The 71,767-nt window shown below is 46.4% G+C and overlaps 1 protein-coding gene and 1 long non-coding RNA gene across 5 annotated transcripts in view; both read right to left on the reverse strand.

The window, feature by feature from the left end:
• Positions 1-11,194: 11,194 nt before the first annotated feature.
• Positions 11,195-34,402, reverse strand: Insig2 (insulin induced gene 2). 4 transcript variants are annotated; one of them, XM_052200542.1, is made up of 6 exons: positions 34,087-34,402; positions 25,772-26,147; positions 17,859-17,983; positions 13,936-14,102; positions 13,671-13,770; positions 11,195-12,814 (listed from the first exon to the last, which is right to left on the reverse strand). In XM_052200542.1, the coding sequence occupies exons 2-6, from the start codon at positions 26,013-26,015 to the stop codon at positions 12,773-12,775; spliced, it is 678 nt and encodes a 225-aa protein (XP_052056502.1). In that variant the 5' UTR covers positions 26,016-26,147; positions 34,087-34,402; the 3' UTR covers positions 11,195-12,772. The 4 variants fall into 4 exon arrangements, with proteins under 4 accessions (XP_052056502.1, XP_052056505.1, XP_052056504.1 ...); XM_052200545.1 differs by lacking the exon at positions 34,087-34,402 and adding an exon at positions 33,961-34,059; XM_052200544.1 differs by lacking the exon at positions 34,087-34,402 and adding an exon at positions 33,918-33,938.
• Positions 34,403-67,156: 32,754 nt separating this feature from the next.
• The window catches only part of LOC127697795 (uncharacterized), a 30,881-nt gene continuing 26,270 nt past the window's right edge, over positions 67,157-71,767 (reverse strand). Inside the window, exons 2-3 of the long non-coding RNA XR_007980531.1 lie at positions 67,388-67,491; positions 67,157-67,281 (exon numbers count right to left, since the gene is read on the reverse strand). This is a non-coding gene — a long non-coding RNA (uncharacterized LOC127697795). The remainder of the gene's footprint in view (positions 67,282-67,387; positions 67,492-71,767) is intronic.

A 71,767-nucleotide genomic window follows, 5' to 3' on the forward strand; every position in this document is an offset into this window, starting at 1 on the left:
ATTATTTCATGGCAACAGCGAGAGCTGTGTCAAGCTAGTCATTGTCAGCAATGAAATAAGAAACAAGCTCCACAATTCATTACTGGTCGGAGCAGCTGAAGGACTGGCCACACAACACCGTGACAGGAAGATACCCCAGTCCTTGAAATCAGATAAGGGTACGAAATTCAATTCTACTATTAAAAAACATGGACCCAGACAGGAACAAGAGAATCCGTAGGGCGGGAAATGTGGGTCGGCCGGAAAGTGCTTATCCAGCAAGCATGAGAACCTGGGCTCAGATTCCCAGCACTCAGCTAAGAGGCAGGGTATGGTGATGGGTTTGGAATTTGACTGTCGGGGAGGTACAGACCAGTGGATCTATGGAGATCACCGACTCCACAGTCTAACCAAACTGGTGAGCTCCAGCTCAGTAGGAGCCTTGTTTCAAAATGCTAAGGTAGAGGAGTAGGAGAGACAGATTCTTGTCATGGACCTCTGACATCATGTGTGCGTGCCCAGGTAAATACATCTGTGCATACACACATGTACATGTACACACACACACACTCACACACACACACAGTGGAGATTAATCCATACAGGTGTTCTGGTGATGTTTATAGATAAAAAGAAGCTCTTGACATACTCCCCTCCCATGACTTCTGCTTTGAGAGGACAATAAATAAATAAATAAATAAATAAATAAATAACAGAGCAAACCTTAGCTTTCCTTCCCACCATCCTAGGACTGAGGTAGAATTTATTTTATGTGTCTGAAATATTATGCCAGTGTGTCAACTTTTTACCATAAAATATTTCCTTACAGTTGTGCTTAGTTTGTGTCATGAAGAGAGAATATTCTAGTGAAAGCAGAATGCTATGTTTTTGCCCCAGTGGCACAGCTATTCAGTGATCACTCGAGTACGGAGAATGGCTGCCCACTCTCTAAGGGGCAGGCCCCTCACATGCTTGCCGCTGGCCGAGGCGGCAGGATGGGCCAGTGTGCGGAGCAGAGAGACAGCATGTTGCTCCGGGCTCAGCTGAGAATGCGCCTAAGGTTCGCTGGTCTCTACCTTGGCTATGCTCACCACCGGGCAGCCAAATACTGTCAGTCAGAGCTTCTGAGAGAGGGTCTCTCCTCGGCCTGAACTGTCCAATACGCTAGGCTGAAGCGGCAGTGAGCCTGAGGGAGCAGCCAGATTCCACCTCTCCAGCACTGGGATGCCAAACTCACACCACCACATCTAGCTTCTTATGTGGATTCCAGCTCCTCGAGTTTACACGGCAAGTGCTTTACCCACTGAGCCATCTCCACAGCCGCTAAAGCACTGTTTCTTTTCACACCAGACACTATTGGAGCATCACAGTGAGGTTATGTCTTGAATACAACTTGAAAAGTACAATACATTCATCAAACATTTTTCACTATGCTCCTGTCCTCACTCTGCCCCGGGGATGGGGGGGTGGGGGGGGGGGAAAGAACAACTCAACCTGACTTAGCTTTAGGATAGATTTCATATATCTTTGGGAAAGATTTGCTTCAACATATGTGGGGGTGCTCTCTCTTAGACAAGCATGATCTTGACATGCATCAGGTTTAGGAGCACAGGAAAGTCCACTAGTCTCTCTCTCTCTCTCTCTCTCTCTCTCTCTGTCTTGTCTGTCTTTCTCTCTGTGTGTGTGTCTCTGTCTGTCTGTCTCTCTCTCTCTCCCTCTCTCTCTCCCTCTCTCTCTCTCTGTTTTGTCTGTCTCTCTCTGTCTCTGTCTGTCTGTCTTTCTCTCTCTCTCTCTCTCTCTCTCTCTCTCTCTCTCTCTCTCTCTGTATGTGTGTGTGTGTGTGTGTGTGTACAAAGGACAACCTTGGGTGTCCTCTTATCTCTGGTGCTGTCAAACTTGCTTTTAAAGAAAGGGTGTCTCATTTTCCTAGAACACATTGATTTAGGGGTGGAAGAAAGGCTGGGTTAGTCACACCATTGGAAAGACAGAAAAAGAAGATCCCTAGGGCTTGTTGGACAGCTTTTTTAAAAAATGTGTATGCATATGTGTCTGAATGAGCAGGTGGTGTGTGTGTGTGTGTGTGTGTGTGTGTGTGTGTGTGTGTGTGTGTGTGTGTGTGAGAGAAGTACCTACAAAAGGCAGATATCCTGGAGTTAGAATTATAGGCAGTTGTGAGCCACTGGGTGTATGTGCTGGGAACTTCACTCTGGTTCTCCAATAGAGTAGCAAGTATTCCTAATGGCTGAGCCATCTGTCCAGTCCCCCCTGCCCCAACACACCCAGATTTTTGTGCATGGATTCACATGATCAGCTCAGGTTTTTGCCAGGCAAGCACTTTACCAACAACTATTATCAACCCCGATGGTCCTCATTTTAAATGAGCCTGTCTACAGATTCCCAGGCCAGGCAGGTAGACTGTGCACAGCAGGTGTCCCCAGCTGATGTAAGGAGACAGAACACAGGCCTGACTCCATGTTCTACTGCCACATCCCGCTGTAAGGCTGAAAGCTTCTACACAAGCAGAACAAGTCCAAGCAGAGCTACCACTGTCATACTTTGGTTGAGCGGACAGAGGATCCCCAGCAGATCTGTGAGTGGCATGTGGTGACTGGGGGAGGGGTGGACTGGAGGCAGTGGGGGGGTGCGGGGGGCAGGCTGGGCTGTGTTCCCTGGCAGATGCTCCCAGAGAATGCACTGCAGAAACTTCTAAACAGATTCAGTGCTCAGGCTCTTTTTCCTTTGTCTCCCCCGCTGCTCTGCACAAGGAACTGATCAGTGGCCAGTCTGTCCAAGGCTCCTCAAAAGCCCTTTCTACAAGACAGGCGAGCTTGTGAATGAAGCAATCCCACTGAAGCTCAGTAGCACTAAAAATCTGCCTTCACAGAGGTACTCAAAAAGCATTTTTACTACCTGATTTATTGTTTGGCCATGTCATATATGTCTGAAATGTATCTTGATCATATCCACCCCAATTCTATAGTCCCATTACTGCCAGATATACCACCCAACATAACCCCCCTCCTTCTCCAAAAAAAATGGGAGATAGTTCAGTGAGTAAAAGGCTTGATTTCCAGCTGATCCCAGAAACCATATAAAAAGCCAGGCTAGGTGGTGTATTCTTGAAATCTAGCTCCCTGCATCCTGGGACTAGCTGGTCAGCCAGCTGATTCTGCATAGCAAATTCTAGGCGAGACCCTGACTAAAAAAACAAACAAACAAATAAACAAAGCTACCAAAGTGCACAGCACCTGAGCAGCCACGCCCGAGGCCATCCTCTGGCTTCCATGTGCACCTATAATAAGTACTTGTGTGTGTACACACACTAGGTTTCAACAACAGTGTTTCCCAAATGCTGATCATTTTTAAAGTTCCCCCCTCCGGAAGGCCACAGAACAATGGGCAGCTGACTATCTTGCCTTGAGAAAGCAGAACGGGACATAGTTGTTATGGTACAGGTCTGCTCTGGAGCCAGAGCTGCCCTTGTTCATGACAATCCCCACAGAAACAAAAGGAACAGAGAAAGAGTGAAGGGGAGAAAAATCGCCTGCAGGTGGCTATCAGTTTTGACACCAGGCTCATCAATAGCCAGGCCTTTCCAGGGCGCGTCATTATCTATCCTATCTGCCAAAGCTGATACCTAACAACGTTGTCTTCAGGGCCGTTGACGTGCTGGGAGAAAGTCTATCTTGTAAATCATGGGAAGATGACAGGTTTCCCAGATCTCCTCAGTGATAAAAGGAAGCAAGGCACACAGGAGCAGACGCTGGGACACTCGCTGTCAAGGAACTCCAAGTACTACTCAAGTTTTAAATAGGGAATATCTCTATTTCTATTTTCCTCAAATTATCCCCCCCATAAGAAATCAGTGATGTAAACTACATATCTCAGCTTTAACAAAACAAAATGGAGGGCCAGCAAAGTGACTGAGTGGACAGAACACTCACTGCCGTGTTATGTGAATCTGAGCCCCAGAACCCACATACATGTAAAAGGAGAGAAGCAACTCCTCAGGCGCCCTTCGCTACTCACGTGCACACTATGGCCTATATGTCCACACATAACACACAGTGACAATAATAGTTTTAAATGGAGGCTTTGAAATGTAAAGGGAAAGGACAAGAGACAGAAATACTCTATGTAAGAGAAGTGCTGAGAGCAGGCAGGGATGCAGTTTAGTAGTCGAGCACTTGCCTCATATGAAACTAAGTCAAGAGTTCGATTCCTAGTATCATACAACATTGATACACTGACCTGATTCAACCCGTGTGGATGCATATGCGCGCGCGGGCGTGCACACACACACACACACACACACACACACGTTAAATCAGGTCGGCAGAGGCAAGATGCAGCTCTTCCCCTCCTACTGCAAACCCATAGAAACAAGAACAACAACGACGACGACGACAAAGAGCCTTTTAAAGAACTTGCATCCATACTGCAAAGAAGTCTCCTTCCTGGACCAGAACCTATAAGGATTTTTTGAGAGGAAGAAGGCAATCAGGGAAACAGTACCTCAAGATATCTGTGGGGAAACTGGTAAAAGAATCAAGGGCCTTCTAAGTCCAGAGGTAGCTTAGAAAAACGAAGATGGCAGCCAACCTGCTTGGCCGTGAGGAGGAAGCCAGGCTAGCCAACCCTTCCCTAAGTCTCCTCTTTCCTAAGCCCAGGTGGGCAAAAATGAATCAGCATTTGCCCATTTGAAAGGCGGGGCTGGCATCCACCTCTGATGCATGGCAGCTCCCTCTAGGCGTGACAAGGGACTGACTCCACATCTGCGGGTGGCTGGTGGTCATCAGGGCGTGCTCAGCATGCCTCTTTAGAAGCCAGAAACAGTAGCTCAATCCTAATACGTCAGCACTCGAAGGTCTGAGGCAGGAAGCTAGACCTCAGTTCAAAGTCAGCCTGAACTACACAGATTCCAGGCTATCCTGGGCTACAGAGTAAGACTTGTCTCAAAAACAACAAACAACTCCACTTCCTATCTCCTAAAAGACTTTAGGATTTATAGTTTCTGAAGTTAAGGAAAAGTATGCCTCATTTAAAAATCGAGACTCTCTGGGATTGCTGGCCATGACCCTGGCCCTCCCCGGCTACAGTGGCCCTGCACATCCCCTGGGTCGCACAATAGAGCTGATCGTGGTGGCAAGGGCAGGATGGGCTAGCCCCGGGGGCACGAGTAAGGGCGATCTGGCCCCAGGACTTGTTTGCCATTTGGTAGTATGGGCAAGGAAGAAAAGCCCTTCTCCCACTTTGCTCTTTGCCACCTACTGCATGCAGGAGAGCGAGCCCTGTGGTCAGGGGAGCAGGCCCGACCCTTTGCTGTCTGCAGCATTGGGGGAGCTAGCTCTAGCTGGGACAGCTACCATGTAGGGCCAGATGTAGGCTTCCAGTTGGCCCACCCCAACATTTACCCTATCTGAAGGTGCCAGTCCTGCAGAACCAAAGCTGCTGGGTCTCCATGACACGGGGCAACACAGGAAAACCAAGGGGAGTCCTGGTGAGGATCCAGTAACAATCAGGTAGCAGAAGCCAGAGGCCTTGACCCAGACCTATGATTCATTGCACTGAACATTTGCAAGTAAAGAAGTGTGGACAAAGGGGTGTACTGTGGGACACGCTGTGACACACTACAAATTCTATAAGACTAAAAGATTACTCAAGTAGATTTGGGCAGGTGAGGGCAGAGGGTGAATATGAAGGGATGGGGAGATGAGTGGGATTAGGGTACATGATGTAAAATCCAGAAAGGATCAACGAACAGCTAAATAAAATTAAGAAAATAAAAGACTCTTATCGGTCTTGGTGGCTCACCTTTAAACCCAGACTCAGGAGGCAGAGGCAGGCAGACCTCTGCGAGTTTTGATACCAGTCTGTTCTATAGAGTGAGCTGTGGAATATTACATTGCTAGAACCTTTTGAGAGAGAGAGAAAGTGAGTGAGGAGTGAATGAGAAACAGAGACAGACACAGACACAGACAGACACAGACAGAGACAGAGACAGAGACAGAGACAGAGACAGAGACAGAGACACAGACACAGACACAGACACAGACACAGACACAGGCACAGGCACAGGCACAGGCACAGACACAGACACAGACAGACAGCCCCTGGAAATTAAAACTGATCATTGAAATGAAAACACCAAATAGCTCTGGGAACTGGAGGAAGAGCGAACAGACATCCCCAAATCACGAAGGCATTTTTGTTGAATTTTGTTTGAGGCAGAGTCTCACGTAGCCCAGCCTAGCATCAGTGTTGAGACGCAGTTGAAGATGACCATGGGCTTCTGATCCTCCTCCACCTGAGTGCTGGAATCAGAGCCATATGTCACCATGCTTGGCTGCTGTGGTGCTTAGTGCACGGTAGGCAACTGAGCCACAGTCTCAACCCTTCAAAAGCCTTTTTTTTTTTAATAAGGAAAAAAAATGAGATGATAAAAAAATCTCAGGAGCAAAGTTTTCCTGGAATTAAAAAAAAAAGTCTCTCAACAGGACTAAAAGATAATAAGTAGATTTGTTCTTTTCCAGAATACCTGTGTCCTGTGCCCTTATCAACCTGGCACAATCTACAGTCTTTTTGTTTTTAATTTATATTTTTATTGAATATTGCCTTCATTTACATTGCCAATGGTAAAATCTTTCCTGATATCCCCCCTCCACTAAGACCCCCAACCCCTCCACTTCCTCCTTTCCCCTGCCTTCATGTATATGCCTCTCCACCCAACACATTCCCTCCTCCTCCCCCCCCCTCAGTTTCCCTTTGTTTAGGCCTCTGTTGAGCCTTTACCTGACCAAGGACCACTCCTCCCACTGATGCCCAACAAGGCATTCCTCTGCTACATTTTTGGCTGGAACCATGTGTGCCCCTTGGTTGATGGTTCAGTCCCTGGGAGTCTTGGGGCTTCTGGGTGGCCAAAATCATTGTTCTTCCCATGGGGCTGTAAACCCCTTCAGCTCCTCTGGAGTATCCTCCAGCTCCTCCATTGGAGACCTCATGCCTAGTTCAATAGTTGGTTGTTAGCATCTGCCTCTGAATTTGTAAGGCTCTGGCAGGGCCCCTCCGGAGACAACCATGACATGCTCCTTTTGGTATACACTTCTTGTCATCCATAGTAGTGTCAGGGTTTTTTGACTGTTTATAGGATGAATCCCAGGTAGAGCAGTCTCTGGGTGGCCTTTACTTCAGTCTCTGTTCCACACATTGTCTCCCTTATTGCTCCTGTGACTATTTTGTTCCCTTTCTTAGAGGAACCAAAGCACCCTCAGTTAAGTCCTCCTTCTTTTTTTTTTTCATTTCTTTTTTTTTATTCGATATAATTTATTTACATCTCAAATGATTTCCCTTTTCTAGCCCCCCCACTCCCCCAAAGTCCCGTAAGCCCCCTTCTCTTCCCCTGTCCTCCCACCCACCCCTTCCCACTTCCCCGTTCTGGTTTTGCTGAATACTGTTTCACTGAGTCTTTCCAGAACCAGGGGCCACTCCTCCTTTCTTCTTGTACCTCATTTGATGTGTGGATTATGTTTTGGGTATTCCAGTTTTCTAGGTTAATATCCACTTATTAGTGAGTGCATACCATGATTCACCTTTTGAGTCTGGGTTACCTCACTTAGTATGATATTCTCTAGCTCCATCCATTTGCCTAAGAATTTCATGAATTCATTGTTTCTAATGGCTGAATAGTACTCCATTATGTAGATATACCACATTTTTTGCATCCACTCTTCTGTTGAGGGATACCTGGGTTCTTTCCAGCATCTGGCAATTATAAATAGGGCTGCTATGAACATAGTAGAACATGTATCCTTATTACATGGTTGGGAGTCTTCTGGGTATATGCCCAGGAGTGGTATAGCAGGATCTTCTGGAAGTGAGGTGCCCAGTTTTTGGAGGAACCGCCAGACTGCTTTCCAGAGTGGTTGTACCAATTTGCAACCCCACCAGCAGTGGAGGAGTGTTCCTCTTTCTCCACACCCTCTCCAACACCTGCTGTCTCCTGAATTTTTAATCTTAGCCATTCTGACTGGTGTAAGATGAAATCTTAGGGTTGTTTTGATTTGCATTTCCCGGTTGAGGAACTGTGTAGAGCAGACTGACCAGTGGGCATGTCTGAGGGTGTGGTCTTAATGATGTAGGCGGGCCTAAACCACCGTGGGTAGCAGTGCCGCATGCAGGCTGGTGGTCTGGGGTTGTATAAGAATGCTAAGAATGAGCAAGTAGCTTTCACCTCCATGGGTTCTGCTTCTAAGTTCCTGCTTGAGTTCCTGTTGAGTTTGCTCACTGATGCACAATCACCTGGAAGCTTAAGGCAAATGAAGGCTTTCCTCTCTTAAGCTGCAGGTCAGGGTGCATTACAGCAACAGAAAGGGAACCGGGATCATGATAACTACCTTACCAAGTAAATAAGAAAACAGCGATGTAAAGAACGCTGGCTGGAATCCCATGCACACAGGGGTAGCAACTTTGCTCACTGACAAGGACATGGGTCCCTTTCTTTGCATCTGCCTGGAGTCAACATCTTTATCACTATAGACGTCTCCTACCCTTGTGCATACCCACCGATGCTCTCTCCACCTACCCAGTGAACTGGGTAAACAGTTGCTGCAGTCATCACCTGGACCTCACCAACTTCTGGAATTGTCCCATGAGTTCCTGCCTGCCTACAACCCCGCAGGCTGCCTTAGGTGTATTAGTTGTATTTCTCATTGTAACCAAATGTCTGACAAGGAGCAATTCATCCTGGCTTGGCCTCAGAGGGTAGGCCATCATGCCATGATTGGCATGGTGATAGGGTCAACTCTAGCTGTAGTGCGGGAGTGTGGAGAAACCATGGACTTTGCATTCACGTCTGGAAACAGACAGATGAAAACTGATGCTTCGCTTTAGTTCTCTTTCTTTGTATTCAGTCATTGGCCCTCGTCATGGTACAGGGACACACCCATAGTCAAGGTGGGGCTTTTGCTTCTCAGTGAAATATCTCTGGAAACACCCTCACACCTGTGAGGGCGCACCTGTGCCTCCTAGGTGATTGCAGATCAAATCACCTTGACAAAGAAGATGAACTATCACACAGGCTATCAATCGCCTTCTGAACCTCATTCCCTGGTGTGCTCAGACCAGTTTTCTTCCCCAGTGTGTCTGGATTCTATCACAGCTCTCAGTCTGTCCTCCATTTGTCTTTCACATAGGCTGGTGCCCAGCTGACCCATGAATATTAACTTACACTAACCTACTTTCCTGTGGTTGGTTTAAACTCCTCGGCTGTTGAGCTCACACACACACACACACACACACACACACACACACACACACATACACACACAACACGATACAAACCCACTGGCTTTAGTGCCGTGACCTCTCTCCCTTTAGCATGCTCCTTGATGGCCTGAACATCAGCTAACAGCTAGCCCATTCCCATGCCAATTCAAGATGTTGCCTGGAGTAACATCTTTGTTACTCCACCTTTGTATCCAAGTTCTCCTGCCCATAGCTTCGTTCCCAACAGCAGCCCAGACCATGAGGTTGTCGCAAAGGTATTAGTATACGTATATGAGATATTTTCTTTCTTTCTTTTTTTTTTGTGGCTTATTTGCTTATTTATTTAAGGCAGGTTCTTGCTGCATAGCTCAGGCTCACCTCAGACTGGTCATCACCCTGCCTCAGCCTTCTGCAAGCTGACAAGCACTACCAAGGTATCAGGGGAGGTGGTTCAATCAGTAACGTGTTTGCTATAAGCTGGATCCACAGTATCCATCTAACAAATATCTCAGCATGGTAGTGTGTGCCTATAACCTTAGCTCTGGGAAAAGAGATAAACATGTCCTCAAATCCAGAGAAGACTGCAGAGAAGGCAGTCAGGAAATCGCACACTGAATCCCAGATTAGGAGAAAAAAATTTTTTTTTAAAGAATCTAAAACTAAATAAACCAGAGGGTGGGGAAGCCTTGAGGGTAAAATCAAGTTAAAACACCCTGAGTTGACATGCCTACCCACAAACCAAGAGACACTGACAACCTGTTCGTCTTCTGTTGAAGATGTGCTGGTCAGACAGCACATTGAAAATCTCCAGAGAAGGGCCGGTGACATGACTCCGTCGGGTAAATATGCTTGCCAGCAAGGCTGACACCGGAGTCTCACCTCGGGACCCACATGGTGGAAGTAGAGGGCCAATTCCTGTAAGCTGTCCCCTGAACTCATACATGTGCTGCGGCCCACACTGGCACACTCACAAACACACAAGTGCCAAAGCAGAAAGGAGGAAAAGGTGGACCCAGAATTCCAAAACCTGATGAGGGCTTTTCCAGACACCGACTACTCAGCGCATCAGTGCACTGTCCTATGCGAAACATATACTGCAGGGAAGTGAGCCAGGGGAGGGCAGAAATACTGCGTTTGATTGACCACCTCTGACTTGCAGGCTAAAGCAGACAATGAGCAGAGCTGGTGAGATGGCTCACGGCCAGACAACCTGAGCTGGAGCCTCAGAACCCATGAAAAGGTAGGAGAAGATCAACTGTGTGAGGGATCAGCAGGCCTCTAACTAGGGAACCTCTTGTTTTCTCAGAATTCAGTCTCCGTTTCAGAGGTCCAAATTCCTACAAGTTCAAACAGTGAGAACAAGACACATGGTTGACAATGTTCGTCAGTATTGTATTCCTAAGTGCAGAAAGGTTTATGGTTCAAAATATTAAAAACTATTTTTGCCAGAATTATCTTTTCTTGTTTAAAATTATCATTTTTATTTAACAATCATTCTATCCCAATAGATCTGCTGAGGTTTCTTTCATCATTTCTTAGCACATCCAACCACCTGTATTAATTTTATAAGATTAACCTATGCTACTGCGTTGGTTTAAATATGTTTGGTCTACAGAGTGGCACTATTTGGAGGTGTGGCCTTGTTGGAGGAAGTGTCATTGTGGTTGTGAGCTTTAAAACCCTCACCCTAGCTGCCTGGAAGCCAGTTTCTCCTAGCAGCCTTCAGATGAAGATGTAGAACTTTCAGCTCCTCCTGCACCATGCCTGTCTGGACACTCCCATGTTCCCACCTTGATGATAATGGACTGAACCTCTGAACCTGTAAGCCAGTCCCAGGGAAATGCTGTCCTTATAAGAGTCACCTTGGCCATGGTGTGTTCACAGCAGTAAAACACAAACTAAGACAAGTACAATATCCTAATATTTATCATGAATAAAAAGGACTAACACATGGTGATAATTACATATTTAATACATCTTGCTTTCAACAGCAATTTTCAAAGTAAACATATCATAGACCTTATAACTTATTAAAGATTTTATAGTGTTTACAAATTTGATTCTAAAAATATACCTTATTTGTTCTAAATGAATAGCATCTGAAAGACAGAATAATAGATACAGTGTGTGGTCACCACCACTGCCTTGGGCTTGTGCACACACTCCGTATGGAGTGCTCCTGGGATGCTCACACTCCCCGCCTGAGAACACAAAGCACATTGCACTGCAGTGTACGAGGTTTCAGTCTGACAGCACTGCTTTAAAAGAAAGGAAATTAAAATGTCTACTTGCCCCCAGAGGGAAGCATGAGCACATGCACACACAGACACATGTATACATTTTCTCTCACACACTCAAAACAAGCACACACACACCACAGTAGTCAGAAGAATTTACCCTTGTGTGCCAGACAGCTAACAATTTCAGAAATGCAAAGCGAACGGAGAGTCAGCTGACATACTTAACCCGTGAGTCCATGGCAGGAGTCATTAATGTGATGTGCGAAGTGTGCGCTACACACACTCTCCAAGGATGGACCTTGTAATAGACATCAGCACAAGGGCGTCAGGGTCCAGCATCCTCAGACTGCACTGGTGAAGGCCACACACTCAGGCCCGCTATACTGGTCAGTCCCATGTCTGCTGCCTAGAGTCTAACAGGTTATGACCTGTCTATCGCCTTGATCTGCCAGTGTTCCTTTTCATCCGGGACTGAAGCAGTGAGCTTCAGCAGCACATGACAGCTAATATCACTTTGGCTTCTGTGGTAGAGGGAAGGCGACACAGTATTCCTAAGCATATTCATCTAGTCAAATCCCCTAATTTTAGTCATTTATTCTTTTCCAAATGTAGACTCAAAGCAGGGTGATGCTGATAACCCCCTCTGTCCATCACACATCCTTCTGGAGAAATCTGGAAAGTATTCTTTGGGTCCCTACAGTAATACAGGCATAAAAATATTCTATGGAAGTTCACTGGTACCATATAATAAGATTCAAACTCTGAAACGATAGCAACAGAGACAACACACATGTGGGTGCTGTGACCAACACAGCTGATTAGAAACAGGAGAAGGCACACCAGCCGGTGAGAGGGAACGGCCAGCTACACATTGCTTTCTGTTTGCTTTGTTTTTAGCTTTCTTTTTCTCTTTCACTAAATTTCTAAATTGTTCAAAGCATTCTTATTCTCTGTGTCAGTAACGACAAGTTTGGCACATCGACATTGTGATACAATGTATGGTATGTTCAAAAAATTTAGAAATTTCATGTACTCATAAACATATATTTCATGTAGTGCACAGTTATCTTACATTTATTGAAATCAAATACCGAAAGGTTGGTAACTGATTTACAGAAGCAATCACAGACTGCAAAAACATGTGTGTCACACACACACACACACACACACACACCACAATCAAGGGAAAACTGCATCTTCGCAATTTTCCAGTCCAAGGTTCTGCTGGTGAACCTCTCATACCCACGGTGGCCCGGGCTTCCACAGAACAGATAAGACGCCTGCCCTCTTCATTCTTGATGAGATTTTTCAGCAATAACTTTACATTCATACTGCAAAGATTAAAAGGTCAAAAAGTTGACAGATTAATCTCTTGTGAATTACAACTTTCAAAAAAATTAAACAGCTCTAAAAAGGAATGTTTTAGTATGTGTTCCCTTTATTCTGCAAAGAACGAAGAGTGAACGAAGAGTGTCTTCTGAAAGTGAAGACAACGCAGAAGACAGCAAAAAAGAGAACAATTTGTTGTGCAAACCACAACAGCTGCTATAATATGATATGATATGATATGATATGATATAATATAATATAATATAATAATTCCAATCATTATTTCAAATCATTCTATGTATGAATATAAAGGATAACTAAAAAAATATTAAAAAAGAATAGCTACCAAAATATATGATGTATATGATGCCCTTTTTGTTTTTAAAATTGTTCTTTTTCTAGGAGCTGAGGGTGTGAAGAAAACCAGGGTTCAACCCCCCAGTACCACAGAACCCGGGTACAGTGGTGCATGCCTACAATCCCCACACTCAAGAGGAAGAAGCAGGAAGACCAATTGTTCAAGGCATCCTCAGCTACGTAGTGAATTCAAGGGCAGGTGGGCTACTTGAGACCTAGTCTCAAGAAAGAAAAAAACCCTTTGTTTATAGAATGGAAAACTTTAAACTAATAAAAATGAAACAACAAAAGTCAAGTATCAAATACAGTCAACGAATTCTACCACCTACCCATAACCTATTTTTCCTTTTCTCTCCACTTGTCCCTCAAGTAGTAATGTTCCTCAGATTAAAGTCATCCTAATGACTTATTTCAATGAAAGTGCAAAGGACAGTTCAAAGAGCACTATTTCTGCCAGTGCTTTCCCTGGAGTGATGGCCACGCTGCACAGCCTCAGCTTACCATTGCCAGTTGACGACCAATGTTCCCCATCGTTATGCCTCCAGCAAAGAATATACATGGCAGCCAAGAGCGGACATAGAGGAAATCTGGAGATGTGTATCTAGAATAACAGAGATACTTTAATAACCCACAGAGCAGGGAAAGGGCACTCAGACCAGCATAATGAAGGTAAGTGAGTCTGTATATTAAACCCACAGAGACCTTCAGCTCTGAATGCAGTTATTGATGATTTACAGAGCAACCAGGTGACAAGGACAATACTTACTGATAAACACCATTGTAGACTAACAGTTGGGTGACAACAGTTGCTAAGAAAGCAATTCCAACACCAAGGCCAAAACCACTTCTAGATCTGTCAAAAGTCCACCACAGTCCTACTGACAGTGCAGCCAGTGTGAGGGAGAACTGGAAGTTGTTGTCGAAGTCTACTTTCTGAGACCAGTGCTAAGGAGCCATCAGAAACAAGGGAGCCAGTGACACCAACAGTTCACGTCTCTAAACTGAGAGAATCTCTTCCTACTGGACTCAGCATTTTAACACAACACACGATGCTAAGTACAAATAAAACTATATTTAAACACCAAATACAGAAGGCATTAATTAGCAGATCCTACCTTCTTGTAACCAATATGGGAAAAAAATAGGCTATACACATTCCTAATTGTAAACTCTTTAGAATATGCTTTTATAGCTAAACATGTAATTGTGCACTTTAGATTGTATTGCTAAAATAACACACCTTTGGAGGAAAAAGAAAGAGAAAAAGAAAAGAGGAAGGAAGGAAGGAAGGAACAAAGGAAGGAAGGAAGGAAGGAAGGAAGGAAGGAAGGAAGGAAGGAAGGAATTAGAAAATTAAGAAAGGAAGGAAGAAAAAAAAGAAAACCAATAATACTTCTCAAAAAGGTTTAGAATGACTTGAAATGACTTGGAAATGGACGGGCTGACAGCTATTTAACAGGGTACCACACTGGTTGTGTGATTTACTGACAGACACATTTTATAATAATGCAGTTCGGAACAAGAGTACCAAGGACACAGCATCCCTTTCTATTATGTCAACTGCTCTAGTTTTAATTTGTTGAGGATAAAGCCTTGAAGTGAACATTATCTCCCCCCCACTGCCAAGCTATTCTGGTACCTGTGACTTTCTAGCAGGGCACTTTGCTCTGATGATATTTTATTTCTGGCACCCACTTAAGTCTATTCACAAATGTATAGCCCCTTTTACTCAAAAATCTCTGAACAGAATGGAGCCTTACAAATTCTACTTTGTGATTTTTTTTTCTTCTTGCTAGAGGATTACACTAAGAAAATTAATTCTGAGTGCCATTAAAAGGACATTTTCTATAACCCAGAGGCTCCGCCTTGGCTGATCCGACTGAACTGGCCTTGCCAGTCCTACAGCAATCTCTCCTTTCTCTGCCCATAAAGTCAGTTTCTGATTCTGGCGATAGCCCACTTTTCCCCACCATTCCCATGCTCTCACTACAGCATACAAACCCCCTTCTAGCTGAAGCCTTGGCATCTGGGACCATTGCATGCCAGTTTCTTAAGATCAGTTTAAAAGCTAGCCAGTGGTACATGCCTTTGATCCTAGCACTTTGAGGCAGAGGCAAGTGGATCTTTTTGTTTTGTGGCCAGCCTGGTCTACATAGTGAGTTCTAAGAAAGCCAGGGCTAAACAGAGAAAGCCTGCTAAAAAAGCAAGCAAGCAAACAAGCAAGCAAGCAAACAAGGAAAGAGATCAGTTCTTGTGAGTGGCTGATTTAGCAAGAAACTAACAGTTCATCTGAGTTAAGTTTCTCTCTTCTTTTGGCTATCCTTATATATAAACTCCAAACCACAGGGTTCTGACCACTGATTCCTTTGTGCAAGAGGCATTCACATAAATAGATGATGGGATACAATACTAACAGGATCCATCTCTGCTAACTATTTAGCACAGTAAGGAGGCTTCTAGGGTAAATAAGTCAAATGCATCTATTTCAGAGGCTGTATCTTGTGGTTTTCCAAACTCTGTGTAACTTAATATGAAAAATGTTTGCTATAAATTTTGTAAACATTTTAGGTTTTCCTTAAAGGACAGATGTGACAGCTAAGATTAAGTAGTTCTCTTAGAAACAAAGGATAAAATGAACAAAGCCAAAACCGCACTCAAAGTTCTAGAAAGCCCTAAACTCCTCCACCTAAAAGGACAAACAGTAGGACTGTGGAGATGGCCCAGGGCAAATGGGACGGCATGCAAGCAGGAGGACCATTAGGATCCTAGTGCCCACAGAAGAGCTGGGAGGAAGGAAATGGATGGGTCAGTCATACAGAAGCTTAGTAGATTATAAGTCAATTTAAAAAGTAAAGTTAGAGACTGAATTAGAAGGGAGATATCCTGCATTTCTGGATAATGATGGTCCCAAGGCTGCTAATTGAAAACCCCAGTGCCAGGTGTAAGATACTTCCCTCTGAGCTGTAGTCCTCTTGCTATTGCTGTTGCTTGCCCACCAGAACTAGTTAGTAATACAATCTTATTGCTGAAGATAACATACATTTTGCTTGTTTGCAAGGTAAATAAAAATCACACTACAACTCAGTTGCTGGCTAGCTTTCATAACCCTGAAGGTGTTATACCAGTTGCTGGGGGAGAAAAGGCATCCTACCATGCTGTGAGCCCTGCAATTTACAATACCAATGTGCCAGGCAAGATTTGTGCACAGTTGTACAAGTGGTATCAGTGTAATAGGGGTATCAACTACTCTGCTTGAATTCCAAACTCAGTTCAAAAGAGGGAATTCATATCTGGCACTATAAACCCAGCCCAAAGCCCAAGGCTATGCAGGACTTAGGTCCTAGAGCTGACACTAGTTTAGCTAACAGTCATAATGCCAGGCTGTCTTCTAAACAGTTACAGTTATGCCCATATAGAAATACTATTCCGCTGTCCCCATCCTTAATCACAGAAGCCTCTTTTTGTAATGAAATGAAATAGAAGGTAAATACAGAACTCTCAAAGTTATGGATGATTGAATACTCATTCCTACACAGACATCTATACTACTCCCTGTAAAGTTCAAAGGTCATTGAGGAAGAAGCTGTGGAAAGGATGTGAAGAGCCTGGCGATGAGGAGGAGAAGGGCAGTAAATAGTGTCTCCTGGACATGACATGGCCAATGAAGAAAGGGTTTCACAAGTGTGGCTGCCTACAGGGGACCTAGTGATAGTCAATCATGGATGGAGAGAGGCTCATGGAGTCTGGCCTCCACTTCTGGGTCCTGACAGACTCTGAGGAAAAACAATCATCCTTTTCAGACGTGTACCCACTAAGGAGCCCACCAAGCTCCAAAGGCTACTTTCAAGTGTACTACCATACAGGTGATCATGGAACTCAGTGGATCTCCAAACAAACAAACAATTTGAAAAAGTCAAGGCTGTGGAAAAAGGACTTGTAGAGAGAAGAGGTAATAGGAAAGAGAAAAGGGAGCCATAGTGACCAGAGGGCTGTATACAAAGTGTACAAAACTCAATAAAGAACACTCAATATACATTATCAAAAAGAAAGAAAGCTCACAGGTCAGGTGAGAGGCTCAACATGAGTGATAAGAATCCAGATTGCATTGACAAACATTAAGCAAGTTGGTCACATATTTCAAAACGAAAAGTAAAAGAAAGAAGTGTTGAAACAAAACCCCAAAGAAGCAAACAAGCACAAACAAAACACATGACAGTATGCTGAAGCAGAAGGGTCTGAAGTGAAGACCGGTTGGGGTTAGCTAGCACAGTAGGAGCCTATATTATAAAGAAGTGTGTATGTGTGGGGGGGTACTTCTTAGTGTTGACTATAACTAATAAATGACAGTATAACTTCTTTAAAAATAGACTTTTAAAAAGAGTACCTAAAATTACCAGGGTCCTTACTTGCAAACCTAAATGAAGAAAGAAAAGGGGTGAGGGGGTGAAGTTTGAAAACTCAGTTTTTGAATTAATAAAATCCCATGTAAGGGATCTAACAGCCTAAGGAGCAGAGTGTTAACATGGGGCTGAAACCCAGCATATCCACCCTACTCTGAACTCACACTTGCTACTCTGGAATCTCAGCAACTGGGTCAACATTGTGGTGACACTGAGTGAGACCGTAAGAGTTGATGGCGGGGAGGGAAGATGCAGGCTCCCTTGTTACTGCATGTTTCAGAAAGGATACAGCACTGGCATGATTTATTCCCACGAACACCGCCACGCAGCGCATGACACTGGACCACTCTCTCTTAAATTTATGTGGTTCTCCTAGATGCCTGTCAATGCAGGGGTACAATAGCCCAATCACAGCTGTGAAAAGAATAAAAAAAGTAAGTCATCAGCAGTACTGCACTGGCAGCCATTACACTACACAAATCACTACAGCTACTGCTTTCTAGATTCTTGCAAAAGGGAAATTTACCCAAATGACTGGTTACCACTGCATCTTTAAACTTACCTTCCAAGGAACCTGAGAGTGGCAGCACACTGCAGAAAGCTGTGAGGAAGCCGCAACACTCTACAGGCAACACACACTGGGGGGGGGGGGGTGATTCATAAGGAGCCCGAGACACTAACTCATGTAGCTCCTAACAGTACCTTAGAGCCTTGAAAGTGCCAACTCAGTCCCTAGTGTGAGACCGCTGGATAAGAGAGCTGGAGGGTAGGCCTGTGAGCCCACACAGCCCCCTCTCCTGCACTTGGCTCCCAAGGTCCTGGCCCCCGAGTTATGCAGACCAGCCCCGCCCGGCACATCCACATCAGCTTCCTGTCTGCACCCAGCCAGCTCCTGACTCTGCCTTCCACCTCACCCTCTCACAGTTGCTCTCACACAGAGAGAAGGCGGGACGCAGGGGAAGCACACAGTTGCTAGGTATGTATGGCAGTGCACACATTGACTCCTAGCGCTGGAAGGAAAAGCAGGCAGAGCCCTGAGTTCAAGGTCAGCTTGGTCTACTTAACACATAATCAGACCACTGACTTCAAAACAAATGAAAACCCTACAAATTTACAGATAATATGTAAGTCTGCTGTTAAGAGGTAAGATGCCATCTTAGTGACAGCTCTTGATTTGAGAATCAACATTCTTCACTACCAAGGTATCCCTGATGAAGATCTAGACTATTTGCATGTGTCTATTTTGTGCATGTTTCTGAAAGTGTTCACAGAGCCATGCAGAAGCCAGAGAAGAAGCCAGGGCGCCACTGCTCAGCCTCCGCTCACCGTGGTGTCTGGAACAGGATCCTCCCTGGCCTGAACTCACCAAGCAGGCTTGGCCGACAGCCCAGCGAGCCCAGACCCAGCTGCATCCGTCCTTCCGCACTGGATTACAAGCAGGCACACCTTGCTTAGTTTGTTCCTTTCTTCTCTCCCAGCCCTTCCCCCTTTTCCTTCTTTCCTTTGTTCTGAATGTGAGTTCTGAGGGGCCAAACCAATGCTAACAAGACAAGCACTGCACTGACGGACTATCTCCCAAGCCCGCAAGAAAATGTGTTGATTTGCTAAAGCTTATATGTTAAATCTGTGTCTACACATGCATGTGTGCCTCCTAGTATGTGCATGTGCATTCGGGTGCCCACGGAGACTAGAAGACACAGGGTCCCCAGAGTCACAGGAGGTAGTAAGCCACCCAATATGGGTGCAGGGAGACAAACTCAGGTCACGCCCTCTAAAAAAACACTAAACACTCTTAACTGTTGCACCATCTCTCAAAAAAAATTTATATAATTTTAAATATAAAATTAAAAGGGTAAAAAAGAAAAAGAAAATTGGAAAGCAACGAGTATGACAAACCACAGGCACGCAAAGCAGTGGGGGAGGGGAGGAAGAGTAGACCTGGCCACTCCCACCTGGAGATAAGACTGGAGTTCTGCCGCCTTCTCACCTCAGCTTTGGTGAGTATAGATGACTCACAGGCCATCCTGAGACCAGTGACAAATCACAGCAATGCAGATACAATGGCTGCTAAAAATTGCAAGTTTCAGGGTCTGGGTGATGGCTCAGTTTGTGAAATGCTTCTCTTGCAAGCCCAAGTACAAACCGAAACAAGAAAATCTAATGTGGACTGTGTCTAAGGAGGGACAACTGAGGGCATCCTCCGGCCTCTGCATACATACGTGAACAAACACATGCACACACAAAGAAAACCCACATTATGTTCCTGTTTACAACACACTACTGAAAAATCCCATTGGTTTAAATGACAGCATTTCAAAGTTCTACATGATTAAAATGACAAGCATGCCTAATAATTGAAACATGTCTAAATGATATTTTTTCCTCAGGGGCTATCACAAAACAGCTCATTTGTCATTCTCCAATCCTGTTTAATAAATGCATACGCATACATAGATGCATACTGATATTGATGCACCTACTTACCTATCCTATCACCTGTCTGTCATCTGCCATCCACCCATCTACGATCTATTGTCATCTATTATCTACCTATATATCAATTAATTTATCCTCAACCTCCTGCCATCTTTCTCCTGTTTGCCTGTGCCTGAGTAAAAATTCAACCAAAGCAGGTATTCCAAGTCAATTTTCCTCAGCAGCTGATGCCACTGGTAAAGAATTATCACAGAGATGCTGACATGTATGTGCAGACGTGTAAATAAGTAGAACTGACTATGCTTGCATGCAAGTGAGAGACACTGAGAAGGGGAAGTGCAAACACAAAGAAGGAGTCAACATGGCCACGCTGCCAACCTCGGGTTTGCTAATAAAACCCCAAATCCGTTGAGGATGCATGGCGCTCAGCTGCTCACTGAGAGGGAGACTTTGGGGTAGCTTGTCACTTCCCATTAAATGTCTTTCTTTCTTTCCTTTAAATAAAGGCACGGCAGAGTCGGGTAGGAATATACCCAGCGCAGCGAGGCTCCACTGTCTGAGAGCTCAGTGGAGTATGTCTGGGCTGCTTCTTCTCGCTCTGCACCTCTTTTTTAAACAAGAGACTTAAAATCATGCTGTGTAAAATCATATGCAAATGCAATCCTGCTTAATCAGATGGTTCTCTGATGTAAAATCACATGTCTTCTGATGTCTTTAAGTGATTCCCAGTAACAGTCTGCCAAAACCGAAGACAAAAGGAGTTTGTGAAGCACTGGTAGTAAGCCATCACTCTCTCAGGGTGCTGCGCTCAGTGCAGTGAGGCAGGAAAAGGAACACAGTTAAATTAGACATCCAGCAATGAGGGGGGCTGAAGAAAACTACAGTACTCAGCAAGACACACTGCCAAGGGAGACTACAACAGAGGCAGGTCATGATTTCATTCAGCAAATACTTAAGCCCTATAATATATCTGGCTCTTGATTTTTCCTGGGGATTTAAAGAGGGCTGGGGAGATGGCTGAGTTGGTAATGTGCTTGCTGTGTAAGCCCCAGGATCTACTTAATACACACACAGAGGCACACAGACACACACACACACCGAGAGAGAGGGGGGGGCAGGCATGGTGGTATATACTTGTAACCCCCTTGCACTAAGAAGCAAAGACAAGCAGCTTCCTGGAGTTTGCTGGCTAGCTGGTCTATCTTACTTGGTGAGTTCCATGCCAGTGAAAGACTGTCTCAAAGACAAATCACTACGACTACCACTACCACCACCACCAGGTTGTGGCATTAGAGATGTGACAGTTGAGCTTGTCCTTTGGCATGTGTGCATGCAAAAACACACAGACACACATGGGCATAGACATGTACACATTAATAAACAAGAGGATGTGTTTCCATGGCAAAGTGACAGACACTACTGAATGCTGGACTGAGTACCGACAGGATACTGAGGGGTTCTTACTCCGTTCCTGCACATGAGGAGAGGGAGTGGGCTGTCAAGAGTTCCCATACAAATGACCCTGCAGGCAGGAGCATGGAAACAGTTTTCTTACAGAGGAGGCATCTGAAGGGATGAGGCACAGCCAGAAACAAGTAGCACTACCAGGAAAATGTAAGGTTTGAGCACGAAGGGAGGCTTGGGGTCCAGAAAAAGTCAGAGTATTACAAAATGTCACAAGAAGGCTTTAACCCTGTGTATGGTAACGAATCAGGAAAACTATGTCACCATATTCTGTGTCAAAGACAATCATTCTCAAGAGTCCCACAGAACCCAGGGAAGTGGTGTCAGTCAAAATCAAAGTAGAAAAAAAATCTCCAAGCCCCGGGGATTGGGGCCAAGATACCAACAGAACCGTGTAAGCTCACTGTGGACCGTGGAAACTGGGGAGGACAAAAACCTCCCCAAGACAGAGGTGACAACTGTCTGAGTAGCAGGATCCTTTAACTGGCCTTCTCAGGCTTACCTACCTGTGATTTTGAGGCAACTTCTCTACTTCTTTTACCCACAATACAGAAATTGTCTTTTGAAGTATTTATTCTTCAGAGCTAGTAATGTTAACCCTCCAGTCCCAGTACCCAGGAAATGAAAAGCAGGACAATCAGAAGTTCAGGGCCAGTCTGACCTACAGAGTGAGTTGGAGGCCATCGTGGGATGCATTATTTTATTTCTCAACTGTAATGAGACAATAGGAAGATACCCTTGGTAAAGGCTCCTTGCTGACTCTCCAGCTCTAATTCATCTCATATATGAAGAAGGGAGCTCAGGGCAATGCCAGCTTAGGTAAGCTGGTTTAGACCCTCCTGATGATGACGTCATACTCTTTGGTTACAAGGCATGGAGAAGCCAAGCTGGTGCTGACAGGAAAGGTTCCTCCATGCTGGCTAGCTGGCTGTAAGTCCTGCCCTGCAATGACTGGCAAGATAAGATATACCCATGCGTGCAATAGTGTTCTGGATGTTACAGTGATCCCCTGCCTGGAATGTCAGTGGGACCAAGAGCGCAGAGCTGGTGAGCTCACAGGCCCCGGGGCTGAACCTACTACTATTATTTTGCTAAGTGGACATCCACTCAAGCTGCCCTGTATACCTGCATCACTATGGCCATAGAGCACAGCTGTCACTTCTCACTGGAGAGGTTTCCTTGTGCAGTGGATGGCAGTTAACACAAAACAGAGAGATGTCTGTGGGATGTTCAGCCACAAACGGGGCATCTATGTCACAGCCCTCACTCCAAGGCTTGGGAACTATCACAGAAATCAGGGTGGAAAGAGGATGAGCACCCTGGCCGAGGAGGACCCTGGAGAGACAGACTATCTCTTGGGCATTACAGGCCTGTTGCACTGATGAACCCATAGCAGCTGTGGCGGCAGCACATGAGGAAACCTGTCGACGGTCTAGCACGGAGCAGGAAATGGTTTCCCTAGCTAAGAGCTACCAACAGTTGAGAGAGAGGATCAGTTTTCTTTAAGCATGTGGCCCCAAGCCGGTCAGCCACTATCCAATGGACTGGTATATAGGAAGCACAAACTGTACTTGTGCTTCTGAGATTAAAAAAGAGAGATCAAGAGAGAAGATGTGAAACTGGGATGAAGATAATCAAAATATTAGATGTGATGGCTACGGGAGCATAGGTCTTTAATCTCGGCACTCAGGAGGTAAAGGAAGGTGGGTCTCTGAAGAGTTTGGGCCAGCCTGATGTGCATTATGTGTTCCAGGCCACAGTTACACAGTGGGACCCTATCTCAAAACAAACAAACAAAATAAAAATGCCATATGTATGAAATTCTCAAACAGTTAATACAAATCTTATTTGAAATATATATATACATATATATACATACATACAAATAACATGTGGACAAAACAGGTTGTGTTAATATATATATACTATATATATATATAGTATATGTGTGTGTGTGTGTGTGTGTAATAAACTAATAAAAACTAGGGGCCACAAAACTGACAAAACTGAAAGAGTAAGGCAGGGCCAGAGGAAGGAAAGAGAAGAGGGATAACAATCATATTTTAATTTTAAAAAAAATTATAGAAATCCCTCAAAACATTCTCTTAGAAAAAGAAAAAAGAACAAGGAGGAGGAAGAAAAGAAAAGAAGGAAAGAGAAGGGAGGGGAGGGGAAGGAAGAGGAGGGGAGGGGAGGGGAGGGGAGGGGAAGGGAGGAGGAGGGGAGGAGAGGGAAAAGGAGGGGAGGGGAGGGGAGAAGAACAATCCACAGCAACCTGTGAGACTTCCCCAGTAATGCTTCAAGAAGCTACAGCTTCCTAGGAGCACCATCTAAGGGCAGGAGGTGCTCCTGTCCTTACAGTAAAGTGATGATCTGGAGACCCTGGTGTGGATAGCTACTCGGTCTAAGAACCTAAGTCAGGAGGGTGCAGACTAAGTAAAGTGATGATCTGGAGACCCTGGTGTGGATAGCTACTCGGTCTAAGAACCTAAGTCAGGAGGGTGCAGACTAAGTAAAGTGATGATCTGGAGACCCTGGTGTGGATAGCTACTCGGTCTAAGAACCTAAGTCAGGAGGGTGCAGACTAAGTAAAGTGATGATCTGGAGACCCTGGTGTGGATAGCTACTCGGTCTAAGAACCTAAGTCAGGAGGGTGCAGACTAAGTAAAGTGATGATCTGGAGACCCTGGTGTGGATAGCTACTTGGTCTAAGAACCTAAGTCAGGAGGGTGCAGACTAAGCTGCATCTTGAAAGGAAAAAGAACTAGCAGCTACTAGGGAATGTTTTGTCTTCTGAATTTAAGTAAAGGAAATACAGGTAGATTTGCAGACATAGCAAAGAATAAGCTACAAGTTCTCTTACTATCTGGACCACTTCTTAGAGAATGTCAACCCTGGGGAAACCAGGCGGTGATGGCTTCTCTTAATTTAAGGGCTCCACTAGCTTGACAGGGCTATCTAAGCCACATGGAATCTGACTGCAACAGTATCTGTCCATGTACCAGGGTTACATCATTGTTCAGCAGGTTTCACAAAATTACTTGAAGATATCCCAATTACTTGAAGTCAGCCTCAGCTTTGGACAGACACACCTGCAACCTCTAGCTCTAGGATGTAGGACAAAAGTACCATGTTGTGTCGTAAGGTATTCATGTCCACTAAGCACACACAGCCAGAATTACAATCATCTTCTCCCACACAGCCATGACTACCTTCTATTACTTGTTATATAAAGCACAGCTGACCCACTGACCTTGGCATTAGACAAAACTAAAGAACTGTCCATTACGGACAGACGCTCAGCATCATTTGAACATCAGGACGTGTTTCACTTAACCATCAACTGTCCATTACTGAGAATGGTCACTAAGAGGACTACCAGGATTTTAAGCAAAGATAGGTTACCTCACTGTTGTCTTCCAGTATTTACCATTCTTCTGCTACATTTAAAAACCAGGTAGCAAGGATAAAAGTATGCACAAAAATCTAAAAATACAACATCAAGTTTTCAACTTGAATAAAATTATTCTACTTGGGTCTGCTTCAAACACAAAATTATAGCCTTTACATAAAAATTTTAAACAGCAGTGAATATTATCAAAATAACTTAGCGATGTTAAATGCTTCACACCTAAGAGAACTGGTTTTACGGCTAACTTGTGAAGGTGCAGAAATGAGGTTCTGAGAGTAACTCCTGGCTGACTCCACGGGCAGCAGAGCAGGCAGAGATGTGCCTGGAGGACGGAAAGCAGAGCCACTGCGGCCTGAAGCTGGGACACAAAGGAATGAGGGCATAAAGGAGCCTGGGAATGACAGAACTGCCACCTCTGAGGGAGAGGGGACATCCACCACGTGACTGCACGCACATGCCAAGCACATCCAACTTCGCTCAGAGGGCCACTGCACTCTACTGAATTATATCCTCGATGAGAGGGTCAGGTGCTTCCCACAAAAGCAGGAAGGCCTCAGTTCAGATCTCAGCATCTCATAAAGTCACTGTGCTGACACATGCCTGTAATCCCAGGGCTGGAAAGGTGAAGACACAGGTGTAATCCAGGGCAGTCTGGGGCTCAGTGCCCAGCTAGTCTACCCAGCTAGTCTACCCAGGTTTAGTGAGAGGCGGCTCAAAAAACAATTTAGAAAATAACTGAGGAAGACGCCCAACCTCTGGCCTCAATGTGCAGGCACACATATGTTCATGGACACCCACCCACATGTGCCACCACACACACACACACACACACACACACACACACGCTCGCTCACTCACGTGTGAGCAGAACAGAAATGCGTTACACATACCTGAGGCTGTGCCACAGCATGGCGGCACCCACCAGGCAGATGAAAAGATGCTCGTGATGACATCTGGTGGAAAAAGTGTCACATTTCTCTGAATCTGAAGCAAGTTCAACACTAATGCAAGGAACACGCCAATGAAGAAGAGTACCACCCCGCGGATCACCACGTTCACGCTCTGGCTGGTGACAGAGGAGATGTATGGGCCACACTTTTTAGGCCGAGGTGACTCCGTCTCTCCTTCCGCCATGGTTTCATAAGTTCAGTAGGCCTAAAGCCGTAAAACAAATGTGGCTTCGCAGTGGCAAAGGTGAGCTGTGACTGAAGCAGACCACTGTCTAATGGCACGGCATCGCGTCTGAACACGAGCCTACCAGAAATCCTACAAGAGATAGAAGTAGAGATCAGCATGGGTCTGACACCCGACCGCACAAGTTTTCATACTTCAGTACTAGTGAAGCAGGAACAGAATCAAACAACAAATTTTTATACTAATTTATTTTAAATTTACTCAATTAAGAAAATCCTTTAAAGGAGCCTTTATATGCATGTTGTAAAAAAACAAATGTTACACGTGTATTTACTAGGACACAACAAGTGACTTAAGAGGCCTCATCTAGAGCCAGAGAGGTGCTCGGCAGTAAGAGGTCAGGAGAGGACCTAGATACCCACCCCACATGGCAGCTCACACGTGCCTGGAGCTCCAGATCCAGGGGAGTGATGCCATCTTCTGGGCTCTGTGGACACCAGGCATGCATGTGATACACATACATACATGGAGGCAAATAATCATAAATATAACACACACACAAATAAATCTTTAAAAAGAGAGTCTTCAACACCAGGGTTTGATATAAAAGCTCTGTGAGTAAAGTCTTCACAGCACAAGTCTGAGGCCCTGGGTCTGGCCCACACCCTTACATACAAACCCAGAGGTGCTGATAGACGCCGGTGTGCCAGGGCTGGAGATGGCGAGACAGGAGGATACCTCAGGCTCACTGGCTGGCCTAGCTCTGCCTCAAAACCACAGTGCAGAAGGACTAAGGCAGATACCCACTGTCTATCTCTGGCTGCACTATGCCAGTGGGCCAGTAGGGGAAGCAGAAGAAAAGCACCAGGAGAATGCAGCACAACCCAGTGACCACCTTTGAGGGTCAGTCTGGGGGTTCATTCACTCCTCTAATGAAACTGACAGCAGAGGTCCAGCTGGGGTCTTCCCAAGAGACTGCTGTGTTGTCAGTTTAGGGCTCACTGCAGAGATGTTGGGAGATGAGCTTGGGAAGGGGTAGGATCTAACCCAGAGGTGAAGGTTGGTTAGATGAGGGTTTGGCACATGCTTATAACAATGATCAAGAAGTTAAGGTCACCCTCAACTACACAGAAAGCTGGAGACCAACCTAGGCTATAAAACACATTTCAAAAGGAAGGAGACACACACACCAGCAGAATGTTTTTAGGCTAGTTGGGGCACTGTCCTGGGAGGGAAGCAACTGTGGAACCCCAGACCCTTTTGTTCCCTATCTGGCAATGCAATCTGACACTAAGGTCCTCACTAGGGCACAGATGATGCTAACTAGTCACATTCTTGAATCTCCAGAGTGCTGAATAAAATAAACTTGTTTCCTTTACAAAGTTAGCCTGCTTTCAGTATTTCCTTGCAGTAACACAAATTAATCAGCTAATGTAGCAATCCTTGGTGTGTGTTAAAGATAAGTAACAAGACTTTGCATGTACTAATCCAAGCACTTGGCATGGGAAACTCATTTAACCCTCAAAATATCACTAAGAGGATGGTGTGGTGGTATATATTTGTAATCCCAGCACTTTGTAGGTCTAAGCAAGACGATACTGAATTCAAGACCAGCCTGGGCTGTACAATGATACTGTCTCAAAAAGTAAAATAATAACACCAATAATAAGAGCAATGCCCCTGCGAGCTAAGTGTCTTTATTACAAGTGAAGCAAGCAAAGAAAGGTCACGTCTATGCACCTAGCACGTGCGTGGCTTGAATCAAACCCAATATCCAGCTCCCTTGCTCTCAGCATGATGGTAAGCTTCTCAAAACACCAGGTCCTGGTTCCCGATGCATACTAACAGGCTTGAAATGTGAAAACATCAGTAGGCGTGCATCTCTTCTGTCGGCTGGTTTTGTCTTACTCAACTACACTACATCTACATAACTGCTTCACTACATCCTGGGCATCTCTGTAAGTCAGTAACTAAGGGACATGGCTTGTGAATCCTCAAACATTTTACTTGCATGAAGTTTATTTTATATGTATACTTGAGTGGGCCAGCTTGTCACAGTGCACCTGTGGTGGTCAGAGGACAACTAGTGGAAGTCAGTTCTTGTCTTCCACCATTGTGGGTCCTGAGGGATCAAAGTCTGGTGGTCATACTTAGCTTTACCTGCTGAGCCATCTCACACAGAAAGAACCTCTAACAGCTAGCTTGTAATTATCTGTAGAGCTGCTTTATGGGATATAAACTTTTTATGTCGGTCTTATTCACCATTAGATCTCCACTGTATCTCTCCATGAAGCAAGCTTCCTTCTTAGCCCACAGGAGTAGTTGCTCCACATAGCCTAAGCCAGGAAGCCAGCTTCATTCTTCTAGGATCAAACTCTCTGGGCTCAGCAGTCCTTAGAAAGGTAAATCTAGAACGTAACCATTTAATCATGCCTTTTAAGTGTGTACTTTTCAAACTACCATAAATACAAATTTTAGAGCAAAACTCAATGTCTAAATCTCAGAACAGTGCTTAGATATGATCCATAGCCATATGGGCCAGGCAAGACAGCTCAGTAGGTACAGGGGCTTGCCACCAAGGCTGTTGACTTGAGTTTGATCCCCAGGTCCCATACTGTAGATGGAAAGAATCAGCTCCTGCACATTGTCCTCTAGGCTCTACACACATACTATGGCATGTGCACACCTACATGTGCAAGTACACACATAAACACACAGATACACAGAATAAATATAATAAGAAACTTTTAAAGAAATAGCTATTATGAAATATGAAAACCCATAATTTTCAATACCATTTAATGAACACTTAAACAACAGGTTCTTCTTTTTTAAGACAAGGTTTCACAAGCTGGTCAAGGTTGGTCTTAAACTTCAGATCCTCCCATCTCCAGCAACCCCTTCTAAATGTACTCCCTACTCCTAGAGCAGAGATTGTATGTGCTACCAAATCAGGTTTGTGTAGTGCTGAGAACCAAACCCAGGGTTTGATTTTTACTCACTGAACCATCTCCTAGCCCTGTAGAATAAAAATATAAATATATTTCATCAGTGTGAAAAAATGCTTTAAAGTATAAAATAGCAACAAGCAAACAAACAAAATACCTCAAATGGCTCCCACACATACTGCAGGAGACCAACAGCAGAGCCTGCCTCCGTGGCTCTGTGTAGGCACAGCCACCTTACCCTCATAGAGCATAAGTAGAATCAAGAATTCACTTGCTCTGTATGTGAATTTTTCCAAAGCAGAATTAACAGCAACACATACCTTTAGTTCAATAGCAATTTTAGAAGGATGAATAACTTTAATTAGCTAGTCTTTCTACCTCCGGAGATAACTGGTCGGGATCTGTCAGAGAAGCCTTGGCACTTAGGTCAGAGGATCCCCCGCTGGGTGGAAACTGTTCTGAGCATGACATATTATTTAGCATCCCTGGCTCCTGCCCACTAAATGCAGGCCTTCCCATTTGTGATGCCAAAAAGTGTGCCCACAGTATTTCCAAATGCCCTGGGGGAGGCTCTGTCCTCCAATGGCGCTGCTGACTGCTGCAGACTTCTTTTCTCATTCCCTGGTCTAGGAAGACACTCTGGGCTGTTTATTTGTGTTTTCTCCCACTGCTGTTTATGCGACCTTCCTGGCAGCCCTTCTTCAGTTTCCCACTTCACCCCCACAAGTTTCCTTTAAAAATAACACAGCATTTGTTTCATGTTTATTTGAAGCAGAACCAAAAGACTAAGTGTGGTTATATCACAGCACAATGATATATAATTACCAGGGACAAAAATAAAGGCTACAATACTTCACATCCATGTCCTAAAATTTTAGGCCTGGAAGGAAGCCAGGGGACCATCAATTCCAGGCTATATTTGAGCTTCATGTAAAGGAAAAACAAAAATATGTATGTGTGCATTTTTTTTCAGAGTTCACACATGTACTCAAAAAAATCTCCAGTATCCAAAGTCAACAATGGGCCATCATGCCAGATGAGGTGTAGTGACCCAAAGCTGCTGAGTAGGAGCACCCCCGAATTCTATGTCAGATTGGGCTACACAGTAAATTTCAAACTAGCCTGGGCTACAAAACTAAAAGGAGAAAGAGGAGAATGTGGAGGAGGAGAAGGAAGAAGGGAAGGAGGGAGGGGGAAGGGAAGGAGGGAGGAGGAAAGGGAGGGAGGAGGAAAGGGAGGGAGGGAGGGAGGAGGAAAGGGAGGGAGGGAGGGAGGAAGAGAGGGAGGGAGGGGGAAAGGAAGGAAGAGAGGGATGGCCAGAGAGACTGACGCCCGCCCGATCAACCTAACAGTTCTCTCAGTCATTTTAACAGTCTCACACACAGTCTGCAGGTGACTTAGCAAGATCAACCTAACAGTTCTCTCAGTCATTTTAACAGTCTCACACACAGTCTGCAGGTGACTTAGCAAGATCAACCTAACAGTTCTCTCAGTCATTTTAACAGTCTCACACACAGTCTGCAGGTGACTTAGTAAGATCAACCTAACAGTTCTCTCAGTCATTTTAACAGTCTCACACACAGTCTGCAGGTGACTTAGCAAGAACAACAAAGAGTCCCTATAGTGCGCACAGTGGAGCAGGGATATAATCCTAGCATGCAGGAGGCGGAGGCAGGAAGATGTGGAATTCAAGGCTGTCTTCAGCTACACAGTACGTTCAAAAGCTAGCCAACAATACAAGGACACTGACGCAAAACAGAACTGAAAACTAGATCTGAGGAGGGAGAAGCCATTTCTGGGTCCTCTTAACACAATTACAAGTAAACATGCACAATAACTTGGGTTGGTCACACACATAAGAAGTTCGAGAAACGTATTCACTACCTCCTAGACAACAGTGGAATTCCTTTTCAAAGAAAGCCATGTTTTATGGGCTGGGGAGATGGCTCAGAGGGTAAAGGAGCTAGGGATACAAGTCTGACAGCCTGAGTCAGATCCCAGAGTCCCAAGGTGGAAAGATTTAATTTCTCAAAGCTGTCCTCTGGCTCCCACATGTGTGCTGTCTCATGCAACCCGTTCCCCCCCACCCCCACCCACCCCCAACACACACACTGATGATCAGTCACAGTAAATTAAAATTTTTAAAGTTTAAAAAGCACATTTATAATCACAGCATTAACTAGGAGGGTGGGATGTCTTAGAGGCTCTGGGAACAAACACAGCATAATTATTTATTTACTCACTTATTTATTTACTTATTTATTTTTGGTTTTTCAAGACAGGCTTTCTCTGTGTAGCCCTGGCTGTCCTGGAACTCACTCTGTACACTTGGCTGGCCTCAAACTCAAAAATCTGCCTTCCTCTGCCTCCCAAGTGCTGGAATTAAAGGCATGCGCCACCACCGCCTGGCAGCATAATTTATTTTAAAGATTCTTTAGCGATTAATAGTTTCTTAAAACAAATAAAGCTATATAGTTATATTTTAAGTATTAGTCTTATATCAAAATGAAATCAGGTTCTCCAAAATTTTTAATCTTATTGAAAAACTTGGATCGTTAAAAAAAAAAAATTAAGCATAATACTTCAAGGGCTCCTAATGAGATAATGGTAATAAATAAGCAGGTGTTTTTAAGTCCCATTGTACAAAACCAGATAGGCTAATATGTCATTTTCTTTTCCTGTTTGAAACAGGATTTCACGTATGTAGTCAAGGGTGGCCTCAAATCTCTTGATTCTCCTTCCATGTTTTCCAGAGTGGGGGGATTACAGACTTGAACCACTAAACCTGACTTAACTTTCCAAGACGGCCAAGTTGTAAGCAGGCAGCCATGTCTGGGCCAACCATTTCGTCTCCATGAACAGAGTTCCTTCCACCTCCCTGCACAAACACCACACAAACATCTTAGGCATCACACAGGAAACTATTTTTAATGTCCTCATGAACTATTAACTCCAAAACAATGCTTTTTACAATTTAAGAGAAAACTTTACAAGAGGACATGCAGTAAGTATTCTACCTTGAGCACTGAGTTACAGTTTCCATAACGTGCATGAATGAACACAGAAAGACAGTTTAGCTATTAGATCAGTGGCAAATTATCAAAGCTGAAAAAATACTACCCTGTGTGATTTAATGATAATGGATTCATAGCATTACTTTTAGACAGAAGAGAAGCCTAAGTATTGTAGAGTACAAGTAAATCAAAGTTTATATTCACCATCAAAATAATGCTTTCAGGTAATAAGCACTGAGAAAAATATAGAAACAAAATATAGTAACTTAAGAACTAGTTAGAATTTAGGCTTTTTTTTTTTTTTTTTTTTTTTTGGTCTAGGTCTTTGACCTCAAACTCAATATATAGCCAAGGATGGCCTTGAACTTATGATTCACCTGCATCTACTTCCCAAGCACTGGGATATCCATCATGCACCATCACACCTGGTTTAAATCTGGGAACTTAAGAACCATTCAGTTGCAAGCAAACAGGATTGTTCATTTTTCAATGACTAGTGGTCACACTGGTAAGTTTGCATTCTCACATGAATCTCTCTTCAGAGACTGGGTCAGACACATCCCCAAGTAATAAGGTTACGTCACTATCCCCCTTTTCTCTTCAACACACGCTGTGCTCATTAGAATGACGTTCCCGAAACAGAATAAGAATCAGCACTGCAAAAACACAATCCAATGACACGCTTTAACCCTCCTTAGATAAAACCACACACACATGACTCTCAAAGGTGCTTTAGAACTCTAGGAAGAAAAAGTGCATTCCCTCAGTACACCGAAGCTCTTCTCTCTCCACAGAAAAGAGTAAGTAAGCTGTGTGACTATTGCTTTAAAGAGAAAGCACAGAAAGCTTAGTCCTTAAAAAATGTTACTCTGTCTGGTGATAATTTTCTAGGAACAATAAAAACATTGTTTTTACTGAACTGCACTTTATCTTTTCCTTTTCAGTGTCTCTATCTGAAACACAATTATCAGTTTAAAAAGCATCAAATTTCCCCAAATACAAACGATTCATTGATTGGTCATTTCATAAGAGATGAGAGCTGAATACAATGAAAACAAATAATATCACTGGTTACAAATCCAGAAAAAAAGTTTCGAAGATGAAAACATCCATCATTGTTTTTCCCTGCAGGCCATTAATTAGCAGGGGGTCACCCCTTTATTCGTTTTCATTCAGTGCTTCATTATCAGGGTCAAACCCCAAACCTGATGGTGGGGAGGTGGAGAGAGAGTCACGCCTAGAAGTCTTCTTTTTTGTTTTTGTTGTTGTTGTTGTTGTTGTTGTTGTTGTTCTAACTCAGAACTGGAAGCTCCCATTGCTGTGGTCAGTTTCCCTGCGACACCCAAACCAGCCTGTCTCAGTGTCCCAACTGTCAACTCGATTTGCTTATTCTCCAAAAATTCCCTCATCAGTCCTACAAAACAGCCAACACTTCAGGGTATATATTTCACCCAACGACATAGGTAACACCACCCGTGAACAACTTTTCACTTAAGTTTTAATACCTTTCATGTCCCGGAACCCCATCCTCAGCAAAGCACTGTTTTCCTTTAGCAGACAGCTCATCTCCACGGAATGACGCTGAAAACCCCAATATACCTAAAAGGTATTCACTTCCGATCCCAAATCCCTACTCTTCAACTCGGGAGTCCTCTTATTTCGGTGGATTCTAAACTTACTACGGTTATGTACCTAATTTCGATCCATCCTCCCATACAAGCCCGAGGCTCCCTCCCCAGACGACAGGGCACCCGAGTCCTGTCAGGTGGACACACTAGACAGCTGGACCATCTCTGTCCCCAAACAGACCTCCAGGGTCACCCTTTCCGCCGCCTTCCAGCCGTCTCCCACTCTGACAGTCCGCCACTGTCCAGGGACCTCGGCACCCCCTAAAGCCTGCCCCACCATGAGCCCGATGTTTTCTTCTAGATCCCGCTGACCTCTCTCCAGGTAAGCCGGGACCCCTCGCCCAGCAGGCCCCACCTGCGGGTCCTGGGTCCCCCAACTCCAACCAGGAGGAATATCCAGCCTGCAAGGCTAAAGCAGACACAGCTCCTCTTCCCGAAAGCCACCGCCGTCCTCGAGCCGTCCCCCTCCAAATAAGCTCACCTGAGCTCTGCCGGGAGACCCCCAGTTCACCCCCGCCTCCGCCATCTTCAGGGACCGGCCCCCGGACCTACTCCCCTCCCACAGCTCCGCCTGAGCCGCACTGCGCCTGCGCGGCCCGGGCGCTTCACGCTGACAGTCGGGGCAGAGCAGCTTCCGGTTGCCTCTGCGCGCAGTGCCTCCGCTCTACGGAGACGGGGCCAAAGGACTTCCGGCGTGCCGGAACCTCCGCGGTGGAAGGAGGCGGGGACCTTGTCTGGGATGAGAGGCTGCGGAATCAGCTGTTGTTGGTGGCCTCGGTAGTCAAGGGCTCTGACGGGTGCCTGGACTCTGTGGGCGGAGTGAGGGAGTCGTGCGCGCACGCACGCACGCACGCACGCGCAGCCCGAGACTCCGCCCTCTGCGTGGGTCGCGGTTGCCAGCCAGGTGCCAGGCTCTACAATTCTCGCCTGCAATTTCTTCCCGCCTTGGAGCGTGCCTCAGTATCCTCTCTGATTACGGATTATTAAAGGCAGCTCTTTTCATCAGCCCGGCTCTCGGGAGATTTGCATCGAAGAACAAGCACCCCAAAAACTTATCACCTCTTAACTGTCAAAATCTGCTTTGACTTAAAAGCGCACCCTTCCTGAGACAGGGTCACACTATGTAGCCTTAGCTGATCTGAAACGACCCAGGTAGACCAGGCAGGCCTCACTGAGAACCACTTGCCTCTGCCTCCTCCTCCGTGCTAGGATCAAAAGTGTGCGCCACCACGCCCAGCCAAGACCTTCCTTTTAGAACAGGAACCAATAATTAGAAAGTGGAGATTGTGCACTTTGGAGATTGTGCAGATGAACTGTTGTTTTGGGTGGAAATGGTACAGAAAAATGTTTTCTTTATTCCTTGACATTTTTAAGGACTTGGAAGTTCGAGTCGGGAAGTGGAGGGTGACTCTGGGAGATGTAGCAAGGAAGTAGGGAGAAAATATGAAAATACATTGTATGGACTACTCAAGGACTCATTTTTTAAAGAAAAATTTCATACATGTATACGGTGTGGTTTGGTCATCTTCCCTCCCCGCCACTACATTCCTCTACAGAGTGTTTTTAAAGGCTAATACTAAAGTCTGAGCATCATCAACAGACCTCTCTGTTTCCTGTTTCTTTCCTGCCTCTTCAATGTAACCTCACACTTGCTGCCATGCCTTTCCTATGCTGATGGCCTGTGTCCTCCCTTAATGAGAGCCAAGATAAACCCATCCTCCCTCAAATCCTGTCGCCCGCCAAGCATTTGTTTTTCACAGCAGCATTAAAATCCAAAACAAACTGATGTCAGGTTATGACTTAAGAGGGCGGATGAGATCATATTTACTTTGGCTTACTTTGGAGTTGGTTCTGTGCCACTGAAATGCTGGTGAAGACTTTTTTGAAACCTCCGTTGTATCACAGCACTGACTCCACATGTGAAGTCAGGTCCAGTCGGTTCTTTTTTCCCTAGGTTTTTCTTTTTATAGATATTAAGTAAATTAGTAAACCCGGTGATTTTTAAAGTCCTTTTAAACATTAGAAATATCCATGATTGCATAGTTCTGCTGCTGCCCTGCCGCAATAATACTTACTGTTTGATCTTTCAGTGAAAGAGACCATTGGGCAAATTAGAAAGAATAAACACTGTAGCTAAATACAAGCTACCACCCACAGAAGTCACTGGACTGCTTTTACTTCTCTAAGAGCTTCATTTACCTCATTTACTTCTGTAAAGCAAGCAAAGCAAAAATAAATTTTGCTTCTTTGAGATTATAGGATGAATCATTTACAAGTTCATTTATCTCTTCTACAACTGCAACCCAAGCAGCTAGCAGACACTGTCAGACTTAACGGTAATTATTGTACGTGGGCTGATACTTCAGTAAGCCTAATTCTAAGTTTAGGAAAGTTTCCAGCACTTGGAAATCTTCCCTAAATTAAAAGCATCCAGACATTAAAACCAGACTGTGGCAGGTTTTTCTATTCGATAACTAAACCCCAAATTCTAAAAACTATCTTATCTTTCTTTTATGGTAGTTTGTTCATTTGTGGCCATATTTGAGTCAAGATTTCACTGTGTAGCCGGAGCTGACCTAAAACTCACTATGTAGACCAGGTTGGCCTTGAACTTGTAGAGATCCTTCAGCCTCTGCCTCCTAAGTGCTGGGGTCACAGGAGTTATGTGTCTGTATCACCAAACCTGGAGGTTTTAATGTGAAATACTGTTTTTGTTTGGTTGTAGCTTCTCCAATGACAGGTTTATGTAAATCTGCCCTAGTATGGGATATCAACTACTGTAGTAGAACCTTTAAGATGTAGGCAGGGCCTAATAAACAGCAATTATGCAATGTGGGCTTCGCTCTCATGAATGGGATGATTAAAGACTGGTATGAGTGGATTCATTATCAGAGAGCAGGCTGGTTATAAAAAAGAGCAATCCTCCTGCCTCTTGGCGAGTTCCTGCCCTCGTACATGTAACCCCTCTATATTGTCTACCATGTTGCCTCGTAGGTAGAAGGCCCTCCCTGGGCTCAACCAGCATGGCCGAGTGTCTTAGACTTTGACCTTCCAAAACTGTGAGCTAAATAAAAATCTCTATCAAAAGGACCCAGTCCCAGGTATCTTATTATATATAGCAAGCCAAACGAAACAGTCTGACACAGATACATATAAGTATGTGGCCTAAAAAGAAATGTTGCCTCTTTAAGAATATAGGAGGAATCATTTCCTAGTTTATTTGTCCCTTCTACAACTGTGACCTGGGCAGCTAGCAGACATCAAGCACTGGACCTTGGGAAGAAAGTAAATGGACAAATTCTCTTTCTCTTTTGCTGCTTACAGTCTAGTGAGAGAACTGCAATAAATGGTTACGTTGATACGCAATAGCAGTGTTAGTTATTTCTTTCATCACTGTGATTAAATACCTGACAAGAAATGACTTGAGGGGAAAGGAGTTTATTTTAGATCATGTCATAAGAAAGGCTGCAGTCTGTCATGGTGGGGAAGACAAGGGGGCAGGAGCACGAGTCTGCTGATCACATTGGAGAATGGACAGGAAATGTGACTTAACTACAAAGCTTCAAGGCTCAGCCCAGTGACCAATGTTCTCCAGCAGGGCTCTACTACCTAAATACCATCAGCAACAACTGGAAACAGAGTGTCCAAACACATGGGCCTGGGGGAGATACTGCATATTCAAACCACAAGTGCTCCAAAGATGGACCTTGAATGAACAGAGATGCTTGGAGACTACATGTGATTTCAAGTCAGAGCTGAAAACTGTGAGGGATCTGCGGAGGGCGGGCTGAAGAGTCCCTATGAAGATACAATAGCTGGAGACTCAGTATGTTCCCGCAGTTGGCAGAAAGGCTGCATCACCACGAGGAGAGTGAGGAAGGGAAGAGGGAAGGAGGATAATAATCCCAGACGGAAAAAGCTACAACTGAAGGCTGTATATTAACATCATGATAGGCCCTGTATTGTGTGTGTGTACTGTGGTGTGTGTGTGTGTGTGTGTGTGTGCGCGCGCGTGTGTGTGCCAAGAAGTGATACTGGGTGTCTTTGTCATTTTCACCCCACCTGAGTTTTTGAGACAAGGTCTCTCAGTCAACCTGAAGCTCATGAATTTGGCTCGCCTGGCTAGCCAGCACGCCCCAGGGAGCCTCCTGTTTCTGCCTCCTCAGCACTGGGATTACAGGTACACGCTGCCATCCCCAGGTTTTATATAGTTGATTCATCCACTCTTCCGTGGCAAGCACTGTACTACTGAACCATCTCCGCAGCCCTCAAATTCACTCTTACATCACGCATCCTAAACCCTTTGAATTAGACACCTGAGTAGTTCTCAGCCCTACCTGTAGATTAGAGCCACCTGTGAATTTATTAAAGTAATGTGTGTCCTATGTATGGCATCTTTCTAGGACCCAAGCTGTACTCTCTCCATATTCCAGTTTAATTGGGCTGAAGGACAGACCTGGGACCTTTCAATAAAGTTCTCGTATAATCCTAATACACTCTTAAAGAAACCCTCATGCAGACAGAATTCAGAGGCACTGTCTAGCATCATTTGGCAATACAATAGAAGAGGAGGCAGAAACTCAACACACATGTGTTCAATTCCAATGCCTATGTTCTTAGCCACTCTGGACAGCCCTGTCAACAACTGCATACAGTAAGCAGTTAGAAACTCACTGAGACACAGAAGCAAATGAGACAGAGCACTTACCTTCTCTACATTCATCTAGGGAAGCAGAGATGTCCGTATAGCAAGCCAGTCCAGCTCACATAAACAGACACAAGGAAATGGAGAACTCCCATTGAGATAAGGCATGTCCTGTTTTAATCTAGACTGGTGTGGAAGGTGACCAATGGCAGGGGATGTAGGAAGGTAGGATTGCAGGTGTCATCTGGGAGATGGTGCAAGCATGTACTGAGGCAATGGCAGAGGTCACAGAACTGGCAGAGCTAACTGACCCCTGATGGGAAGGTGACGAAAAGAACTGAATGGAAGTGCCTTCCAAGTTCCGAGCAAGAAAAGTGCAGTGGAAGAACACTGCTGATTTAGCCAAGAGTGGACAGTTGAGCTGGCGCTGAGGAACTTCAAAGGACTCTGAGTGTTCAGATAGAGATCTACTCTGGAGCAGTGAAAATGTGAATCCTTAACTTAAGTGAGAGAGCAATACATTCATAAAATAGGACCCTACGACGGTTCAGTTGGTACAGCATTTGAGTTACAGGCATGAAGACCCAAGTTCTGTCCTCAGAAGTCATGTAAAAAGCTAGGTGTGGTGGCATGTGCTTACAATCCCAACACTGGATGTAAGGAGAAGGGTGGCTAGCTGGGACTTACCGGCCAGTCAGCCTCGCTGAATTTCAGAGCTCCACCACAGAGACTATCTAAAAACCAGCAATGTGTAAAGCACCTGAGAATGAGTGACATTTGAGGATATCTTCTGGCTTCCTCACAAGTGCGCACAGGTGCCTGCAAGCGTGGACACGCGCGCACACACACACACACACACACACAGAGAGAGAGAGAGAGAGAGAGAGAGAGAGAGAGAGAGAGAGAGAGAGGAGTGAAGGGAGAGAGAGGGAGAGACAGAGATCAAGCTGTGAAATCACTGGCCATTAGTGGGTGGTTGAAGACACACATAAAAATCATACATAGCACAATGTGTGTGCTATGTATGATTTTCAAAGAAAAATATATTGGGAACAGAGAAGAAAAACCTTGCCTTATTGGATATGTCAATAAGGTTATCCTTCTGCAGTGACAGTGAGCACAGTCGACACATGATTATCCATGAGGAGCTTCAACGCTTCTAGGAGCACCACAGTGTTAGTGGATGATCCAATGATGGCTAAATAGTTAAGAACGCTGCATGATGTATAAATGTCCCATCGTCCTCTGGTGCATCCACGTGACTTCCTCTTATAGTTTTTTATTTAACAATGTATTTTATTTTGATCATAGTATTACTTAAGCCTAGTGTAGTTACAGTATTCAAAATTTAAATTTAGATAGAAAGTTCTTAGGCTTAAGTCCATGAACAGATAGAAAGTATTTCAGAGCACCTCACAAGTACAATACAAATACTTAAACCAATAGTAAGTAATGTAAAGGACATTTTCATGACACGGGACATCAGTGTTGTACCAAGTGTTGTCCAAATTATTTTGAAATAAAAGGAGTTTTTAATGTACTGTCCTGTTGTGGCACAATCTTTACCGGTCCCTCTATTAAACCCTCCTTTGTTCAGTCTAGCCAACCATTATTTGATCTTTATTTAAAACACATGGCAATTTACATTCCCTTAGGAAAAAATTGATGATATTAGTGCTTTTTTTTGTTCATTTGGTTCATTTGTTCTTTTGAGAAGGAGATCTTGTTATGTTACTCAGGCTGGCCTGAAACTTGCAATCCCCCTGTCTCAGCCCTCTGAGTGCTAGAAGTGCAGGCAAATGCCCTCAGATCTGGCTAGAGGCCAATTTGAGTGGAACCACAGTGGCAATACCTTGTTCAAATTGGTTCTACATGGTCCAGAGCATGAAGACTATTGTGTTGTACAAATCACATCAAGACTGTCTTGGGAAATTGTGGATCACCGAGAATATAGTTCTGCCCATCAAAAGGCTACAGAGGCTACCATCTTAGTTACTTTTCTATTGCTATCACAAAACACCAGGACCATGACAATTAAAAAACTTAAAGTGTTTAATTGAGCTGTGGTGGTTTGACTATTCTGCTTGGTCCATGGGAAGGGGTACTTTCCATGGTGTGGGAAGTGTGGCCTTGTTGGAATTGGTGTGGCTTTGTTGCAGGAAGTGTGTCACTGTGTAGGAGGACTTTGAAGACTCCTAGTGCTCAAGCTCTCCTCAGTATGGAAAAGAGACCCTATTCCTGGTTGCCTGCAGAAGCCAGTCTCCTACTACTGCTCTGGAACAAGATGTAGAACTCTTGGCTCTCCCAGCACCATATCTGCCTGAATGATGCTGTGCTTCCCACCATGATGATGATGGATTGAATCCCTAAAACCATAAGCCAGCCCCAATGAAATTCTTTAGTCATGGGTGTCTCTTCACAGCAATGAAACCCAAACTAAGACATGAGCGTATGGTTTCAGAGGATTAGAGTCCATGATGGCAGAGGTGTGGTGACAGAAACAGCTGAGACCTCACACCCTGATCCACAGCAGGAGGCAGAAAGAGCTAACTGTAAATGACATGAGTCTTTTTTTTTAAAGATTTTATTTATTTTATGTATGTGAGTACACTGTAGCTATCTTCAGAGACATCAGAAGAGGGCATCAGATCCCATTACAGATGGTTGTAAGCCACCATGTGGTTGCTGGAAATTGAACTCAGGACCTCAGGAAGAAGAGTCAGTGCTCTTAACCGCTGAGCCATCTCTCCAGCCCAACATCAATCTTTTGAAGCCTCAAAGCCCACCCCCAGTGGCATACTTCCTCCAATAAGGCCACGCCTTCTATCCTTCTCAAACAGTTCCACCAACTGAGGTTATCTGATATGTTAGTCTATGGAGCCACACTCATTCAGACCACCACAGCACACGGAGAAACATCTGCACCTCTCACCTTAAGGCACCGAAGACAGACCAAAGAATGATTCTACTAGAGCTTGATTTGGTCACCCAGTGAGTTTGTTGGACATACGTACAGGAAGATAAATGAAGGGTTGCGTACTGGTATGTGAGTGATGTCAAAGCAGTCACATCACCAAAGCCTCACATCTGCTTGGATGTTGATTCCTTTATAGCTGCACAGATGCAACACCCTCCTTCAGCTAGCTCCTCTCTTCTGTAAACTTCTACTTCCTAGAACAAAGAGACCATGTGCAGTTAGGACAGAATGTCCTATAGGTGGCAGGGAAGTGCAAGAAGGCTGGCTGAGGTCTCAGGTGAGGGTCTAATAGCCTTCCCCCTCCCCCATGAGGGAATTTATTTCTCTTCTGTATAACAGATTCCAAGGAGCTAATAGATAATTCTCAGTGTGTTTGTAGGTAAAGCTTTACCTACTGCCTTAGTGTATTTCAAATGTGTTTTTATCTTGATGATAAAATATATACCGAAATTTCCTGGTTTAGGAGTTACAAATGTGAGCCGGCTTTACAAAGAAGCTTGGGTTCTTGAATGAGTCGCTAAGTCTATGAAGTCATCAGATGGTTCCTGCAGTCACTGGCCTTTGTCTGTGTGAACTAATACCAAACTGGACCACACTCTAATAAACAGTGAAGGGAAATACAATGAAAATAGCAGACATGCTCATAAACTGATCTGGTCACAAGCAGGCCAGCCAGCTTAATCTTATGGTTTTGTGCTCCCAGTCTCTGAATATTACTAAGATCAATACTGGCTGCAGAAAAAAAAATAAAGTGAAATAAAAGCCACGAATTTGAGGGCAAGGGTTAGAAATCAGGGCAGGTCTGAATCACCAAGGTTCTAAAAACGAAGAGGGTGGCCAGGGCCTTTACCCTCTAGTGTTGTAATGCAGATGTTTTCAGATGATTATCTTAGGAAGCATTAGCAACTAAAATCAATAAATAAAGTCGCATGGTCCTCATGAGGCCTCAGATGGATCATCGCTCAACAAAGAATAAACAAACCTCAAAGGAAACCAGGTCACTGTGGATGAGCAAACAAACTCTAGCAAGAAGTCACTGAGGAGGGGACAGGAAGATTATACATCATAAACTGGCAGAAACCTAGAATGAAGAGCTCACGCTAGCTGTGGTTACCAAAGCAGCCCATACAGTTTGAGGTCAAGAAAACATAAGAAGGTGTTCTCTCTTTTTTTTTTTATTTTATTTTTTATTTGATATATTTTTTAATTTACATTTCAAATGATTTCCCCTTTTCTAGCCCCTCACTCCCCGAAAGTCCCATAAGCCCCCTTCTCTCCCCCTGTCCTCCCACCCACCCCTTCCCACTTCCCCGTTCTGGTTTTGCCGAATACTGCTTCACTGAGTCTTTAATGTGTTGTTGTTTGGTCCCTGGGTACACAGGCATTAAAAGGGAATTCACACCATGGGGATTGCAAAGTTCAGGCCTCTCAACTCAACTGAACATTAACTCTTAGTGGGCCAAAATTAGACATTATCCATGTGCGTGGGCAGTTTAGGTGTATGCACACACATGCACATTGTATGGAGGCCAGAGTCAATGTAGGGTGTCTCTCACGGTCACCCTCACCATCTATTTTGAGACAGCATCTCTCACTGAACTTGGAGCTCACCTGCTGGCTTGATTGACAGGTCAGAAAAACCCAGGGCTCCTCCTGTCTCTACCTCACTGGCACTGGGGTCATGGTCATGTATCACTATGCCTCGGCATTTCACATGGGGTCTCTGGATCAGACTCAGGTTCCCATGCTTACCACAGACTCACTTTACTGACTGAGCGATCTCCCCAGCTGTCTTTATAAAAGACTGACAGAAGTGGGGGAGGATTTCCTTTTTTCCAATTATAGATGAATCTATTTAAAGTTTTCACTTGATAGAAGTCAGAGCACACATATGATCCGATAGTTAGACTTCCCCTAAGAATATATGTGAAAGCCAGACGCTGTCATGGATACACACACAGCAACATAAGGACTTGGATTTAGATTTGTTCTGGCATTTGAACTTGCCCCAAACAGAAATCTAACTATTGAATAAAGAAGAAAATACCAGAAAATGATTTTGAATTGATCTCCCTTATAATTTGAAACCATCACCTGCTTTTTTTTTCTTTTAAAGAACAGAGATTTGTGTTCTAAAGAGAAACATATTAATAATCTCTACCTCTTGAGAGCTTTGTGGCATGAAGTCCATCACTGAACATTCTAGTGGCCTTCTCATCTTTATTGTTGTTCTAGTGTCATTTCTGTTGCTGGCATAAACAACCTGATGAAATACAATATAGGGGAGAAAAGAGTTTATTCATCCTAAAATTCCAGGTTACAATCAGTTATTGCCAAGAAGGCATGGCAGGAACTTAAAAGTACCACATCCACAGGCAAGAGAATAAATTCCTGGATCGTGGCCGCCTACTGCTCAGTTCCCACCCATTTAGTCTTCTCTATTCCCACACAGCTCCAGGTCCGACCTAGGGAATGATGCTACGCACAGTGAGTTGGGTCCGTTAACAATCAGAACATTGTCTGTAGGCCAGTCCGATGCAAATACTTTTTCAATTAAGACTATTTTCCTAAGTGGTTGTAGATTGGGGTAAATTACTTAAAACTGACCAGTGTGTGTTCTGCAGCCGCATCAGCGTGCCATAAGACTTCCTGAAACACACTCCAAAGTCTTAGTCGATTTAGAGATGACAGCACCAAACACAGAGAACTCTGGGAGAATCCACAGGCCTGCTTTTAGTAAGATATAATACAATTTCCCAGAAAGAGCCTCTTTGCTTACAGCTGTTCCAACAATGGAACCAGTTCTCATCATACAAGGCAGCATCATTAAAAACTGATGTGTTCATCCAGAAATCCAAACTAACAACTTCATCAATGAAGTTGTGAAGGCTTTTGCTGAGGGTCAAAAAATAATAATAATAATAATAACAATATCATAATCTGGGCTAGAAGATGCTCCAGATACCAAGTTCATCTACCTGAAGTTTACAGGATTCACCTTTATTATGAGACTTTAGGGTCATATCAGATTTGCCTAATTCTCAAAAGTCCTAAAATGTAGGTGACAATAATTATATCTTGAACCAATGTTCTTTTAGTGTCTAGAAAATACAAGTCAGCTAGGCCTGCGATCCATCCACTCTGAGCAGCCAGTGATTTCCCACACTGCTCACTCACCTGGTGTCCACACCACTTTGTTAAGCTTCCCCATCTGGAGAGCTGAACTGGAGAGGACTACGTGGGTGAAGTCAGTCAAGTCATTTTGCCTCACCCCTCTTTCCATTCAACCTTGAAAGTGGCTGAGACTACCAGGTCTCCTTCACATCTCACACTGGGGAAGGAGACTGTTCCATGCAAGAACGTTGACCTCTTATGCATGAATAACTCTCCACGCCAGCCCTTGGATTAGTGATGTTACTGTTGTCACAAAATACCCACGAAAAGCAACTTAAGGAAGGACAGAACGGTTTATTTAAGGTCTCAGATCAGGGAACAGTCCTAGTTCTCTAAAGAAATTAAAGTGAGTACACACACACACACACACACACACAGAGAGAGAGAGAGAGAGAGAGAGAGAGAAAGAGAGAGAGAGAGAGAGTGTCCTACAATGGCTGTCTAATAGTCGAAAGGCCAAGAACCTTGTACTTGCTCAGTCCACAAGGCTTTCTCAACAATCCCAATGTGGCACTGAAGGCCAGGAGAACTCTGGGAGAGCTGCTGATCTTAAGTCTGTGTTGGAAGCCCGAAAAGGTGGATCCTAACCCTGATGAAGGAAAGTGGCGGCAGCAGCAGCAGAATAGATATGCTTGCCAGCAAGAAGGAGAACAAACGAGCAAAAAGCAAAGTTTCCTTACATGTTCCTCAAAGTTTCTATCTGGGCTGATACCAGAAGGTGTCACCTAGCTTTAGTGTGGGTCTTCCTGCTTCAAAAAGTCTGATCAAGAAAATCCTTCCTAGGAGTCCACTACAACTGTTGCACATACAACTGCAAGTCGATGATACATTTTAGAATAAGTGGCAAAATCCCAGAGAAAAGCCTTTTAAATATGATAATATAAATTAACAGCACGTAAGCACTGCTGTTATCTCAGTGGAGGTTAAATTTACACAATTCTATATTTATTAGTTAGAATAAACATATTTTAGAGTTAAAAAAAAGAAATAGAGGAAAGAAAATGCAAATATCATAATCAACATGTTCTCAACCAAATAAGACAAACACTCTTGTCGGTTAAAGTCCCCATTTCTACAACTGGTCATGTGACCTTAGCTGTTGTTCATAATCATATTCCTCTACTACTAGCTGATGTTCATAGCTACCATTCTCTACCTCCCATTTTGTATTTCTTCCACCCTCAGCAAGTCTTGATGCTTTTCTTGGATGAGTGACCCTGCTCTTTGTCATCCTGCCTGGACTGGATTACTGCAGTTTCCCATTGATTTTAATTATAGGACACGGTGAGTCCAAGAGACACCCTAAAGAATCTCCTGTACTCCAGACATAATCTTCTTCACCTCCATTGTAGAGAAGCAATCCATTTTATGCACAGTATGGCTCGATCAGTCCCTCCCAATGCTGTTAGTCCTTTCTTAGCCTGTTGACTTATGGGCACCAGAGGTCAGGAGGAAGTCTGAGCATTCAGTTCAATAGGATACTTATTTTGTCTTCCTCAAGGGATCCTACCATCAGCCAAAACTTCTAGACCAGCAAAGCATAAGGTTGTGGAAACAGGAAGCAAAGTTTTTCCTGTGGGTCAGTAGGGGTGAGGCTGAACAGAATTATTCCCACTTCCCACCTTCATTCCTGGTCCTGGGAATCATAGCTGTAGGAAAAATGGCAACATAGTATTGATGTCTACTTAAAGCACATACTACCTTCTGGAGACCCCTGTCGCAGCCCTGCAGGCTAGCGTCTCTAACGGGTGTTGTAATTGTGTCTTCATGATGTCATTTCTCATTCTATAAGGTTGACTGCGAGAAAAGATTGACTGTCCACAGAAGGCGTCACCCTATCTACTTGATTATTGAACTCCTCTGCTGAAGTAACTTTCTGAGGAGCATTTACATGGGACACAAGGATCTTCACATCCTTTGCCCATTTGGAGAGATCTATCCACATACTTCTTCCCCCAAATAACTTTCTCACCAGTCTCATAATCATGTTCTTTCCAAGTCCCTGACCATCTAGCCCATGAATCAGTATACAATTATAGATCTGGCTATTTCTTCTTCTGGACAACATGTGTGCATATGTTCATTGTCTAAAATTTGGTCCACTGCAAAGATTTCCCTTCACTGTATGCCAGAAAGGGCCTATCTTGTTTCCATACATTAAGAAGGTCAGTCATTACATTCCTAGATTTACTACCTTCATGTTGGGATAACCTACCCCCCATATATGTTGTGTCAAATGGCTCTGTAGGTGTGTGCCTTTATTTTCATTTGTTAATTGCCATGCTGACAGAGCCAAGTGCTGGCAGGATATTTGGTATTGCATTTCTATGGCCCATTACCTGCTTTCCATAAGTAGATGCTTGCCTTCCCACACCTGCCCAAAAGATGTTTCTCTGAGATTAACATGATTAAAAGCAAGCATCCTCGGTGAAGGTCATGTAGCCCTCAGTGCCAAAAGGCAACACAGGGAGATGGACCACATGCTGTCCCGTTGCTGATTGGCTTAGACCGGATGAACAAGGAATGTAGTATTTTGTAGAATAAAGAGCTCATGACTGAGACTGAGGCAGAATGATTGACCAGGCAGACAGATGGGCCCAGCAGACAGAGAGGACAGAGAAAGAAACAGAATGGGACAGAGCAGAGGGGAGGTGGGGGTGGGGAGCATCACATGGAGAGATGCAGTGAAGTCTGGTTAAGTTGGAAGCTTAGCTGAGTGACTGCCACAGCAAACAGGCCAACAGCTTTATACTATATAGATGTCTCCATGTCTTCACTATTAATTCTCAAGTGAGACCCCCCCTAAAGCCCCACAATACCTTTGTGTTGCTTATATGTGTGCACTTGATCATTAAATCAAGAGATTAACACATACTAGGCATCCATTAAATGATAACCTTTATCATCCCTGTCCTTCTAAGAATATTTTTCTTTTTCTTTGGGAAATCCATATGCACATACAATGTATCTTTACATCTACACTGAGTTTCCCCTCCCACTCAGTGCCGACACCCTTTAGCACACCCCTCTCCCGCTCCCATCCGTCTCCTTTTTTAAACAACCTACTGATCCCAACTGTTGCTGCTGACATTTTCGTGGGTATAGGGCTGTAGGCAGGACATGGGAAACTTATCGTACCCCAAATTAAAATGAGTCACCCAGCAAGCATCAACACCAGTGGCTCTTTAGGTACAGAGGTGCCTCATGGGCCCACCTCCAACCATTACTGGAATTTGGACTGCTTTGATCTTGTGAAGATAACCACAGATGCTGCGCTCACATGCGCTGCAGCCATGACATATCCAGAGGACAGCACGTCCCAGCTGTCCCTGCAGTGTTCTCCTGATATTACAGTTCTCCCACACACCCCCATAGTATTCCAAGAGGTTTGCTGGGGTTGGCATGAGCAAGCAACACTAACTTTTTCTCACCACTTACAACAGTTATAACTTCATCTCTAATCATTGTTTTTTGTTTTTTTTTCACTCTTTTTTTTATTCGATATATTTTTTATTTACATTTCAAATGATTCCGCCTTTCCTGGCTCCTCACTCCCCGAAAGTCCCATAAGCCCCTTTCCCTCCCCCTGTTCTCCCACCCACCCCTTCCCACTTCCCTGTTCTGGTTTTGCCCTATACTGCTACACTGAGTCTTTCCAGAACCAGGGGCCACTCCTCCATTCTTCTTGTACCTCATTTGATGTGTGGATTATGTTTTGGGTATTCCAGTTTTCTAGATTAATATCCACTTATTAGTGAGTGTATACCATGATTGATCTTTTGAGACTGGGTTACCTCACTTAGTATGATATTCTCTAGCTCCATCCATTTGCCTAAGAATTTCATGAATTCATTGTTTCTAATGGCTGAATAGTACTCCATTGTGTAGATATACCACATTTTTTATTAGAAACCGTGACAACCTCCTTCTGACCTCTGGTTCTGCGTAAAACGTACCCAACAAATGATCTCATAACACTGCGTGTTCTTTGTGGCTGTTTTGTTGTGTCTAACTTTGTTCACATTGGCAGCGAAATCTGATGGATTCTTTCCATCCGTTCATTCATTTTCTCCTTTTGTACGCTTTCCAAGGCTCTGCTAGGTAACTGAGCCCAGAGGGGCCACGTATGGATTGTACACTGCTCCTGCACTGAACTATCTGATGTCAGAGCCAAGCTCGACTATCTAGCTGATTTCTCTCTGCCACCAGGAACGAGCTGACTTCCTAAGGGAGGCTAATGTAGAGGAATGTTCCCTGCCTTGGATGCTTGCATTGCTTGCAGGTGTATAATTAGTCACTAGTCAGTGTGTAAATACTCCATAAATCGCTTTATTTGTTCATGTAAAACACTCTGCAGTGAGAGGAGGTATTATAGCAGCCAGGGCTGAACATGAGAGATAAGGCATTGTGGAAATAAGAAGCAAGAGAGGCAGCTTACAGTATTCCTCTGCTGGGAGGAAGCTTACAGGCTCTCCTCATTTCCTAACAACATTGATTCCCCTGGGTGAAGAACCTAAAGGACAAATTACCCCTCTTCTGAGAACCAAAGCCAGCCACAAGCTGAAATTAAATCGTATCATCAAGTCCTACACAAAACTGGAGGAAGGTTCAGATATATAAAACTGAAAGAATCCAGTGCTGAGTATGAAATATTACTTAGAACCATGCCCTTGTCTCTTGGTGCTGATGAAGTGAAAAACTGAGCAGTATCCCTTGCAGACTTAAAGGACCACTATCAAATAGCCATCGCCAGGACTCTGGCAGTGGCTGGGTAATTGCAGCGATTTCAGTTCCAGCGGGGTATTGGAGGGAGGCAGAAGGGAGAATGAAGGGTCAGCTTCATGTCCTTACACTGTAGCTGACTCACCAGGAGACCCTCAGCCAGGTCCCTCCCAACCTGGGCCTTCATGCCCGAGTTCCTCAGCTTGAAATGAGATGAAACCACAATTTGTGCTTTTAATTTTCCCCCCAATCAGTTCAGATGACCATGAGCTAATAAAAAAATATGTCACTTAAAGTGGAGAAAAGAGGAGCTCGCTCTGCAGATAAAAGCATTTGTTGCTCTAGCAAAGATCTGAATTCAGTTGTGGGCAGCTTGCAAATAACTGTAATCTCAGCTCCAGGGGACCTTATACCCTCTTTTGACCTCTGAAGGTACCTCTCCCCTCTCATACACACACACACACACACACACACACACACACACACACACACCAGATAAATAAAAACAATTTAAATTAATATAAAAAATAGCCTAGAGGCATAGCTCAGTTAGTGGAGTGTTTGACTCACATGACTGAAGCCTTGAGTTCCATCTCTAACACCACATAAAACCAGACATGGTGGAACATACCATAAGCCCAGTACTTAGGAGGTAGGGTCAAGAGGATCGGAAGTTCAAGGTTGGGGGCTGGAGAGATAGCTCAGCGGGTAAGAGGATAGACTGCTCTTCTGAAGGTCCTGAGTTCAAGTCTCAGAACCCACATGGTGGCTCACAACCATCTGTAAGGTGATCTGATGCCCTCTTCTGGTGTGTTTGAAGACAGCTATTCTGTACTTAGATATAATAAATAAATAAATCTTAAAAAAAAAAGTTCAAGGTCACCCTTAGTTACATAGCCAGTTCAAGGTTGGCCTGAGCAACATGAGATCTTGCCTCAAAATAAAACATAGAAAGCCCAATATCTTTAAATTTTTTTTAATTATTATACAATCACCTGGCCAAGAGACAATCCCTAGATCTGCCCAAAGGTGTGCCTAGGAGATGGGAGGAGCAATGATCCCTTTAAGGGGATGACCTTCATGTACATCCTTGAAGCCCCTCCTCCTGTAGGTGCTTACAGATCTCCCCTACAAAGTCTGCCTACTCTCCTGGGTTCTATCTCAAGAAGAATAAAATTTCTAAGTCTCCTTTCTAATTATTTAATAAAGAAGGCTGAGGAACCACAAAAAGGAGCCCCAGTCCCCCCCCCCCAACGGTATTAGGTGTCATTACGACATTTCAAACATCTCTTTCTGCCTGCTTCTCTTCCTCCATTGTCCTCCTGTGCTGAGCATTCCATCCGAAGTACCCTACTCCATAGGCCATCTGGATCTTCTCTTCCTCTCCCACAGTCTCCTTTAAAGCTTCATAACCTATGTCGGCATTCATTTATATACATATACATGAACATCCACTCAAAGCTTGGATACACACATGAGAGAGAACATGGGATTTTGAACATATAATATTCTTTTTTTAAAAAAAAAATCATTCATGCATGTCTTAGTTAGGGTTTCATTGCTGTGAAGGGACAACATGACCAAGACAACTCTTATAAAGGACAACATTTAATTGGGGCTGGCTTACCATTTCAGAGGTTCAGTCCATTATCATCATGGTGGGAAACATGGCAGCAGGCAGAAAGACATGGTGCTGGAGGAGCCCAGAATTCTACATCTTGATCCAAAGTCAGACAGGAGGATGTTATCTTGTGAAGGCAGTCAGGAGGAGGATCTGATTCCACACCATGCAAAGCCTTAGCATAGGAGACCTCGAAGCCTGCCTACACAATGGTACACTTCCTCCAAGGCCACACCTCCTCCAACAAGGCCACACTTCCTAATAGTGACACTCCCTGCAGCCAAAACATTCAAACACAAGAGTTTATGTGAACAAACCTATTCAAACCACCACAGTGTGTACAATGTATTTTAATTATATTCACTCCTCACTTTCCTCCCAAATACTCCCAGATTTTCTACTCAACAAACCCCTCCTCCCAGCTCTCTGTCCTATTTTTTCCTTTATAACTCTGTCCAATCTGTGCAGCCCATTCAGCCAAGCACAATCAGCCTGCCAGGGATCAGACTCTTAATGAAAACTGATGCTTCTTTGCCCCTGAAGCCATCAACTGCCAATAGCTACTCAACTAGGGATGGGGACTCATGAACCACTCCCCCTCCCATGCTGCCATGTTGCCTAGCTTGATGTTGTTTCAGGTTTCATGCATGCAACTTCATCTTTGGTGAATGCATGAGTGTAGAGGTCCTATCATGTTCAGAAGACACTGTTTCACTGGGGTCCTACTTGACTCTTACGATCTTTCTAACTCCTTTTCTACAATGGTGCCTGAGCACCGGGGTGGGGGAATATGCTACAGATGTCTCATTTGTAGGTAAACACTCACAGACATTTGCTGTCTGTACTTTGGCTGCTTGTCCACTGCACAAGGAGACTTTTCGGATGAAGTCTGGATGCTGCCCTGGGTATAGAGATGCAAATTTGGAGAACAGTTTGATTCACCCTAGGGCTTATGATCTCCCCCAATAACTTGTCTTTGACCAGATTCACAGTATGAAGCATTGTCCCTTCCTATGGAGCAGAACTGAAATCCAATCAGAAAGAGATTGTGTAACCCCATAAAATTCATGCCACTGTTGTGCCTGTGGGCATAATTTGCCACATCAGTTGTTATTATAGTTCATAGGGTTCACATCTGGGTAAAACGTCTGATGATTTTTCTCCCCCAACAACTATGTGTCACCTTTCCATACTATTAAAAAGCAAAAGCAAAAACAAAAACAAAAAACCTAGCCAATGGGAGGAAGCTCCTTGGTCAGTACCAACTTGATTTCTCCAAACCCTGTGATCAAAGTTGGTGGATTTTGTTTTGTTTTGCTTTGTTTTGTTTGTTTGTTGCTTATTTGGCTGGTTAGTTGGCTGGTTTTTAGCAATATGGTCTTAACATCGAATTCTAATCAACAACTAAGAGTATAGCAACCTCCTACATTGTTGGATTGGAGAAGGTGGATCTGGACTATCCCTGAGCAATAATTTAAGGGGAGGTATCCCACACCTCACTGGGTGGGATTTTTATTTGACAGTTTATGGTATTTGTTAGGAGCCTGTGTAAGGTAACCCCAATTCAACTTTTATATGAGTATGTGGATTTATGAAATTTATAAAAAGTTTCTCCATGGCTTTTCCAGATGCCCTTGGTGTTAGTTATTCCTTCCCTGCCTCTTCCTCTGCCCTACCCTCCCATTCCTCTCCCAAGTATAACTCAGCTCCCCATCATTCTCCTGTCCCCCTTCATATCACCTGTATTTTACTGTCCCTATTCCCTTAAGATAATTTTTCTCCTTACCACCAGCACCCCCTTTCTAGTTGCCTAGATTCTACATATATTCCAAGTTAAGAATGCAAATCTAAAACTTTACTGCTATGATCCACTTATGAAAAAATTTCATAGTTATATTTTTTCTTTAGAGCTGAATAAAAACCAGTTGTATTTAAGTACACTTTCATTACCCATTCATCAGTTGATATACATTTATCTGTTTCCATAGAAACTCTGTTCAGTTAGCAAAATTGTAGTAGTAGATTCGCCAATGGGTTCTTGGCTGGATTTAGAGTATTTGGCATATATTTCCTACTCAGGAGTGGGTCTTAAGTCCTATCAGAAATAGGTTGGTTACCACCATAACATCATGTCAGTGTTGGCACCTATGGATATAATTTGCTACACAGGTTGTTTTCGTGTCCTAGCTATTGTGAATAGAACATCAATGAACATGAATGAGCACTGGTCTCTGTCGTAGGAGTTCAAGTCTTTGGTGTATAGTCCCAGGAGTGGAATAGCTGAGCCACAGGGTCAGTCCACTCCTTGCTTTCTAAGGAACGCCGCACTCATCTGCACAGTGGCCACACCAGTCTGCAGTCAGCAGTGCCTGAGGGATCCCCTTTCCAAGTGCCTTCACTAATACTTACAGTCTTTTGTTGTCTTAATCCCTCGGGTAAGATGAAGTTTCAAGTGCTACTAATCCTCATTTTCCTAGTGGCTGATGGTGGTGAACACATCCTGAAATGCTTCCTAGCCACATGTATTCATTCTTTCATTTGAGAACTCTCTATTCACTGAATTTTTTAATTGAGTTGTTTGCTGTCTTGGTGCTTAATTTTTTCCGTTCTTGGTATGGTCTAGAAACTAATATCCTGTCAGATGTGTAGCTGGCAGAAGTTTTTAGAACATTTTTTTTCTTTCTTAGTCTTGGTCACCTCTCTAAATACATTTTTTACTGAGCATCAATCAGCCTTTACTGCCTCAAAAAGGTTTCCTTAATACTTCTTTATAAGGAGCCAGGAGATACGAGGACAACTTTGGAGACAGAAAACTTTAACATTGTCTGCTACAGCACTGCTTTCCCACACTGTCCTGAGAGAGGAAAGTGCTTGGTGAGGGTTAGTACACCTCTGTCTCCAGAAGCCAAAGTAGGACTTTAAATACCTAAGATTGGCCTTTGTAGAGGAAACTCACCCTGCCTGAGCTGAAATCAAATTCCAAATACTTCATCATGTTGCCAGGATAGAGGGAGGAAAGATTGTGAAACTGTTCCTATTTAATCACTGCCAAGCAAGGACATTGGTAAACAGCCTGGCATCCATTCTGCTGCCCACGTGGCAGGTGGCTCTAAAGCGAAGGACAAGTCTACAGAGCAGGTGTTGTTCTGTTGAGCGCTTAAGATTTAGATCTCTGGAAGACCCAAGGCATGTCCCGGGTCTAGTATATGAAGTTTAGCTATGTTATTATGAACTAAGTGTTAGCACTGCCTGCCACGACCAAGCAGAGGAACAGAGAACTGAAGCCCTAAAGTTCAGTGATGATGTTGAACTCTTAACCTACTTGATAAGGCTATAGCAAAGTCCACTGACTGGAAAGCTCAGCCAACCAGAATGTCCCAGGTCTTTGGATTTATTAGCTAGTAAGATTCAAGGGGGTAAGTTTAGAGACAAATAAAGATGCAAGAGATAGACTGATAATTAGATAGATAGATAGATAGATAGATAGATAGATAGATAGATAGATAGATAGATAGATATAGATAGATGATAGATAGATACATAGATAGATAGATGATAGATAGATAGATAGATAGATAGATAGATAGATAGATACATAGATAGATAGATACATACATACATACATACATACATACATAGATACACAGATAGATAGATAGATAGATAGATAGATAGATAGATAGATAGATAGATAGATAGATAGACAGACAGACAACTAGATGATAGAGATAAGTAAAGAGATAAGGCAACATACATAAAAGACAAATGTTCTATCATTACTCCACTCAAGAAGAGCACCTATTATCCATCACTCCTGTATCACTTCTTATATGTGTGTGCCTGCGTGTGGAGACCAGAGGACAAGCTCTTTCTTGAGCACCATCCAAGCTCCCTTTCTTTCCTTCTTCGTTTCCCTCTGGACCCCTTTTGTCAGATAGTCTCTCTTTTAACCTAGAGTTAAGTTAGCTCAGATGGATGGCCAGAGAGCCCCAGGGAATGCCTCTCTCCGCTTCCTAAGTTCTGGGATCACAAGTGTGCACCACCATGCCTAGTTTGTCCACCTGAAGTCTTGGGACGGAGCTCATGTCCTTGTGCTTCCAAGGCAACCACTTTACTGACACCAGCCTCCTGCTATCTCTTTAAATGGATGCTTTTCCTCTAACCCAGAGAACACTCTCAAAATGCAGGTCAGTCTCTGCTTTAGGTTAAAATGCTAGGACTTAGTCAATGTACTGTTCTTTGCTTTGCTTAGTGGTTGAGAATTCAATGAAAACTTCATACTGGAATGTAAATATTATTTGGCATGCTTCTGGATACCCCTCCTTTTGTTGAGATGCTTGTAGGACGTTCAGTGACTATTCCAATCTAAAAGTTCCTCTACAAACCCCATCAACTACCTTGCAGTTTTCCCTGGTTCCACTACAAACCCCATCAACTACCTTGCAGTTTTCCCTGGCTGTCTTTGACCATGACATGCTTCCTGATCTGAATTCCTATAGACCCCAGAGTATTTGTATATCATCTAGGGTTTAGTTTTTACAAGTCAAGGGGGTTTTTAGACTTTAGCGTGTTTGAGAGGTTACTGTTTCATTCAGAGTACTTACTTGTTTGCCTGCTTTCGAAATAGGGTCTTGTGTATTCTAGGCTGGCCTTGCTCTTACTATATAGCCAAGGAGAAGTTCAGGCTTCTGAACCTCTTGCCTTCACTCCCTGGTGCCGAGATGGTTGGCTTGTGCTATCACACCCTGCTTATGCAATGCCTGGCTTGACCCCAGAGCTTCCAGCATACAAGACCAGCCAGCACTCTATTATAAAGCTCTGTCCCCAGCCTTGGCCGTTTCATTTTTAAGCTAAAACCTACGTTTTGCTACTGAAAGAAGCACCACATTAGACATGTCTACAGCAAGTCCTAGTTTAGGCAAACAAAGCATAAAGTGCTAGAAAACAGCCTGCGATTGGATGAAGTCTCGAAGCCGACAGCCTAGAACCTTGCCTGTTTTCATCAATGACTAAGGCAACTGAGAATTACTTCCAGAAAGGGACATTAGCCTTTGCACTTTAATATTATCCCTTGCTTTCCGCAAGCTAAGTAAACACCAGAGCCGCCGCTCCCCCTCCTCTTGCTCAGACTGCCTCTAGCTCTGATTTGGGTTAAAGAGCAGAATCTGAGATGACAGAAATTTTCCTTACACATAGGCAATGATTTTTGTGGGTCAAAAAAAAAAAGCTCTGTAGTTTTGGAAATGATCCAAAGAATCCACAGAAAGAATTGCACACGCTGTGGTAAAAACTTTCTGTGCAGCAGCAGAGCAAACAGAAAGGTAAAGAGAGAAGAGAGAGACAGCCTGCAGTACAGAATAAGTGAAGAATCATGGCTAGCTACTCATCTGGTGGGAGATTAATATCCAGAATTTATAAGGGACCCCAAAATATCAAATGTCACATGGATAAATATGCTGACCAGGAAATGGGCAGGTCAACTGAAGACATACTTCTCAAAAGAGTAAAATGGGCTGGAGAAATGGCTTGGCTGGTCTAGTGCCTGCTGTGCAAGGCAGAGGACCTGAGTTCAATCCCTGGAACCGGTGGGGAAAGTCCAGGGCGCAGGGCTGGGGAGGGGATGCAGACACGCGTGTCCCTGCGGCTTGCTGGCCAGCAAGCCACGTCTGCCTCCTGAGCTCCAGGCCAACAAGAGACCCTGTCTCAAGGGAGATGGGTGATGTTCCTGAGACATGACACTGAAAATTGTCCTCTAGTCTCCACGCGCAGACACACAGATGTGTGCCACACACACATAAGATCGTTTAGACACACGACATAATAAGATCCAATGGCCAATACACACTTGAAGAATGTCTACTGTTTTTCACCATCATAGATATGAAAAATGAAAGTACATTGAGATTCTGTCTTATCCAGTCAGAATGGCTGTTCTCAAAAAACTCCCCAAAGAGCAGATGCAGGGAGAATGGGAGTGGCTGGGGAGAAACTTCTAGATTTAAGCTAACAGAGTGACTTTTTCTGCTTCCCTTTATTTTTTTAAACATGTGTGTGTGTGTGTGTGTGTGTGTGTGTGTGTGTGTGTTTGTGGTGTTTCCCAAAGGCAACCTGTGGAAGTCAGCTCTCTCCCTCCACCACATGGGCTCCAGGGATCAAACTCAGACCATCAGGCCTACCAGGAAGCTCCCTTCCCTGCTGAGCCGTCTCACATGTCCCAGATCTTGCTCTCCTCACAGGGGTGGTTTACTTTGGGATCAGTTAATCATGTCTGGGTCAGAGCTCCTGTCCCTCCACCATAATGGCCATATGTCCATACTCTTGGAAACATTTACAAACACCAGCGGCGGGGGACGGGAGATGTGAGGAATGGGACAGGGGGTTTCCGAAGGGAAGACCTGGAAAGGGGAAAACATTTGAAATTGAAATAAAGAAATTATCCAAAAAAAAAAAAAACCTCAAGAGGGGGGAAGGAACAACACAATAGGTCCTTTTGTCTCTTTACACAGAGTATCTTTCTTTCTTAAGTAAAAGCGAAGTCTTGACTTTAAAACTTGGTACACATTTGAAATATACATTTTAACATTAGCAGATGCCAATGTCCAAGTTTCTTAGACTCACCCCTGGAAAGACAAACTGCCGTCTCTTACAGCTTCTTACAAATCTCTAAAGTCGTCCTGCCCAGGAGTTTGCACATTTGTGAAACAAATATTCTTCATAATACAAACTGAGGCGCTGGAAGATGGAGATCACACTGTGTGTGTGTGTGTGTGTGTGTGTGTGTGTGTGTGTGTTCATGGACTGTTGTGTGCAGGCTTACATGGATACCTGTGTAGAGATCCGACATTGAGTTCTTCTGTTACTCTCCATCTTCTGTTTGTTTGAGACAAGGTCTCAGTATGTCACCCTGACTGACCTGGAGCAAACTCATGAGGACCTGCCTGCTTCTGCCTCTAGAATGCTGGGATTAAAGGCATGCGCCATCACGTGGCCTGGAACGCACCATTCAGCCCAAGAGCCCCAGAATCTACCTGTTTCCATCTACCCAGTACTGGCATTGCAGTATTGTATGTAAATACACCTGGATTTTTTTTTAATTGTATTTATTCTTTTGAAAATGTCATATGCATTTATACAGTTTATCTGGATCTCTATCCTTCAACTCCCCTCAATCCCCTGTCATATCTTCCTCCCAACTTTAAATACCCCCTTAAAACATTTATTTCAAACTTTGTTACTAAATTTAAAAAAAAACATTCTTTTTTAGCCCACTGAGTCGAGTGAGTGCCGCCCCGCATGCATGGACATCAGGCTATCCACTGGGGTATGAACAAACTCTTCAGCTGCAGCAGCAGGTGACACATCAGGCCCCCTCTGTCTTCCATGCTGGAATGTTAATTGGCTTGATCTCATATAGGTCTTGTGCAAGTAACCATGGTAACCACAGCTGATGTGTGTCCCTGTGCGGAACAGCCAGGCCTATCCAGGGGACGGCAGCAGTTCACAGTGCTCTCCCTCATTATCCAGTTCATACATTCTTTGTATTACCTCTTCCAAGATGTCCCCTGAGCCTTGGAAGGGGGCTTGATCCAGGTACCCTATCTGTGGCTAAGCATTCACTGTTACTGATCGTTGGCATTTTAAGCAGTACATCTCTGCAGTACCCACAATGCACTGCAACTGCAGTACCCACAATGCACTGCAGCTGCAGTACCCACCATGCACGGCAATAAGAAGGTTGGGAGCAGCACAAAGATATTTACAGTTATAAACCTAAATATTCATAAGGAGATTTGACAACATAACTATTCAGAAAAAAAAAAAAAAAACAATGTCAGACGCTTCTCCCCTGGGGCCCATGACTTCCCTAGCCATGTTTGTAGCTGTGTTTAGAATACCAGCCATAGATTCCCTCCTGCTGAGCAGGTCTCACATGCAAGGAAGCATCCGTAAGCAGTTGTGCCACAACTGCAGCCACAGGCATGTCTTGTCTGGCGGGTCAGTGTTGTTGCATCTAAGACTCAGGCCTGGATGCCTTCTACTTCTGAGGGTGTCCTGAAGTCTTCTTCGGAAAGAGCAACCCCACCCCCGCACTGTTTACTCCATGTTAACCAATTGTTCTCCAGGAGATGTGGCTAACACTACTCTGTAGGAGGATTCTCCAGAGGAATAGAACAGGTAGAATGAATATACTACAAAAGAGAGTTCCTAGATTGGCTAGCACCAGACAGGCCTGAGTGGTCCAACACTGACTGCCTGCATGCTGGAGAGGCTGTGAACTGAGAGGATGCTCAGCCCGTGAGACGGATACCCCAGCAGCCTCAGTCTGGAGCTGGAGGTCTAGAAGATGTTGGTAGTGTTTCTGGTCTCTTCTCCCTCAACGGCAGCTTGCAGAGGGGTTTCTAGCACTGCGAATGGGAGCTAGCAGGGAGAGTTTGATGATCAGTTCACGATCGATTTCTCTGTGTCCTGCAACAAAAGCGAGTGTTGCCTTTAGCCATAGGGTCCTGCTGCCTTGTTATAGTAGGCCACCAAGCAATGACAATGGCCTGTATGGGGTCTGATGCCTCTGGGGCCTCTTTGACCAATAAATCACAGGGAAGCAATTCAGGCCCAGCACTTAGATTTTCGTTTACTAGCACGTATCTTCTGAGAGCAGGATTTTTCACCTATAAGGAGTACTTGAGTTCAACGTCCCTCTAAAAATTGCATATTTAGTTAGATTACAAAAACAGCAGGGCTTCATAAGGCTTCCTCATATATCCTAAATTTCAATTGAATAGTCCCTTACCTGCCCTGTCCCCAAGCCCACTTACAGCTTTATTCACAGTATTTTCCCCCTGTGGAGTCCTCATTCATATTGAGTATGTTGTACAGTTCCTTCAGTAAGTTGTTTTTATTTGGATAGCAAGATCATGTAGCTTCTTCATGCACAGTTGCTTTTGTTTAAGCCTTCCTCTGACCCTGCATTCCCCAATCCCCCTCCCCCACTGCCTGCTCCAACATGCCTGTCCCCTGTATTCCTGCTCTCTACCTTTATTTCACCTGTGCTCCCCTAACACCAGCAGCGGCACCACAGCCTGCACCAGGCCTGCCCACAGCTCCCAGGAATTTTGGGCCAGAAGCCCCGACCCTCCCCCATTGGGAGCTCAGCTTCTCCTGCCTAGGCCTGCCTCTGTCACCCGATGAAACCCTGGCTCCTGCTGCTAAGGCCTGTCTGTACTTCCCTAAAACTTCCCTCCAGGTGCCAGTTCTGCCAAAAGCTTCTGGGAATTTTGCGGCCCCAGTCCAGCCCACAAGGCCTCCTGCGCCTGGCTTTTTATGTGCGTGCTGGTAATCCAAGCTCTGGTCTTCACACTTGCACAGCAAGACGAGCACATTACTGACTGAGATATCTCCGTTGCTCGGGGACCAGGTCTTGTACGCTGCTTCTGTATGTCGCCGCTGTCCAAAGACATGTCTCTGGCTCTGCCCACGCAGGTGCTCAGGAAATGCTTGCTAACTGAATGTTTTTACGATCACGGGTAGAGAGATGGGGATTCTTCCGTCACTTGAGTCACCCAGGAGCATCGTTCTCATTCAGAGATGACCACGTTTCAGAAAGAGGGTCTCATAAAACATACAATTTAATGAAGCCATCTGGGAAAAAGACTGTCATCAAATAAATGCAAGATATTGATATTATCTGGCTTTGTGGGGAAGTACCGTGTAAATTAAGGTGCAGCCCAGCTCCATAATTCAAATCTACTATTGATGTACAAGGTCTTCGGATGATAGACTTTTCAGATTGATATTTCTCGAAAGTCCAAGGCTATATCTCCTTGGCAATTTTGCTAGCTATTTTGCAGAGATATTTTCCCCCTTTTGGGGAAACAGAATAGACATATTTTTAACAGGAGTTTATCAGCATCTTCTGAGAGTCTTGGAACAGGTTTTTAAAATATATGTGTTTCTTTTTGACATCTCTTCTTTACAAACAAGAAATGCTACAAGTTAGTTAAGCACATCATTCCTGGCTGAGTAATTATGCACAGTGCTGTGTGAGTATCGAGCAGTCTAATCAATCCAGCTGTCTTCTTTTCTTCTGTATCCTTCTCTCACAAAAGTGTCTTCTAGCGGTCTAGAAGATGTTGGTAGTGTCGCTGGTCTTCAGTCTACATTGGAAGCCAATGAAGCTGAAGTCTGATGTCAGCAGAGTAGCAGCAGCAACCGCAACAGAACAGACACATTTATCTGCAAGAAAGCAGGCAGGCAAAAACAACCCTGAGTCATCCATAGTATGAAGTCTATGTCTATATAGTCTTCCATATGCACACCGTGTGTGTATGTGTGTGTGTGTGTGTGTGTGTGGTCTACAAGCATGTAGTGTCCTCAGTTGCCAAAAAAGGGGGTCTTGGACATGCTAGAGCTGGTTACAGGTTGTGCCATGCCAGGAATTGGTGCTGGGAATCAATACCAGGTCTTCTGCTCCTCCCTGCTAACTCCTATCTCTAGTCCACTTAGAGCCCTTTACACTGGGCCACCATTAGAAGGTGCTGTACACTCTGCTGGAGGTCTTCACCCCTCTGTCAGTCCTTCCTGGAAATGTCCCCCTAAACCCGCCCAGAGGCATTCCTCAAGCGACTTGAGACCTAAGTTGGCAATCAAAACCAAATCACAAATAAGAGTTCAGTCACACCAATGAAGGCACCATGACATCCTACAGGACCTGGCACTCCTGGTCCTTACTGTAACCTGAGACAGAAATGGAATGTGCTCCCTGTACTTGGCACAGGCCTTGTGATCTCTGCTGAAGAAGTTTTCATCAGTACAGAGGCTACAGCTGGCACTGTCCTGTGAGCTGAACTTTCCGTTGGCACTGCCCACCCTCCCCCAGCCCCTAGCTGAAGAAGAAACGGGATCCACTACTTGAGTGGATCTGCCGCAAACACCGAGTCGTGTGGCTCAGGCCACGCACTCTCAGCACACACTCTCCAGATTACACACACTGCATCCAGTCACATCACTCTCCTGGGGATGGGTAGACATTCACAGACATGCTCTGGGTTTCATGTAGGAGGTTTCTGGTCCCAGGGACGACATACAGGGTTTACTTGGGGCATGCACATAACAAGCAGCAGAGATGCAGAGAAAAAAGAGTCTGTGCACACTTTGTCTGGTTGATGATCGGGGTATCAATGTCTTTTGTGGCTTAAATATGAAGTGTTGGGGATAAGCTCCTGTTTTTGAATGTGATCCCATGATGGAGTCCCTGTTTTGAAAGCTGTGGGATCGTCAGAAGCTTGAGCTCTATTGACACAAGTTGGTCACTAAGGGCAGGCTTTCAGATACATTCCTGCATGTGGAGAGCGGAGATGTGTGGTCTCTTCCACTATCATTATCTATTGCCCAGTGCTTTTATTTGTTTGTTAGTTTTGATTTTGTTTTTGAGACAATGTTCTTCACAAGAACCGGAGATACCTTGTTTGCATGAATGGTTGGCCAGTGAGCTCCAGGGATCCATTTGTCCCTGCTTGACCCATTCCTGGAAACACAGTAAGGTTACAGATGCAGGCCTCTGCAAGTGCACGTGTGTGTGTGTGTGTGTGTGTGTGTGTGCGCGCGCGCGTGTGAGTGCACATGTGTGTGAATGCACGTGTGTCTGTGTCTGTGTGTGTGTGACTGTGTCTGTGTCTGTGTGTATTTATGAATGCTGGGTATCTGAACTTTGAACTCAGGTCTTCATACTTACAACGCAAGTTCTTAATGGGTCCATCTCTCCAGCACAGGCATGAGGGTTTCATAGCCCAGGCACAATTCCAAGCAACTCAGTGAAGGTGCAATGTGACCTGGCCCTCCTGTCCCTCCTACCCCTGCTGCCCCTCCTGCTGCCCCTGCTGCCCCTCCTGCTGCCCTTGCTGCCCCTGCTGCCCCTCCTGCTGCCCCTGCTACCCCTGCTGACCCTGCTGCCCCTCCTCCTGCCCCTGCTGCCACTGCTGCCCTTCCTGCCCCTGCTGCCCCTCCTGCCCCTGCTGCCCCTCCTGCCCCTGCTGCCCCTCCTGCCCCTGCTGCCCCTGCTGCCCCTGCTGCCCCTGCTGCCCCTCCTGCCCCTGCTGCCCCTCCTGCCCCTGCTGCCCCTGCTGCCCCTGCTGCCCCTCCTCCTGCCCCTGCTGCCCCTGCTGCCCCTGCTGCCCCTCCTGCCCCTCCTGCCCCTCCTGCCCCTGCTGCGCCTGCTGCCCCTGCTGCCCCTGCTGCCCCTCCTCCTGCCCCTCCTGCTGCACCTGCTGCCCCTGCTGCCCCTCCTGCTGCCCCTGCTGCCCCTGCTGCCACTCCTGCCACTCCTGCCACTCCTGCCCCTCCTGCCCCTGCTGCCCCTGCTGCCCCTCCTGCCCCTGCTGCCCCTGCTGCCCCTGCTGCCGCTGCTGCCCCTGCTGCCCCTCCTCCTGCCGCTGCTGCCCCTGCTGCCCCTCCTCCTGCCCCTGCTGCTGCCTCTCATGCCCCTGCTGCCCCTGCTGCCCCTGCTGCCCCTGCTGCCCCTCCTGCCCCTCCTGCCCCTCCTGCCCCTCCTGCCCCTGTTGCCCCTGCTGCCCCTCCTGCCCCTGCTGCCCCTGCTGCCCCTGATGCCCCTCCTGCCCCTGCTGCCCCTGCTGCCCCTCCTGCCCCTGCGGCCCCTCCTGCCCCTGCTGCCCCTCCTCCTGCCCCTGCGGCCCCTGCTGCCCCTCCTCCTGCCCCTGCTGCCCCTGCTGCCCCTCCTGCCCCTGTTGCCCCTGCTGCCCCTGCTGCCCCTCCTCCTGCCCCTGCTGCTGCCCCTCCTGCCCCTGCTGCCCCTGCTGCCCCTGCTGCCCCTCCTCCTGCCCCTGCGGCCCCTGCTGCCCCTCCTCCTGCCCCTGCTGCCCCTGCTGCCCCTCCTGCCCCTGCTGCCCCTGCTGCCCCTCCTCCTGCCCCTGCTGCTGCCCCTCCTGCCCCTGCTGCCCCTGCTGCCCCTGCTGCCCCTGCTGCCCCTGCTGCCCCTCCTCCTGCCCCTGCTGCCCCTGCTGCCCCTCCTGCCCCTGCTGCCCCTGCTGCCCCTGCTGCCCCTGCTGCCCCTCCTCCTGCCCCTGCTGCCCCTGCTGCCCCTCCTGCTGCCCCTCCTGCTCCTGCTGCCCCTGCTGCCCCTGCTGCTCCTCCTCCTGCCCCTGCTGCCCCTGCTGCCCCTCCTGCCCCTGCTGCCCCTCCTGCCCCTGCTGCCCCTGCTGCCCCTGCTGCCCCTCCTCCTGCTCCTGCTGCCCCTGCTGCCCCTGCTGCCCCTCCTCCTGCCCCTGATGCTGCTGCTGCCCTTCCTGCCCCTGCTGCCCCTGCTGCCCCTCCTGCCCCTGCTGCCCCTGCGGCCCCTGCTGCCCCTCCTCCTGCCCCTGCAGCCCCTGCTGCCCCTCCTCCTGCCCCTGCTGCCCCTGCTGCCCCTCCTGCCCCTGCTGCCCCTGCTGCCCCTCCTCCTGCCCCTGCTGCCCCTCCTCCTGCCCCTGCTGCTGCCCCTCCTGCCCCTCCTGCCCCTGCTGCCCCTGCTGCCCCTCCTCCTGCCCCTGCTGCCCCTGCTGCCCCTCCTGCCCCTGCTGCCCCTGCTGCCCCTGCTGCCCCTCCTCCTGCCCCTGCTGCCCCTCCTCCTGCCCCTGCTGCCCCTGCTGCCCCTGCTGCCCCTGCTGCCCCTCCTGCCCCTCCTGCCCCTGCTGCCCCTGCTGCCCCTCCTGCCCCTGCTGCCCCTGCTGCCCCTGCTGCCCCTGCTGCCCCTCCTCCTGCCCCTGCTGCCCCTGCTGCCCCTCCTGCCCCTGCTGCCCCTCCTCCTGCCCCTGCTGCCCCTTCTGCCCCTCCTGCCCCTGCTGCCCCTGCGGCCCCTGCTGCCCCTCCTCCTGCCCCTGCGGCCCCTGCTGCCCCTCCTCCTGCCCCTGCTGCCCCTGCTGCCCCTCCTGCCCCTGCTGCCCCTGCTGCCCCTGCTGCCCCTGCTGCCCCTGCTGCCCCTCCTCCTGCCCCTGCTGCTGCCCCTCCTGCCCCTGCTGCCCCTGCTGCCCCTGCTGCCCCTCCTCCTGCCCCTGAGGCCCCTGCTGCCCCTCCTCCTGCCCCTGCTGCCCCTGCTGCCCCTCCTGCCCCTGCTGCCCCTGCTGCCCCTGCTGCCCCTGCTGCCCCTCCTCCTGCCCCTGCTGCTGCCCCTCCTGCCCCTGCTGCCCCTGCTGCCCCTGCTGCCCCTGCTGCCCCTGCTGTCCCTCCTGCCACTCCTGCCCCTCCTGCCCCTGCTGCCCCTGCTGCCCCTCCTGCCCCTGCTGCCCCTGCTACCCCTCCTGCCCCTGCTGCCCCTCCTGCCCCTGCTGCCCCTCCTCCTGCCCCTGCTGCCCCTGCTGCCCCTGCTGCCCCTCCTGCCCCTGTTGCCCCTGCTGCCGCTGCTGCCCCTGCTGACCCTTCTGCCACTGCTGCCCCTGCTGCCCCTGCTGCCCCTCCTGCCCCTGCTGCCCCTCCTGCCCCTGCTGCCCCTCCTGCCCCTGCTGCCCCTGCTTCCCCTGCTGCCCCTCCTGCCCCTGCTGCTGCTGCTGCCCCTGCTGCCCCTTCTGCCCCTGCTGCCCCTGCTGCCCCTCCTCCTGCCCCTGCTGACCCTCCTGCCCCTGCTGCCCCTGCTGCCCCTCCTGCCCCTCCTGCCCCTGCTGCCCCTGCTGCCCCTCCTCCTGCCCCTGCTGCCCCTGCTGCCCCTCCTGCTGCCCCTCCTGCCCCTGCTGCCCCTGCTGCCCCTGCTGCTCCTCCTCCTGCCCCTGCTGCCCCTGCTGCCCCTCCTGCCCCTGCTGCCCCTCCTGCCCCTGCTGCCCCTCCTGCCCCTGCTGCCCCTGCTGCCCCTGCTGCCCCTCCTCCTGCTCCTGCTGCCCCTGCTGTCCCTGCTGCCCCTCCTCCTGCCCCTGATGCTGCTGCTACCCTTCCTGCCCCTGCTGCCCCTGCTGCTCCTCCTGCCCCTGCTGCCCCTGCGGCCCCTGCTGCCCCTCCTCCTGCCCCTGCAGCCCCTGCTGCCCCTCCTCCTGCCCCTGCTGCCCCTGCTGCCCCTGCTGCCCCTGCTGCCCCTGCTGCCCCTCCTCCTGCCCCTGCTGCTGCCCCTCCTGCCCCTGCTGCCCCTCCTCCTGCCCCTGCTGCCCCTGCTGCCCCTGCTGCCCCTGCTGCCCCTGCTGCCCCTGCTGCCCCTCCTCCTGCCCCTGCTGCTGCCCCTCCTGCCCCTGCTGCCCCTGCTGCCCCTGCTGCCCCTGCTGCCCCTCCTCCCCCTCCTGCCCCTGCTGCCCCTGCTGCCCCTCCTGCCCCTGCTGCCCCTGCTGCCCCTGCTGCCCCTGCTGCCCCTGCTGCTGCCCCTGCTGCCCCTGCTGCCCCTCCTGCCCCTGCTGCCCCTCCTCCTGCCCCTGCTGCCCCTGCTGCCCCTCCTGCTGCCCCTCCTGCCCCTGCTGTCCCTGCTGCCCCTGCTGCTCCTCCTCCTGCCCCTGCTGCCCCTGCTGCCCCTCCTGCCCCTGCTGCCCCTGCTGCCCCTGCTGCCCCTCCTCCTGCTCCTGCTGCCCCTGCTGCCCCTGCTGCCCCTCCTCCTGCCCCTGATGCTGCTGCTGCCCTTCCTGCCCCTGCTGCCCCTCCTGCCCCTCCTGCCCCTCCTGCCCCTGCTGCCCCTGCTGCCCCTGCTGCCCCTCCTGCCCCTGCTGCCCCTGCTGCCCCTCCAGCCCCTGCTGCCCCTGCTGCCCCTGCTGCCCCTGCTGCCCCTGCTGCCCCTGCTGTCCCTCCTGCCACTCCTGCCCCTCCTGCCCCTGCTGCCCCTGCTGCCCCTCCTGCCCCTGCTGCCCCTGCTACCCCTCCTGCCCCTGCTGCCCCTCCTGCCCCTGCTGCCCCTCCTCCTGCCCCTGCTGCCCCTGCTGCCCCTGCTGCCCCTCCTGCCCCTGTTGCCCCTGCTGCCGCTGCTGCCCCTGCTGACCCTTCTGCCACTGCTGCCCCTGCTGCCCCTGCTGCCCCTCCTGCCCCTGCTGCCCCTCCTGCCCCTGCTGCCCCTCCTGCCCCTGCTGCCCCTGCTTCCCCTGCTGCCCCTCCTGCCCCTGCTGCTGCTGCTGCCCCTGCTGCCCCTTCTGCCCCTGCTGCCCCTGCTGCCCCTCCTCCTGCCCCTGCTGACCCTCCTGCCCCTGCTGCCCCTGCTTCCCCTGCTGCCCCTCCTGCCCCTGCTGCTGCTGCTGCCCCTGCTGCCCCTCCTGCCCCTCCTGCCCCTGCTGCCCCTGCTGCTCCTCCTGCCCCTGCTGCCCCTGCTACCCCTCCTCCTGCCCCTGCTGCCCCTGCTGCCCCTGCTGCCCCTGCTGCCCCTCCTCCTGCCCCTGCTGCCCCTGCTGCCCCTGCTGCCCCTCCTCCTGCCCCTCCTGCCCCTCTTGCCCCTGCTGCCCCTGCTGCCCCTGCTGCCCCTGCTCCTCTGAGTTGCTTCTGGTTGGATTCCGCTGCAGCAGTGAGAACAATGACCAGCACTAGCAGTCTCAGCCTTCAGTCTTTCTGCATTTGATGACGCTGGTGAATATTACGTCCACAGCTTCTCTTCTCACATCTGAAAACAGTTGAAGTTCACTGCTTTTATTGTAGGGGAACGCAGAGGCCCCACACGGTGTGTGAGGGTCCAAGGACACCGCGCCGGAATCAGCACTTTCACTTACCGTCTAGGTCCCAGGGATCAAGCTCGGGCGGGCGGTCCTGGCAGCCAGCACCTCTCAGGGATGAGCCTTCTCCTCGGCCCTCATCTTGTCCTTGGAGTCACACCCTAGAAGCAAGCATACCCAGAGCCCAGGAGTTAGGCTCTTGCGCTCCTTTTATCTCAGATGTGAATGTACAGACTTAGAAGTCGGATGCGAGGAACCTACCAGCATTCATCGACTTTGGACTCCTACGGGCACTGTCATGGTTCAGCCTCCGTGAAACAGGAGTGTTGGGAGTTTCAGCAGAGCCAGCTGAGGTGGGCTTTATCTTGGAAACCATATAAGCAAGGTGGTCTAGTAAACGCCACAGGACAAGGCATGGCGCCAGAACATGAACGGGCACTGCAGTCCTTATTCTTGTCAGTGTAATAAAACTCCATGATCATGAGTGGCTTACAGGAGTAGAAGAGTGCTTATTTTGGCTTGCAGTCCCATTGGGAGAGTCCATAATGGAAGCAGAGGCAGTAACTAAGCAGAGAATGAAGTCGAGGCATTGTGTATCCAGCCACATGCAAGACCCTGGCAGAGAAAAGCAGCAGGGAAGCAAGCCTTATAAACGTTCACACACACACACACACACACACACACACACACACACACACACACTAGTCACTTGTGTGCACAGCTGTTTGTACTCTTAATAATGTTCTTAATGCTAAGAATCTCTGATGTGTAATTTTTCTTGAGGAGACCTGAAGAAGTGTCTCTTCACCCCGGCAGGAAAATAGCAGACCACAGAAAAAATTCCATATTAGCCCAGCATGATAAGGGAATGGGCTCCCTCCTGGTGCATCTGTGAGTGAGAGGCTGCCTACAGGGGCAGGAGGGATGACTCATGGGCAGGAGCATCTCTGGAGCTCCCCATCTACCTTTTACTTCCTATATATTCTATCACATCTACCCAAGACCTGGTGACAGGAGAGGGTGGTAGGTAGGATCTTGGATGAAAGTCTAGGACCCCTCTCCCCCTCCTCCTGTGTGCTCTGTGTAAACACAGCCAGTCTGATCACATGACGATGTCCTTGCTATCTGTGTATTGTCCTTATTCTCCTGTCTAGGCTGGAAGCAGAGTAAGGTCCTCTGCAGAACCTATAGCAATCTTGTCACTAGGATGACTATAACCGTGTCATGCTCAGAAGAAATGACTACATCACAATAATCTCCGAAGCTTTCTTTTTCAGACTACGAAACATAAAACTGCCGTATGAATTTGATGCCAAACATAGTGTAAATATTCCTTGGGAATAGAACGCTAAGTCCAAACACAGCAAGGAGGAAAATGATCCCATCTAAATAGCCATCGGGAACATGCCTACGGCTGCTCTGTTGAGAACACCAGCAGGTTTGCCTTGAATTTGAAGCATATATGCACCGTGGCCAGGGAAGGAGGTCAGTGCCCTGCTCAGTCACCACCAGAGAGGCTTCCTCCTACAGCAGATGGGAACACATATAAAGACCACAGCCAGACAATGGGCAGAGAGTGAGAGACCTTAGAATCCTCAGCCTTAAATGGGAGGTCTCCATCAAATCCCTCCCCTCAGTATTTAGGGAACCCCTCAGAAGAGGAGACAGAAGGAATGTAACAACCAGAGGGGATGGAGGATACCAAGAAACCAAAGCCCTCTATGTCCCCGTGTATTTAGTTATGAGCTCACATGCACAGGGCCAGCACGGGTCTATACCAGATGGGGCTGTAGATCTGATACAAGTAGACACACATTCCTGTATCTAACTTAGACACTGTCTCCAACTGATAATCACTTGCAAGTGGAAATTTAGTTTCCCCAAGAGAGTCTCCCTCTGAAAAGGAACTACTCATAAGGGTGGGACTCAGTGGCCAACAGGAAGTGAATTCTGTGGCATCTTTGGAGGTTCCTTCTGTCCTAATGTCATGTCAAGTCTCTTTTATTTTAATCTTCATTTTTTCATTTTTATTTTTATTTTCCCTTGTTTCCCTAAACTTTCTTTAAATATATCGTGGCTTCCAGTTTAGTGTTTTCATGGGATTTCTGAGTGTTTGAATGAGTGGGTCTCTGCCTTTATATAAATCTTTTTGTGTCATTTCGTAGGCTCTTTTCCTTTTGTTTGTTTTGTCCTATTCTGTGTGCTTGTTTTTGTTTTATCTTATTTTACTTCATTTTATTGTTATCCCTTGGAAGCCTGTGATTTTTAATGAGAGAGAGAAAAAGCAGTAGATCCACATGGGAGGGGAGGTCGGTCGGAGGAACTAGGGTAAGTGGGGAGGGAAACCTGTAATTAGAGTATCTTATGGGAGAAAAAAATATTTTCAATAAAAGTAAAAACACACAAGAGAAAAAACTTTTGCATAAAACATAATGTAATTGTGGGAAGCAAATATTTACTTTAGGGTTATGTGCATGTGTGTGTGTCTGTGTGTGTGCGTGCGTGCGTGTGTGTGTGTGTGTGTGTGTGTGTGTGTGTGTATGTGTGTGTGTGTGTTGACAGAGGCCAGAAGAAGGGATCAGAAGCCCTGGAGCTGGAGTTTCACGTGATTAGAACTCCTGATCTGGGTGCTGGAACTGAGCTCCAGCATCAAGCATTCTTAACCATGCTATGTCTTTAGTCCTGAAAAAAATTATTATTAAATGGTATATAGAGAGAAACTGGTCTCCCAACTGCCTATCTTCTTAGCCAACATTGGTTTCTTTTGAGCTAGTAGTTATGACAGTAGGGGAAGATGGAGAAATCCTGCCAGTCTTCCTTCTGAGTCACACTGCCACTAAGGTGAGGTTTTGTGTGTAGAAGATTTAAAAGAATACTTGTTCATGTTTAAAACATTTGCATTCAGAAAATTAAAATGAAAACATGTTCAGATTTTCCTGATCTACAAAGGGAAGTTCAAACAGCCTGGCCAACTTCATGATTTCAAAATTAAAGGGAAATAAAAAAGGAAGGAAGGAAGGAAGGAAGGAAGGAAGGAAGGAAGGAAGGAAGGAAGAAAGAAAGAAAGAAAGAAAGAAAGAAAGAAAGAAAGAAAGAAAGAAAGAAAGAAAGAAAGAAAGAAAGAGGGAGGAAGGGAGGGAGGAAGGGAGGGAGGGAGGGAGAGTGTGATGGGGAGGAGGGATCAGAGCTCTGGGGATGGAACTCAGCGGCTGATCCTCTACTAAGCATGCACAAGGTTTTGTGTGCGATATTCAGCACAGCCCAAATAATCCAGTAAAAATCTTTGTTAGTATCTGAAGTTTTATGGAAGAAAAATGTTTATATTGATAACCAAGGGTTTTTTAAAAGCTGGTTAGACAGCAGCCTACAGAATGGGAAAAGGCTTTCACCAACTCCACATCTGGCAGAGGGCTAATATCCAAGATGTATAAAGAACTCAAGAAACTAGACAATGACAAAGTAATTAATCCAATGAAAAAGTGTGGTATAGCTCTAAACAGGGAACCCTCAACAGAGGAACCAAAAATGGCTGTGAAACAAAGAGAGGTTCAACATCTTTAGCCACCAGGGAAATTCCAATCAAGATTTCATCTTACACCTGTCAGAATGGCTCAGATCAAAAACACAAGTGACAGCTCATACAGGCGAGGATGTGGAGCAAGGGGAACACCCCTCCACTGCTGGTGGGAGTGCAAATATGTACAGCCACTCTGGGCATCAATAAGGAGGCTTCTTAGAAAATTGGGAATCAATTTACCTCAAGAACCAGCCATACCACTCCTGGGCACATACCCAAAGGATGCTCCATCTTACCACAAAGACACTCCCTCAAGTATGTTTGTAACAGCTTTATTCATAATAACCAAAAACTGGAAACAACCTAGATGTCCCTTAACCAAAGAATAGATAAAGAAAAAAAAGTGGTACATTTATACAATGGAGTATTATTCAGCTGTTTGAAAAAAAATGCCATCATGAAATTTGCAGGCAAAATGGATGGAACTAGGAAAAAAATAATCCTGAGTGAGGTAATCCAGACCCAGAAATAAAAACATGATATGAACTCATTTATAAGTAGATATTAGCTGTAGAGTAAAGGATAGTCATTGCTACACTCCACAGAACCAGAGAGGCTAAATGACAAGAACTTGAGGAGGGTGGGGGTGGATGCAAGGATCTTACTGGGAAGAAGAAATAGAATAGATTTTGCAGGTGGACTAAGGGCAGATGGGGATGATGGGAACAGGAGGGGTCAGGTGAGAGGGATGGAGGGAGAGAATACTGGCAAAGATAAATGGAGTTGGGGAGCATTTCAGGACCGACATAGAAATCCAGTGCACTGGAAACTCCATGGGATCTATGAGGGTGACACCAGCAAAGACTCCTAGTAAAGGGGGAGATGAAGCCTGAACTGGCCATCCTCTGTGACCAGGCAAG

This window comes from Apodemus sylvaticus, chromosome 12 (assembly GCF_947179515.1).
Source record: "Apodemus sylvaticus chromosome 12, mApoSyl1.1, whole genome shotgun sequence".
NCBI classification, from domain to species: Eukaryota; Metazoa; Chordata; class Mammalia; order Rodentia; family Muridae; genus Apodemus; species Apodemus sylvaticus.

Bases quoted from the DNA above. Each gene is read 5' to 3' on its own strand.
- Insig2 (XM_052200542.1), bottom strand. From the start codon at position 26,015: ATGGCGGAAGGAGAGACGGAGTCACCTCGGCCTAAAAAGTGTGGCCCA. The intron at 17,984-25,771 runs GTATGTGTAACG...TTCTTTTCACAG, and splicing joins ATGCTGTGGCACAGCCTCAG to CTGTGATTGGGCTATTGTAC. The intron at 12,815-13,670 runs GTAAGCTGAGGC...TAATCTTTGCAG, and splicing joins TTGGTCGTCAACTGGCAATG to TATGAATGTAAAGTTATTGC.